The sequence below is a fragment of the Dermacentor andersoni genome, chromosome 3 (genome assembly GCF_023375885.2).
Source record: "Dermacentor andersoni chromosome 3, qqDerAnde1_hic_scaffold, whole genome shotgun sequence".
Classification (NCBI taxonomy): domain Eukaryota; kingdom Metazoa; phylum Arthropoda; class Arachnida; order Ixodida; family Ixodidae; genus Dermacentor; species Dermacentor andersoni.
In genome coordinates, this window is record NC_092816.1 from 215,668,760 (window position 1) to 215,740,848 (window position 72,089).

Here is a 72,089-nt window from a genome sequence, read left to right on the forward strand (position 1 = left end):
AAACGTTTTTAGGACGTTATCAAAAAGCTGGTCTAGAAGTGGTCTTCAAAGGTTTACGATCATCTGAAGCTAATTTTCGCGGGTGACGGGCGCGATCAGACATCGTTGTTCAAAACACGCGTTTAGTTAAGTCTCACGCGACTAGCCTATACCGCGCAGACGTCGTCAGCCGCACCCGTCGGCACGGCCTAGGCCAATCGCGTGAGGTGAAACTGATCGGGCGTTTCGAACAACCATCTCCAATCGCGCCCCAGATGAGTAGAAGCGTCGGTGTTGACTGTAAGAGCCATGGCGCAGTGCCAAGCACTGTTCCCCGCATGGCCGGCGCATCCTCTACCAAGTCCCACGAAAATAAGCCTGTTAGGAATAATGAATCCTTAATACCACTTTTAGTAAGGTACGATGCTTACAACCAAAATGGGAATGACATCCTGCGAAGAACAAATGGTCACATCTTGGCAGGCGGCCAGACCAAGCCCTTCATGCCAAGAGTGCATGAAATGAGAACATTGTGACGAAGCAAAAGCACTTTATTAAAATGTAATGCTTATGCAAAGTTCGAACAAACTGTGTGAGAAATGCAAATAGAAATAAAAGTACATCAACAATGACAAAAGTCGCAGAAAGGATTCGTAGTGAACTCGAAAGTGAACATTCACTAGCACATAAACAAAATTTCAAGTACACATACAAAAATGAACAGAAAAACCTGGAGTGTACTAAAGTTTCTCATTTATCATAGTAAAGAGCACGTGCTATTAGATGGACTAGAGTTATGCAGAAGTGACATCGGAGCGAATGGAAGAAGTAGACTGAAAAATGCAAGAGTATGAATCGGATGGCAACTGCCTCCAAGCAATGTTACCATCAGCTAAAAGCTTGAAAAGAGCACAAAAAGAAACACCACCGCATACCATCATAAAACAATCTTGTGACACAAAAAAATGGGAATGCGAAATTGGAGATATTGCCTTTAGGATATATCAAAGAAGGTAATGGCGAGAAAAATAACCATACAACAAAAAAGCAATAAAGTGAAATTACAGTACAGAATACTTAAACGGGGATTCTGTGTAACAAGTGAGCACTACTGTAGTGCAGCGAACGATGGGACAGTAATGCTGCATCTTGCCACTCCAGAACGTGAGAAATGAATATGCAAGCCTCATTTAATAACTTACATAAACATGGAAATAAACTGGAATGCACTGGAAGCTGCATTTGTGTAACAAAGGAAGCTATGGACATAATAAATAGTAAGTGTTTTATCTAAAAAGCCCTGTAAAGAGGCAAAGTTGTACCTCTCTGGCAAAAACAAAGTTGCAACGAATAATTTGCAAACCAGCAATACATAAATTAGCACACTGACATGTCACACTTTGTGCACATCTCTAGTCTCCTAAAGTAAAAGAAAGCACTCTGAATGAGAAAAACGTTTAACACATGTAGCCCAGAGCAAATTCCTTGCCAGTTCACCCACACTTTCACATCCAAAAACATTTGCCACAAAGTCCAGGCACAGTTCCACTGATGTCTACCAATTCACCCCCACTTTCACGTCCAAAAATATTTGGCACACAGTCCAGGCAGAGCTTCATAGATAAACAGCTTGAGAGCACCGTACTGATTATTCTGCAGTCCCGCTGGAAATAGAACTGCCGCACATGCTGGTAGTGGTTTCAATGTAGACACACTTGCTGCCCTGAACAGGTATGCTCAGATATCTGCACTGGTGCTCCATTTTGTCGAAGTAGACACATTGATGCACTACGCTGGTAGTTGAAATGTTTTGAATGCACAAGTATTGGCTTCACCAGAAAGACCTGCCCACATACCACCACTGGCATATATATGCACTTGCTCTTCACTCAATAACATTGAACTTAAAGTGTTTCCTATGTGGGAGCCATGTGTAAAACCGGTGTCACGACAACTCTCGATCGCGATCAAGCCCGATCCGGATCGAAATTATCGATGCGACTGGCTCACTCTCGTAGCTTGCGCAAAGGAGCCAATCACGACCGAGAAATTCGATTTGTAACGAACGGGATTTCGGTTAAAAGAGCCCCGTGTGAAACCGGTATCAAATAATGCACAGACGTACGCTAGGAAAATGTGTTGCGCAAGGACAAAGAACTGCGGCATGCCCTGTTGTGCGAAGCGCGCGAAAAGAACACATATAAAAAAAAACGCGCGAGCGCATCGCAAACTCCATGCGCACATATGGCACCCGCACAAACTCGGCAGGCCGCCGACTAAGTAAAGCGCGAAGGGCGCACAGCGTACATTCCGACACATGTCCCAAACTGCAAACAATCGTACTACCTAAAGCATACAAGTTATTTTATACCAAGGGCATACCCGATTCACGTACGCAGTATCCACAAGCGAGTTATGCAGCGTACATGCTGTATCCATTCGCCAAGTAGTAAAATTGATAACAAGCACAAAGCTGCACGGACTCAATACATTACTACCATTTGAGGCGTGAAATAAAATCGAATTTGGCCGTTTCATATATTGGACACAATATATGGACCCACGTGGTACCCCGTAAGACCATGAAATAGCACTCACATGGGTAAAGGGGGCGAAAACACAATCGAGAACCCGAAGCGTAAACGATAAAGGCACGGTATATATAGTGCACGCAAAATTCTGTCAGTGCGCTGTAGCGCGAGGGAAGAAAATAGGGCGAGCCCTTGACCTCACCTTTTGGGATACCGTACTAGTACTGAATCGTAAAAAAAAGCCTGTTTGAACCAGTTCTCTTGTCTGCAACACTCTTGCTAAACGGGAGACTAAAATGCCACGATGACGGCTCTATTGCGGAGATCAGCAAGGTGCGCACAGACAGCAATTTTGCCGGCTTTCTTCTTATTCTGCAAAATGCTTTCTTGTCAGGATCACGCATAGCGGCCGATACCGAAGCTAGGGACACACAGGCACGATTTCGTCCCTCTAACTTTCGTCCTTATACTGCCCTTAACGCCTTAATCACAGCGTCAGTGAAAAGGCGCCTCACATAACATGACAATGAACTTGAAGAGCTGATTAGTGCCCTCCACTCGGCGCCCTCCAATTGAAAACACTACTGATTTCCAAATCAAAACTACACAAACAGATCGCACAACCCAAACTAATCACAGCATGTCGTTTTCTTGACGGCAAAGCACTGCAACACTTACATGACAAAGGGCAGCGGCAGCACATTCAGAACAGCCGCAAACATACCACAGCGCAATGCAAGTGCGATAACGCTATTATGCCCGGCTCAAACAGATCGCACAACCCAAACTAATCACAGAATGTCGTTTTCTTGACAGCAAAACACTGCAACACTTACATGACAAAGGGCAGCGGCAGCACATTCAGAACAGTCGCAAACAGACCGTAGTGCCATGCGAGTGCGATAACGCAACTATGCCCGGCTTCACGAATAACGTGGCCGCCTTGGTCACATGGCAATTGAAAACACTACTGATTTCCACATTAAAACCACACAAACATATCGCACAACCCAAACTAATCACAGAATATCGTTTTCTTGACAGCAAAACACTGCAACACTTACATAGCAAAGGGCAGCGGCAGCACATTCAGAACAGCCGCAAACACACCACAGCGAAATGCGAGTGCGGTGACGCAACCATAGAATAACGAAACAACATTAGAGAAGGGAAACTGTACCTTCCACAGTGGTTCGAAAATAAGAAGCGGCAGCGCATGGAACTTAGTGGGGGGCCCGACAGATGGCGCTACTTAAACAAAAAGCGGAAATGTCTTTCTTTTTTTTAGTGCAATATCCAATATGGCCGCTTTATACCGGTGGCTGGCGTACGCTGGGTACGCGCCGTGCTCTCCTCGCTGGCTTTGCGGCATGCCGCAGCTGCCGCGTTTTAATGGCCAGGAGACTAAAGAGCATCTACTGGCGCCCATATAAACAAGCCACAAGTGAGTGAACAGGACGTGTGACTTTATTGGTAGAAGCAAACCAGTGCACCTTCTCATACAAGATCAGAAATAAAATTTGCAGGTCGAGATGCGCTGAAACCATTAACGCGAGCTCGTAAACTGCTCACTTTCGTCGTCGCACATGGCGATCTGGTAACGAGCGACAATCAGTAGCGCAAGCAAATTGGGCAGTGCACCACCTGTTTGCATAGACAGTCATCGTAACTTGCATTGCGAAGCAATCGGGTGACGCAAGGCATCTGCTGCCGCAACCAACACAGCAACATGGACTAAACGGCATTTTAGCGTTCCCGCCTTTCCAACCTGCACGTTCCGTTTTGTTCTTTCGGCGGCCGCTAATGTGTAACTCATAGTTAGTGCCCCACATTCTCAATATGGGCATCACCATTTTGCTGCCACTTTTGCAGGCCTGTCCACCCATGTGGCTATCAACTTCGGACCATGTAATCACGTGTGCTGGTCTCCGCTCACGCCACGTCACGGCCGATGAAGGCCAACAAGCATAATTTGCCGGCGGCTGCAGCAGGAAATGTCTAATGGGGAGAGCACCAATTACGGTGCATGTACATTGGGAGTCTTTGTCGCTGTGTGGACTGCAGGAGCAGATGGTTACCTCGGGAGACTGTTGCCCGTGCAGCTGACCAGGTCGCTACATCCAAGAAACATAACAGGGCGACCATTATCAACTTAGACTCTGCATTCAATCACCGCATAAGGTTCATACAATACACTGTACATTGGCTAAGACCCACATGACAACAGTGGGCATTCACGCACTACAGGTCACTTACAGCACATTCAGCTATCCGATTTCAGGCACAGTGCTTGCCTACGTCGCACATGGTGGTCTAGTAACGAGTGACAACCAGCAGCACACGCAGATTGGACAGTGCCCCACCTGTTTGCACTGACAGTCGCCGTAACTTGCACTGCGAATCAATCGGGTGACGCAGGCACCTGCTGCCATAGCCAACACAGCGACATGAACTACCCGGCATCCTAGCGTTACCTCCTTTCCTACATGCACGTTTCTTTTTGTTCTTTCGGTGCCCGCTAATGTGTCGCTCACACTTGGTGCCCCACCTGCTCTCAATATGGATGTGGTCTGTTTTGTGGGAATCGCCATTTCGCAGCCACTTTTACAGGCCTTTCCACCTATGTGGATATCAACTTCATACGCTTCAAACCATGTAATCATGTATGATAGTCTCTCTTCACGCCAATTCACGGCCGAAGAAGGCCACAAGCACACTTTACCCATGGGTGCAGCAGGAAAAGACAAACAGGGAGCACCAATAGCAGTACATGTAAACAGGGAGTTTGTGTCACTGTGCGGACTGCAGGAGCAGGTGCTTACCTCGAGAGGCCTTTGGCCAATGCAACTGAACAGGCTGCCACATTCCAGAAATTGAACACGGCAACCATGACCAAGTGGGACAACATTGAAACAAGATTCTGCAATCAAATCACTTCAGCATACTCTAACATAACGCTCAATCTATACATTGGCACTATACATTGGCTACAATCTACATGACAGCAGTGAGCATACACGCACACGGGTTGCTTGCGGCACATTAAACCGTCCGACTGTAGGCATAGTGCTTGCCTTCGTCGCACACGGCAGTCTGGTAACATTCAACAACGAGCAGCTCAAGCAGATTGGACAGTGTGTCCCACGTGTTTGCACCGATAGTCGGCTTTGAATATGAGCAACTTGCATTGCGAAGCAATCGGGTGATGCAAGCATCTGCTGCCACAGCCAACACAGCGACATGGAGTGCCCGGCATTTTAGCGTTACCGCCTTTCCAACCTGCATGTTGCTTTTTGTTCTTTTGCATGCCACTAATGTGTAATTCACACTTGGTCCCCCACATTCTCTATATATGGGCATCGTCGGTTTGGTGGACATCACCATTTTGGAGCCACTTTTGCAGGCCTTTCCACACATGTGCATATCAACTTCATACACTTAGAACTATGTAATTATGAATGACAGTCTCCGTTGATGCCAAATTATGGCCGAGGAAGGCCACAAGCAAAATTTGCACACTGCAGCAGCAGGAAAGGACGGAACGGGGAGCACCAACCACGGTGCGTGTAAATTCGCAGTCTATGTCACTGTGCGGACTGTAGAAGCAGGTGCTTGCCTCGAGAGACTGTTTCCCAATGCAACTGACCAGGCTCCCACATATGAGAAACGTAACACGGTGACAAGTACCAAGTCAGACAGCAGCGAAACCAGATTCTGCAATCAATCACTTCAATGTAGATTGCACAAAAACACAGGCTGTCGAGCAAGAATAGCAATCCTGAATGAGACTAGGAATTCAATATAGGAATGAGAAAGCTCGCATTCAAGAAAGAAGCCACCCTATCTTTAAAGCACTGAAAGCCAAAAACATTAACAAAAGTTAAATGCTACATAGCACACAGTGTAAAGGTTAATGCAAGACACACGCCAATGCCGCATCAGCTATTTCAGGAGAGGAATTGCACATGGCAACATACACTAGGAAGTACTGCTGCAGATATGTTACACTTCTAGACAGTGACTGGTATTACGTATGAGCAAAGAATAGGTTGACCTTTAATGTTTGGATGAGGAATAGAAATGATCTCTAACAAAAATGTGGAATGAAAAGGCTTGCATTCATTGAAACAAAATTATACTTGGCACGAATTGGCAAGGCCAGGAAGCTCACTAAGGAAGGGCAAGCTGACAGAACACTCTTAGCCAGCGTCGTCTTTGCTTGTTCAGAGGTTGCAGGTACATCTGAAGACAGAATTTTTGTTGTTGAGGTACCTGGATGACTCGGCCAATATCAGTGCTGGTGGAATGATGGCGTAGGCTCTTTTCACTCTTGAAACAGTCATCAGTAGACTTGATATCTCATCCAAATAATTCTGGAATGGCTTCTTTGTTCGTGGTCTTGCGAATTCAGCTCCAGCCCCTTCCTGTTGGTGCAGATGGGGGCTACCGTGATGACCAAGATGTACTTGGCACATACTCTGTTGGGGCAGAACAATGGCACATGATACACAGCAGAGATTATACAAACTCATGTAGTGTTTTCTTTCATATTCGAACCAATTATGCTGAACTGTAAACATGAACAAACGTTCATATCATCTGCTACAAACAAATCGCATGTAACTCAAGACTAGCAAGCCAATACAGCACATATCAAGCATATTTATTTCTGAACCAGATGTTGTTTACCTTGTAGTAGCAGCCAAAGTCCACACAATGGCCTTGTTGTAGCAGACAGCAGCTTCTATTTAGTGCATGGAGTGTGTTGCTTTACACTGGTGCCATCCTCATTGCTGCAGGTCTGGAACAGAAATTTTGACTGCATCAGAAATTGAATAAGCACAATTTTGCAATATAAAATGCGAAAAGGTGTGACATATACATTGCAATGGTTTGTGACTACAGAACACATGCAAATGTACACTGTTTGTTCTAGAGTGCATAAGCAGTATGGTAAATAAATATGGTTAGTCTCCGCAAAAATTGATGTCTGCGTAACTACAATGCATGTCAACAGCTTAAGTATTATTAAGATCACAAATAAGAACATTTGTGCGCTCGTTTATACACTAGAAGAGATCACACTGCTGATTTCACAATCAAATAGATGAAAGACATGAAGCTATTAGAAATGATGCATTCTTTTAGTGCATGAACGTGATGCACCGCTTCACGTTCATGCACTGCAAAAATGAATGTCCTGAGGTAAGCCAAACTGAACAGCAAGAACATTTGGAACCAACAGGTACGAAATATGGTTGAATTATCATGCGTGCAAATGTTTAATGCATTAAATTCAGTACTTTAGCTTCAGTTTAACGAAAGAAGTTGCCGGCGGATTCGAAAAAAAAATATATTGACAAGGCAACTCAGTCACTTATGGCTACGGCTACAACGAGATGAAAAATGTGACGCGCGTTCCGATATCGCTTTTTCTTTCGTGAATGTATGTATAATGGTGGCCTCGCAACTGAAAGTTTATTTCGGAAACAGCAACGGAGGGTCCTGACTGCCCATATGTGATGCAGCATCTAGTTCGTTGACTTTCCTCCGCCTGTAAGTTATTGAGACGAATAAATTACATAGCGATTGAAGCAGCGATGTTAAACGACTCACCGGTATTGCTGCGCCCAGTCGCAGCAGGACCCGGCTCCCATTTCGATGCAGACGCGTTCCACATCGCTAACGACTAAAACCTAGCTTTCGGGCTTACACCCCAAGTTAAATAACGCGAGATATCGAAGCGCAAAAAACTGGTGTTAGCACAAAATAACCAACCAATGTACGAAGCAAAGTATCCGTACCTGCCGTGCATGCGAACGCACCGGTAAAAATTTTAAATCCAGGCTAGAGGTCACGTGAGAGGTCGATGATGCTGAACGCTATTCTGAGTTTAAAATGACAAAAAACAACAAAGTTGCTAATGAAAAGTACAATGTAAAATTAGGAATTATAATTTTGTAGTCCCTATCATGTAACAAAAACGCTTCGTTTACTGTTGAAGAAAGTTTGTAGGTTAAAATTGCGCTTACTACGGCGCCTCTAGCGGGAGATAATGTGCTCAAGGGGGAACCTTTTTAATTGGTGTACTATGCCTGTTTCTTTAGCAGCGCCGCGCGGTCGATTTTTTCGTCCTCTGTGGCCATTTGTTGAACTTGAGAGTGTGCGGGGCCTGACGCAACTATGCGCGGCTCGCCCAGCCGCCCGTGGCATGCTGCCCGGAGCTGCCCGGCATCACGAATCACGTGGCCGCCTTGGTCACATGATGTGACGACGGTATCGCCACCTTGCGCAAGGTTGGATCGCTTTGATGGGTTGTCGAATATTGTAGAAGCCGCTAAAGAGGCTGACGCGCCGTAGCATGGCGCCTTGGTGTGCGCGTCTTGCGTGTCGTGCGCATTGCGCTTTTGTACTTCTCGACCCGTGAATCATATTGCGCAGAGCCAGACACCGCGCGCTCTTCCGTTGTTCTGTCGCCACACAATCTGCAGCAAGAATGGCGAGCTGGAAGTTGCCACTGGGCGTTCCGCAAGGCCTTTCAGTTTCCTCTCTCATTTCGGACGCTTTCCGCTTTCAGTGCCGCGTCATTGTGGTTACAGCATGTTAAAAAACAATTGCCGCTTCTATATAAGTGCGATCACACCACGCTCTGCGCCCAAGCGTGGCGAGCCTATAACGACGAGTTTCAGAAATATTAAAGCGAATAGCTTTCTGTCTCTTCTCCGTTGGATGTTTTCGTAGTTCAGTCGTCGGTGGTCGGTCGCCGGACTGTTGATTTTCGAGGAAAACGCTCGCGCGTTCGTTCGTTCGCTCTCACACTAACTATATTTCGCTCTCTCCCTCGCTCGCTTTCTCTCTCGTTCTTTTGTTCGCTCTCTCGCTCAGTCTAATCGCTTGCATTAACAGTCATCGACGATGGTTTCTGCAATTTTTGTTATGTACATTGTGCTCAAAGTATAGAATTCGTTGCCACACTTCCTACGAAGCACCGTTACTAGAAACGACTGTACCGATGTGTCCCTCCGTTGGCACCAGAAGTGAAGTCGCTTATTAACTCGGTACTTTTATTTATGCTGCATGTGACTTTCATGATTTAGCGCTCTGGAGCCAAGCTCCAAGTTGTTCATGGGTCCCAGGGGAAAGCGCGTTATTTGATGAATAATGTACGCTTACTGTATTGCATATGCGTAAGATATTACCTAAAATTTCATATGGAGGTAAACATCTGCACACACACATACACACATTATATATATATATATATATATATATATATATATATATATATATATATATATATATATATATATATATATATATATATATATATAGTCGTTAACTGCATACGTACTTATGCAAAGCATTGTGAACTTGTACATGCCAGAAAGTGAAAACGTTACTGCGTTCTCTTCTTTATATTACACAAGGAGGAAATAAAATGAAGCTACTGCTTGTAACCAAACCTCAGTTTTCACTATTCAAACGATTGGGCACAATATGTTAGCTTTGTACACACGAAAACTGTGCAGCCCTCGTGCTTCAGCAGTAAAAAGAAAATTTAGTGCAGCGGTAAGGTATTCACATCCCTGCACTGTGAATAAGAGGAAACACGGCAAAGCTGCCTTGTCCAGCGAGAATTTTGAAGCATTTGCATGCGACGCTGCTCATTTTCCAGGAGTTCATTGTCACATTTAGTGATGACACCTTTGATATGCCAAACACACTGGAAGGAACCGGGTAGTCATACAGATCTTTCTTCCTACTGAAGGCTCGGCCGACTACCATTGCCGTAAGGGTGGCTTCGATGTTTCTGTACTCACGCTCCACTTCCTCCTGTCCCAAAACACTTCCTGTTGGGATGCCAACCTCATTTGCAATCCTTCGTCTCTTCTGACGTTAGGTTAACACTACAAAAGAATTTCTTTTTCTTGCCGCACTCATGCTAGTGTAGGTCGAATAGAGGAGCAATTGACACGACGAGTGCTGTTTGACAAGTGAGGAATTCTCCCGCCAAAAACGGCGCTGTCGAAAATGTACCCGGTACGCTTGATAACTAAAGAGATAGAGCGAGTCATGTGAAGTCGTTTTCAAAACGTATTCACCCCTCGTTTTTAAGCTGCCTGGCTTCCAACGTTATCAAAACGTATTCACCCCTCGTTTTTAAGCTATCTTGTTTGGAACATCTTTGATGCCTCGAATTTGGTCAAAAATCCGTTTCAGACGTTGAATGCCTTAATACGACGTTTTCAAGACTTTGTGTGCTACCTGGGTAGTGTGTACGTCCGACGCCGTAAGGAGCCCCTGATACAATTATGATGCTTGGTGCCGCAGCCAGTAGCTTCGAACTCTTGCTGCCTTGTATCGTGGTTAAACTAACCAAAAGCTTTCTTGACGTCGATAGCAAAAAATCGCTTTAAGCTGAGCGTTACTTGTTTCCTTCGTGATTTCTTCGTGGAGCTGCAACAGAACATCTTGAGTAGATAAGTGATGCCTATATCGAATCAAATTATGGTGTAGGTATTATGATTTCTCAAGGTGACTCAGAAGTATGTTAAGAAATATATGCTCCATAAGCTCACCTATGCCGCAAAGTCGCTATAGCTTGTGGCTTGCCAAGTTTCGGAATGAAAATGATGGTGGCTGTCTTCCATTCTTCTGGGAAGCTGCCTGTGTCCCATACATTGCTCATTTGCTGAAATAACTAAGCACGATCGGCTTTAGTAAGGTTGCGAAGTTATGTTGTAATTCCGTCTGGTCCTGGCCCATTCTTTGGCTTCGCTTCTGCTAAGGCACGCTGTAATTCCACCAATGTGATAAGCGATTATTATACCCTTATTTTATAGCTTCGCGCTTTCGTAGGCTGCATAATGTGGTAGGGCAGGATCCACAATGTGTGTTACTCTAAACTCGCTGAAGTGCTCATCCGTCTTCTGAAATGCTTCTAGCAGCGTGCGGAGCTTACGGGACGTTTCCGTCTTTGTCTCGGTTGCGTCAATGAGTGATCGGATAAGGTTCTACACGGAGCTCATATTGAATGTGTGGTTCAGCTTATTGTAGTGATGGCACCACTGCTCACGAGGGAGATGTTCAGTGTAGTGGACGACCTCCTCGTTGAGCTTATTGATGCGTGAGCGTAGTTTCCGACTCAGCTTATTTCTTTTCCATCTCTTGATGAAGGCACGTCGTGCCTCTCAGTGATGAAGATGTTTATCTATGCTGGGTTGCTCCCACTTTGCATTATCTCCTTCGTGTGTGTCTGGATTTGTTGCCTGACCATCTCCACCCAAACTTTCAGGTACATATCTTGGAAGTCTCCTTCTTGTTCGTTGCGGAACTCATCCCAGTCCGTGAGGTGATGGTGGGGCTTTCGGAATTCTTTGATTCGCAGAAATATATGTATGACAGTGTGGTCACTCGTTAAGGTATGTGACCTCTGATGAAGGTCAAATCGGGCATGGTATCGCTTTATACGGTGTTTCCGTGCCGGGTTGTGCAATCCGTCTGGGTAAGGAGAGATAGCGGGGCCTGTTTCATATGGTGTAGTAGTGCGGACCCTTTAGAGGAATTTTTCTGCATCCCCATGAGATGTGTGGAGCGTTGTAGTCTATTTATTTATTCAAAATACTCACAGGCCCCAAATAGGAGTATTGTGTGAGGGGGGCATGTACAGAAAATGAAGGACACAAAAAAGCAGCTCATGCACCATTATACAACGGGTAACAGTTTCACAGGACGCTGAGAAGTAATGACAAGTATAAAGCTACAAATATAGGGCCAGAAAAATATTGCACAGTTTATGCAATTTCTGTAGGAACATTGAAATGGCCGCTAAAGGGGTGACCAACAAAGTACAAGGCAGTGAATTAAACAGCTAAGAAAACCAGAGCAGTACTTGGTCTTTGAAGACTGCAGAGTCATGAATGGCAACGATGCGATCAGGAAGATCATTCCAGTAGCTTATGGCACGCGGAAGCGCTGATGAATTAAAAGCCGTGGTTCGGCCCAATATGCGCCTAAAGCTGTGGCTATTAGAAAGACGACGGGATGTACGATGTGGTTCGGTAAGGGGAAGGGTAGTAGGTTGCTGGCTATGAATTATTTTGTGAAAAACCTTCTTTCGCAGCTCTATAGTGTCGGGAGTGATAGCGAGAACTTCAGGTTAGTAACCCTAGTCTGTCGGTCATATTTCCTGGTTATAAAACGTACCGCGCGGTTCTGAATTCGTTCTAGTGATTTTATTAGATAAGCCTGACGCGGTGACCATATGAGCGAGGCGAATTCAAGTTGAGGACGAACAAAAGTCTGATAGGCTAGTTTTCGAGTGGTTAATGGGGCACCTCGAAGATTACGTTTTAGATAGCCTAGAGTACGCGGTGCTTTGGCGGTCATGTTATTATTGTGAGTCTTCCAGCAAAGGTTAGCAGTGAGATATACGTCAAGGTAATTATATGAAGTCGTCTGAGCGCAAGGGTTAGAATTTAGTGAGTATGGAAAGGCTAAAGGAATCTTTTTACAGGTAAAAGTCACAGTTCGGCATTTCTCAGGATTGACCGTCATTTGCCACGATGTGCACCAGTTAGTGATTTGATCTAAGTCGTTCTGAAGTTCAAGGTGTTCAGAGGGCAGCTAATCTTCCGATATACTATGCAGTCGTCTGCGAAAAGTCTAATGGTTGAAGTAATGTTAGACGGCAGGTCATTGATGTAGATTAGAAGCAGTAATAGACCCAAGACACTGCCCTGCGGAACAACGGAGGAGACGTCAGTTAAATCTGATGAATATCCGTCAACGACGGTGAACTGCTTACTAAATGACAGAAAATTACGCAACCATGAGATCGTTGAAGAATGTAAGTGCAGCGACGATAGTTTAGCTATTAGACGAGAGTGTGGAACGCGATCAGATGCCTTGGAGTAGTCAAGAGATATGCAGTCAGTCTGGAAACCTTCATCCATGTTAGAAAAAAGTTCGCTAGTGAATTCTATTACCTGCGTGTCACACAAATATCCCTTCCTAAATCCATGCTGGTTTGGGAAAAAGAAGTTATTGCGTTCAAGGTAATGCGCGATGCCTGATGCGACGATATGTTCAAGAAGTTTGCATGCGATGCAGGTTAGATATATAGGGCGACAGTTATTGACATTTTAAAAATGCGAATAACTTTAGTGGTTTTCCAATCATCAGGTATTTCCCCGGTAGACAATGATTGCTCGAATATGTTACAGAGGATAACGCTGGAATGAGTTACGGCGTTCTTAAGGATTTTAGCATTTATGCCGTCAATGCCACAGCAAGTTGATAACTTGAGGTTATTATTTAAAGATGCAACTCCAGTAGCAGTCGCGTTTATAGGTTCCATGTACTGATAGTGGACATCGGTTAACTGTGGGATACTGGAAAGGTCTTCTTGAGTAAAGACAGATCTAAAGAAAGTGTTAAATACAAGCGGGCACTCTTGGTTACTTGTGGGCGCCCCGACGTCGTCTTGTATTGAGATATGAGCATCCTTGTTTTTCGGTGACATGGTCTTCCACAATTTTGACGGGTTCACTTCACTTCACTTCACTTTATTACCTTAAAGGCCCCCGGGGTTGGGGGTGTTACATAAGGGGTGGGTTACATCTATAAATCATATAATAAACCAAGAAAGCACGTAATGACCATAAATTATTCGCTCTTAAATACAGTAGTTATAGAATTCAGAAATTTAGATGTACAGGTCATTGCGGCGATGCCGTGTGGAAGGCCGTTCCAGTCCGGGGCTGAGCGCGGAAAGAATGAAGATGCGAATGTAGCAGTGCGCGTACGAGGCCGTGCAACTTGATAGGGATGACCAATGCGGGGGGAAATACGTGGCGGCGGATTGATGTAGGGCGGATGACGAAGTGAGCTGTAATAAATTTTATGAAACAAGCACATACTAGTAATACGACGTCTACAAGCTAGAGATGTTAAACCTGCCTCTGCTTTTAATGATGATATACTAACGTTATATGAATAGCACGAATATAAGAATCTTGCGGCTCGACTTTGTACTGATTCTAGGGACATTGTTAGATAATTTTGGTTAGGGCTCCAAATAGCAGAGGCATATTCTAATTTAGGACGGACAAGTGATTTGTAGGCAAGTAATTTTAGGTTTTGTGGGGCATGTCGTAGATGACGTTTTAAGAATTCAAGCTTTCTGTTAGCGGTTGATATGACTTTTCTAACATGTGCGTTACAGATTAGATCATTGGACAATGTTACGCCGAGGTATTTATAAGTGTGACTTCATTCTACCGTGACGTGCGAGTTTTGTATGAGACGAGGAGAGGATTACGTTTTCGGTTAAAAGACACGAGTTTACATTTATTGGGGTTTATTGATCCCTGGCTCCTGACAGGCCGCCATTGGAATATGAATCTGGCAACGTTTAAAGGTAGAACGTTATCTAGTGACGCGAGTCTAGCAGTGCTATTGGAGGAATTCGAGGGCAGTAAATGGGATATAATAGGGCTCAGTGAAGTTAGGAGGCCAAAAGAAGCATAAACAGTGCTAAAAAGAGGGCACGTCCTGTGCTACCGGGGCTTAGCGGAGAGACCAGAACTAGTAGTGGGATTCCTGATTAATAAGAATATAGCTGGTAACATACAGGAATTCTACAGCATTAACGAGAGGGTGGCAGGTCTTGTGAAACATAATAAGAGGTACAAAATGAAGGTTGTACAGGTCTACGCCCCTACATCAAGTCATGATGACCAGGAAGTCGAAAGCTTCTATGAAGACGTGGAATCGGCGATGAGTAGAGTGAAAACAGAATACACTATACTGGGCGACTTTAATGCCAAGGTAGGCAAGAAGCAGGCTGGGAGACAAGGCATTGGGGTAATATGGCATAGGCACTAGGAATAGCAGGGGCGAGTTATTAGTAGAGTTTGCGGAACAGAATATTATGCGGATAATGAATACCTTCTTCCGCAAGCGGGATAGCCGAAAGTGGACCTGGAGGAGCCCGAACGTCGAGACTAGAAATGAAATAGGCTTCATACTCTGCGCTAACTCTGGCATCATACAAGATGTGGACGTGCTCAGCAAGGTGCGCTGCAGTGACCATAGGATGGTAAGAACTCGAATTAGCCTAGACCTGAGGAGGGAACGGAAGAAACTGGTACATAAGAACCCGATCAATGAGTTAGTGGTAAGAGGGAAAATAGAGGAATTCCATATCAAGCTACAGAACAGGTATTCGGTTTTAACTCAGGAAGAGAACCTTAGTGTTGAAGCAATGAACGACAATCTTGTGGGCATCATTAAGGAGTGTGCAATGGAAGACGGTGGTAACTCCGTTAGGCAGGATACCAGTAAACTGTCGCAGGAGACGAAAGATCTGATCAAGAAACGCCAATGTATGAAAGCCTCTAAGCCTACAGCTAGAATAGAACTGGCAGAAATTTCGAAGTTAATCAACAAGCGTAAGACAGCAGACATAAGGAAGTATAATATGGATAGAATTGAACATGCTCTCAGGAACGGAGGAAGCCCAAAAGCAGTGAAGAAGAAACTAGGGATTGGCAAGAATCAGATGTATGCGTTAAGAGACAAAGCCGGCAATATCATTACTGATATGGATGAGATAGTTCAAGTGGCTGAGCAGTTCTATAGACATTTGGACAGTACCAGTGGCGCCCACAACGATAATGGAAGAGAAAATAGTCTGGAGGAATTCGAAATCCCACAGGTAACGCCGGAAGGAGTAAAGGAAGCCTTGGGAGATATGCAAAGGGGGAAGGCAGCTGGGGAGGATCAGGTAACAGCAGATTTGTTGAAGGATGGTGGGCAGATTGTTCTAGAGAAACTGACCACCCTGTATACGCAATGCCTCATGACCTCGAGCGTACCGGAATCTTGGAAGAACGCTAGCATAATCCTAATCCATAAGAAAGGGGACGCCAAAGACTTGAAAAATTATAGACCGATCAGCTTACTGTCAGTTGCCTACGAACTATTTACTAAGGTAATCGCAAATAGAATCAGGAACACCTTAGACTTCTGTCAAGCAAAGGACCAGGCAGGATTCCGTAAAGGCTACTCAACAATAGACCATATTCACACTATCAACCAGGTGATAGAGAAATGTGCGGAATATAACCAGCCCTTATATATAGCTTTCATTGATTACGAGAAAGCGTTTGATTCTGTCGAAACCTTAGCAGTCATGGAGGCATTACGGAATCAGGGTGTAGACGAGCCGTATGTAAAAATACTGAAAGATACCTATAGCGGCTCCACAGCCACCGTAGTCCTCCATAAAGAAAGCAAGAAAATCCCAATAAAGGAAGGCGTCAAGCAGGGAGATACGATCTCTCTAATGCTATTCACAGCGTGTTTACAGGAGGTATTCAGAGACCTGGATTGGGAAGAATTGGGGATAAAAGTTAATGGAGAATACCTTAGTAACTTGCGATTCGCTGATGATATTGCATTGCTTAGTAACTCAGGGGACCAATTGCAATGCATGCTCACTGACCTGGAGAGGCAAAGCCGAAGGGTGGGTCTAAAAATTAATCTACAGAAAACTAAAGTAATGTTTAACAGTCTCGGAAGAGAACAGCAATTTACAATAGGTAGCGAGGCACTGCAAGTGGTAAGGGAATACATCTACTTAGGGCAGGCAGTGACGGCAGATCCGGATCACGAGACGGAAATAATCAGAAGAATAAGAATGGGCTGGGATGCGTTTGGCAGGCATTCTCAGATCATCAACAGCAGGTTGCCATTATCTCTCAAGAGAAAAGTTTATAACAGCTGTGTCTTACCAGTACTCACGTACGGGGCTGAAACCTGGAGGCTTACGAAAAGGGTTCCACTTAAATTGAGGACGACGCAACGAGCTACGGAAAGAAGAATGATGGGTGTAACGTTAAGGGATAAGAAAAGAACAGATTGGGTGAGGGAACAAACGCGAGGTAATGACATCTTAGTTGAAATCAAGAAAAAGAAATGGGCATGGGCAGGACATGTAATGAGGAGGGACGATAACCGATGGTCATTAAGGGTTACGGACTGGATGCCAAGGGAACGGAAGCGTACTTGGGGGCGGCAGAAAGTTAGGTGGGCGGATGAGATTAATAAGTTTGCAGGGACGACATGGTCACAATTAGTACATGACCGGGGTTGTTAGAGAAGTATGGGAGAGCCCTTTGCCCTGCAGTGGGCGTAACCAGGCTGATGATGTTGATGATGATGATTGATAAACCCCAATATTGGGGTTATTCTTGATTCTTGAAATATAATACATTATTGGGGTTATTCTTGATAAGAGATTGAAGATCACATGAATAGAACGTGTGTTTATCTTTGCGTACAGCTTGACAGTATTTTTGATCGGCTGATTTGTGGGTAAGCCATGATTGTGGGGTTTTTAATTCTTTTGCTTTCCTAAATAAACATGTCTTTGTGTTCTTTAGCGTGCGTAAAGACCTGTGAAACCAAGGCTTTGATATTTTATCCTGGAAGGAAATTCGCGGTATGTAAGAATGTACAAGCTCTGTCCATTTTTTTCTAAATAAAGTCCATTTTTCTTTGACCGGTCTGCCAGAAAAAGTAGGAATATATGTGTGCGGCAAAAATTTTCTAAACCGAGGTTGATGGCTTTGTAGTCTCCTTTTTTATAACCTAAGATTTGTTTGGGCCTTGTGGTACGCTAATAAAAAGACGTAGTAATTGTGAATTCGAAAAGCAGATGGTCACTAAATCCTTCATTAAAAGACACTGGGCTGGCAAACTCGGGAGTAGTCGTTAGGATCAAATCCAAGATGCTACCTCCGCGGGTAGGTTGATCTACCATCTGGAAAAATGAGAAATCTAGACTAACCTCTACGAATTCATTAGAGTCGGTAGAACGGGATGTTAGGTTTTTCCAGTCGATGTCAGGATAGTTGAAGTCGCCCAAAAAGAAGATATGAGCTGTTTGGAATTTCCGTTTATTTGCACTAAGGTTATCTGTCAAGTCTGAAATGAACGAGCTCGTATGATCTGGCGCTTTGTAACATACCCCAAGTAGGCACTTGTGCGCCTGTCAAGTAATACAAACCCACAAGATTTCTAGTGGGGAGGAAACATTAACATGAAAATGTTCGATCTGTTTTTAATGGCGACTAGGACGCCACCACCCCTTCTGTTGTTCCGGTCATTCCGGTGAATGATGTAATCTTCAGTGTCAAATAAAACTTCGTGATCAGCAAGGTCTGAGTTAAGCCAAGTTTCTGTTAATAATAAGATGTCAGTACCATTGCTTTCTAAGTGAGAGCACAGTTCATTGCGCTTGGGGAGAATGCTACGGATATTAGTGAATGATACTTTAAGCTCCGATGGTCGCCTTCCAGCATTTGAAGCTCGCGTACTAATATCCTGTGGACGTGTTGCCGGGGCGCCGTTGAGCTATCTAGAAGACTGTATCAGTGTTTGAAGCAGAATCATACATGAATACCTGTTTATCAATCCTCAACTTATCAAAGTTAAGCTTGAATGGCATCTTTTTTAGATTTAGCATAGTCAAGAAGATTTTTTCTGGCAATGCGTGTTTGAAGGGAAAAATCCTCATGCACGGCAAAACCAGTGTCCTTGAATTTATAGCCCTGTTCGAAAACATGTTGCCTGTCTTTAAAGGAGGTAAATTTAGCTATGATAGGTCTACGTTTATCTTCATGATACTGGCCGAGGCGGTGGGCGCGTTGAATTTGTGAAGATTGCAGATTCATACCAAGATGATTCATGCAGAGTGCTATGAACCTTTCCTCCGCAGAAGACCATGACTCTGAAGCATCGTCAGAAATACCGAAGAAAAGCAAATTTGACCTTCGCAATCGGTTTTCGGCGTCTTCACAGAGGAAGTGTAGTATTCTTAGTTTGTCCGGTAAATTACAAGCCGAGAAAGATGAGCTGAATTCTGAAGGGCTATGGGAGCTTTTAATTTCCGCACTGTCAACTTCAATTGCACGGATTCTTCCAGACAGCTGCCTCAACTCGATATCTACAGATGTCTGCCAGTTCTTTATTGCGAGCAGGTCATCCTTAATATTATCTTGTCCTAATATAATCTGCTGAACTGTTGCTAAGACCGTCGCCAAAACGTCATCGTGCTCAGGGCCTGTATTTCTTTCATCATCGCCAGACATAATTAATAACAAATCGCTAATACAACACTGTTCCGTAAGGACAATGGTATACGATATGCGACCACTCTTTGGGGCATGACACCAAAAACAGGTAGCGGTTGCTGCTTGCAAGGCAGGTACAATTGTCAAGGTAGCTAACCTGAAACAGCATGAGCGGTAAGTGCTCCATCCTTGATGTAGTGTCGTGCCCCAACGGGAAGCCTCCGGACGCCAGCTTACATCTGTCTCGTTTCGTGATAGTGGCAGGCCATGTGACCGTTCCTTGTCTCGGTTGCCAATCGAAGCTGTGGATGCGTTCTAAAGGTCGCGGATTTGTCGGTGCTTCGGATGTGACCGGTGGCCGGAGATGAATACTCGTACCAGCGCTGAATGTGGCAGCCGATGCATGCCACGTTCAGATGAGTTCAGATGTCGTATGTTATTAGATGACGAAAATATTTCGTTGTCCGCAGATTTGCAGCCTCCTTGAACAAGTATTCTCTCTGTTTTGGTGGGCTATAAGTATTCGCGATGAATGAGTGCGGGTGTGCTTTCTTCTTGTCTATTTTAGTTGGGAGGATGTGTACAGTCAGCTTCTGTTCCGTGCTGTTAAGAACATTTCCTGCTATATCATTGCGAATCAGAATCGCCACTGTCGAACTATGGCTCTACGCCTCATAGCCTGTGAAATTATGGGTTCGGTTAGTTTCTTGGTGTAGGAGAATGTCAGGTCGACGACCTTGAGTGGCAATGTAGAGCCTGAGAATGCCCCTTTTCGAACGATCCCTCTAAGTTCCCCTGCCACAACACCAGATTAGTCGCCATTGTTGTACTGATGATTTTGCGGAGCGGCCACTGTATGGTACGAAGTGGGTCGGGTTACGTTGGTAGATTGACGTGCTTTGGGTCAATCGCACTCTTCGTGGCGTGGTAATCCGGCCATCGCAGTCCGCACTTGTGTAGAGACCATCGCCTCTGCCTGGATGTGGTGTAGCTCGTTGAACAGGCAGTGCGCTTGCCTCATTATTTCTTGAGTTAATGACGCTTCAACCTGGGCAGCAACCTTTGCAGCAACCTTGGCCTTTGGACTGGTTTGCATTTCTTTCATTTCGACTTTTAGTTGCTAAAATTCTACTTCATGGTTTTGTAAAGCTGTGTTATTGTATATGGCCTTTTTTTCATTACCGGTTGCAAAGATGCTGGTTCTACTTCTTGTGCGACGGGTTGCGCTGTGTCACCTAGGATGTAGCTCCAAGTTGTGTGCCTCTGCTGGCATGTCATGTCCTCAGTAGGCTCTTGTGATTGTGAACACACTGTTGAGTTCGAATAGGTGCCGCGTGGCTGTCTCACGTTTTGCTGATTTGCGGGTTGCTAATTTTGTTGGCCTCGATAATGGTATTGATCTGGAACAAGCTGCGACCTCCGGGCCGGCAGCAGCTCCCGTACTGGCGTACTCCCGTAAGTGCGATGGCCCCCTTATTGGCCGCGGCCCCTGGAGTGGTTGCAGCCCCAAGGTCGGCTGTGGCCTCTAGATCGGCTGCGGCATCTCGATCGGCTGCGGCCTCTTGACCGGCTGCGGCTTCTTGACTGGCTGCGGCCCCTAGAATGTTGACGGCTTTTGGAGTGACTTCTGTCTCTTGATGTGTTGTCGGAGTGGCGCTTTGGGCTTCGGCTTGCGATAGTGACTATTGTCGTTTTCTTCTCGTCCTCTCGTTGTAAACGCTTCGGGTAGGCCTCCTCTCTGACTGCATTATCAGTTGGTTGTCGCACTTCACAGTTCGGGTCATCAGCCTTGTGGTCCTTGCCACAAGTAGGGCACCCTGATTTGCAGTCTTAATCCTCTACAGGACACTCATGTTTTGCACCTTCCTTTTCCACTGTCGCGGCAAAGCTTTGATCTGTGGCTTATAACAAAGCATGGTAAGCGAAATTGCGCCTCGGGTCAGCAGGGATGCAGTGGTATACACCTCCGCCGAGGATGACCTGTCGAGCCCTTGAAAGTTGCAGTGGCTTTTTTATCATATCACCTATCATATCACCTATCATAATTATTTCATAATTTAAGGCTCGGACTTAACGCAGCAGTTCTTCGGTTGGGGTGTTCAATTCCACTCTGTGAATCACACCTTTACACGAGTTGCGGGGCGATGCTATCTAGATGTGAACTGGGTAAGTTTTGTCATTAAGGGTGGTGTTGCTAATGCGCTGGAGCTTTTCTGTCACTGAGGTCTCATTACTGGTTGGTATAGTGAAGTTGTTTCCTTTTTTGATGTTTATTGTAGCAGTGCGAGTCTCTGCAGTGGTCAGGTTCGATGAGCTGCTTAGCGCGTCGTGAAGCGTTGGTGTGCTCCACTGAGGTAGTGAATTGCCAATTGGGGGACGCAAAATAAACGTTGCAACGTGCTGCGTACCTTGGAAATGTTTCGATGCTCGGGTTGCCCATCCATGACTGTCGACGGTTGCACGAGTACGGGCCTCTGGTGAGCTTGACGATAGGCCTACTCTCTCAGCCTATAGGGCTAGCTAGGTGCCGTGCCAGGTGCGTGAAGAAAGCACTGGAACTCACTGCATGTTGGTCCATTCACTACATACATTGGCAAGTAGGCTCGGATAATGTAGTAGGCGAGTTTTTTCTGAGGGCTGGTACTAGCTGAATAATATGGCAGCGATACGAAGGCGCGTATGCTCAGACAGTAGCGATAGGAGCGGCCCCGCGAAGGCAAGCCGTGTAGTCCTTTTTTTCTTTGCCCACACGGCCAACGCCGCTGCAGCCATGGATGCGCGGAGGCGAGTGCCATATGATGGTGGTGCAAGGAACACAGCGGCGCAAGCGGTGCGCGCACTCCACTGTGATTGCTACTCCTATTCAGAAACAGAACAACCAGGCCAAAGCACCCACGGTCGCAAAACGCGGCGAGGTTCACAAAAATATTCGCATTTAAGAAAGTCGCAGTTTCGCCTGAAAAGCGAAGCATCCATTGCGATAGCAAATGCATAGACTGTCATACGAACTAAGGATAGTAGTTATATCGGCCCTACGAACTTGGAAACATTCGCTTACTAACTGACGTGATTAACAAGCGTGGCGCCAGCGAGCGCAGGCAAACATGAACACATCACAGTTGATGACCGCGTTTACTCGCTGTCAAATCGCTGGCGTGACCAAGCACGGCAGCAACAGCGAGCGAAATGACCTTCGAGCTGTCTATCGCTTCAACGCAAACAGCGGCGAGAAAAGAGTACGTACAAAAGTACGAGCCGTCTGCAGATCGCCCTCATGCAGAGTATGCAGTTGCTGGCAGAGTAGGAGCCGTCCCCCCCCCCCCCTTCCCTTGCGCGCCGCCTCACTAGTTTCCTCCATTTGGCGCGTGAGAAGGAGCGCGATCGGCAGTTCCCCTAGCGCCAGTTCGAGAAATACGCAGTTGGTGCCGGGGAAGCCCTTGCCACGCTCGAAAGCAAAGCTCCCTAGCTGAATAATAAAACATAAATTCGAAAAAGAAAACGTTGAATCGCATGTGAAGGCTTATCAGATCTCCTATAAGGTCGTCGTCTTTACCTGTGTTGCCAATGTATTAAGAGTTCCGGAAAGGTTCGCGAAACGATATTTACTTTTGTGCTGTAGACTGCCCACATATCATCAGCATGAACATATTTTTTATGTCCACTACAGGACGAAGGTCTCTCCTTGCGATATCCAATTACCGGTGTCTTGCGCTAGCTGACTCCAACTTGCCCCGGCAAATTTTCTCATTTCATCACCCCCCTAGTTTTCTGCCGTTCTCGACTGGGCCTCCCTTCCCATGGCACCTATTCAGTAACTTTAATGGTACGTCGGATATCTACCCTACGCATTACATGGCATGCGCAGCCCTATATTTTCTCTTAATATCAACTAGGATATTGGCTGTCCTTGTTTGCTCTCCGATCGACATCGCTCTCTTCCTGTATTTTTTTGAAGCGAAAGCTTTACTGGCCGCCAACTTGCAATTTCGCCGCGGCGGTGCTCCGAGGATGCACATGACGTCACAACGTGCGCCTCACCGCGGATATTTCTCTCTCTCTCTCGCTCCGTAGTCACTACTACACAGCGCCACTGGTAGCACCGAGCCACAGGTGTTCCGCCACTGCGCAGCGCCGCGCCTTCCCGCCCCCGCCGTTTGGTATGACGTCACACGCGTTCCTCGTCGTTGCGCTCGCCTCGGCTCGCTTCGCCAGCTGCGTCGCATGCCTGATAACATGTCGGAGGATTTAAAACGAGAGCTCGCGTGCGCCGCATCCACAGTTTAGGTGGCAGTATGGACGGCGACAATTCTGATAAGCAGGTGGAGGCCTGGAATCGACATCGGAACGAGATGAAGAGGGAGCGAATCGCCCAGGAAACAGACAAACAGCGCGCCGAACGACTGGCTAAACGCCGCAACATACCTAGACAACCAGACTAACCTGGACATGCAATCAAGATTAACCAAGGCTAACCATGCTATGCCTTAGCTTTCACAACGTATATTCTGGCATAGCCAAGCTAAGCCACTGCCAATTTATTTATTCGTCTCTAAATTTCCTCCTCATGATCATGGTCCCCTGTGAGCGATTAACCTTGATAAACGTACTTCTGTACAGACTCTGGGGGCTGACTGGCGATCCTGAATGCATGTTCTCTTGCCAGGCTGTTGAACATTACCATTGGCTTCTGCATTTTAATCATCAACTCCACTCTCACATTTTTGCGGTTGGCTTTCTCACTCACTTGTTGTAATTCATCCGCAGCGTTGCCGAACGGGACAATGTGATCTACAAACCAAAAATTGCTGAGATATTTCTCGTTGATCATCACTCTCAAGCCTTCCCAGTCTAACAGCTTCTATACTTCTGTGATGACCCTAATATGGGACAAAGGTTCGTGTACTCAAAAGGTTCTGATGGTTCTCTTAGGCGGAGCCTCCGAGAACCCAATTGAGGACAAAGCCGTTCGTTTCGAACACACACACAAACGTTTAATGGAACTAAAGAAGGCTTAAAAATAAATAGAAGAAAATAGCAAACATAAAAGAAACACTCAAATACACATCAAGACACATTTGGGGCTAGTATGGACCTAAGTGGTGCGCGAGTCCGGGCTTGCCACGACGGCAGGGATACATAACAGTCTCGAAGCTGCGACGCTGCGACAAGCTGGTGAAAGGAGTGGCGCCGGTCTCACCAAAGGTCGTGGTCTCAGTTGGTTGACCGGGAGACCGGAACTGGCCAGCTCTGTCTCGGAGAAGTAAAGCAGGCGGCTTGGTGGCACGAGCAGACGGCGGCGGCGTTCTGGCCGGGCAGCTGGGTGTAGAGCTCGGGCCCGTAGCCCGACTGCTCTTGTCCTGCCCACGGGCGCAGAAGCTCACCGGCCTTGAGGAGCTGGCGGCCCGCTCAGGTAGGCGGGCGACGCACAGGAACAGGTTGGCAGGAGGCCCCGGTCGGGTTAAGTCCTGGTAGCTCGGGTCCGGAACCCGACGGCCCGTCTTCAACGCCCGCTCCGGTGGTTGAACTCCCCCTGCCGTCGCTTCCTGGAACTCTGGCGTCTCCCCTGCGTCTCCTTGCGTGTCCTCTGCGTCTCCCTGCGTGTCCTCTATTCTGCCCTTCCAAGTGCCCATAGTGTCACAAACAGTTTTTGTCTGATTCGAGGGAGGCAGTAAAGACCCCTCAATACTTTTTGTTGAAACCAAACACGGTTCCACAGGAGCCCTGATATTTTCAGGTTCATCTTGATCATGGTGCGAACCCTCCAACGTGCTATCTTTAGCCTGTAGGAGGTGCTCTGCTCTAACTTTCTCAACCAGGCCCATGCACGTTGACCCGGACCGTCCCTCAACCAGTGCTGCGTGGGACCAGAGAACCTCCTACAGGCTACATATAGTACGTCGGAGTGTTTGCGCCAGGGTCAAGATGGACCTGAAGGTATCAGGGCTCCTGAGGAACCAGGATCGGTTTCAATAAAAAGTATTGAGTTGTCCTTACTGCGTTCCTTGAATTCAACAAAGGCAACTGCTTGTGACCCTATGTGCACTTGGGAGGGCTCAGGCATGTGTAGTCAATCAACACATGGCTTTGAGGACTCAGAACATTCTTTGTGTTCTCATGCACTCGTGTGTGGTTCGACCGTTGGCCCTAGCGCTGCAACCACACATTACAACATTGACTACCTTAGAACGCAGGCAGTGACTTGGTCGACACCATGCAGATACATCAATGCCTTGAACGTTATGGCCACGGACGGGCCAGTGTACTCTAAACGAGAAGATAGATGTCTAGTCCGCTTGATGTGGGAAAGGGTCATCTAAAGGAGCCGATGGTTCGCTTATGGCTTTTCTCGGACTTGTGACCTCGGACATGGTGACCTTAAACTTGATTATTTTTTCTTCAATAGAGATGTTGTGGTGTTTTTGAATTAGTGTTTTCCATTAATGTTTTTTTTTTCTGTGTGCTCAGTGAACTGTGCCATGGAACTGTACAGTGAGTTCTTGTGAACGGACCATGACTGTAGTGTTCCGAGCATGTCTGAACTATGTCGCGCACTGAGCGGCAGTTTTTCTTCTGAAAAACTTGTTAAAAAAAGCGGCTTATGTGATGTGTGGTGCGCGACATGGTGCAGTGATCGGGACGGTCAAGAGCAGCCGACAAGGAGTGCGCGCGCCGCGAGTTCCGTGCTGGAAGGAGAAAAACGACAATGCCGAAGAGCGTCCGGCACGTGAACGCGCGGCGCAAGAAAAGCAATTAAAAGAAAAAAGCAAACCAATTAGGAAACACCACGGGGCGTCAGGCAGCCAATAGGAGAATGCCTAATCGCCAGAGAGAAGAAAAATGGCTGTGGCTTAGCTAAGGTTAAGCCCAGAATGCGAAGTATACTAGCCTTTATTTTAGTTGTTGAACCACTGTTTAGCCTGGTGAACTGCTGTTGCTTGGCTATATTTGGTTCGGCTAGTAGAAGAAACAACTCATGCGTTACTCTGCTTCGCCTTCAAGAGTGGAATGCGACAGCGTTCCCGTCGACCCGCCAAGGGGTGTAAGACAATGGGCTACGGCGCAGCGACTACGCGCCCCGCATTGGACGCGGTGAGCGTCGAGCAACGCAGCGTTCGGCGCGGCAACGAAATGTGCGCCTGAGCAAGCGACGCACGCCTGAGCATTAGAAACAGCTCGTTTCTAAGGCAACACCGCATTCACTAGAGGCGCTTTTCTACCGCTTCGAAGCATCGTACTCGTGGCTCAGTGGTAGCGTCTCCGTCTCACACTCCGGAGACCCTGGTTCGATTCCCACCCAGCCCATCTTGCAAGAGTTGACGCGACGCCGCGAGCGACGGCGCGAGTTGGAGCCCCGTTTCTCCTCTGTCGGGACGTCACGGTGTCACGTGGTATTGAAGGCGACACCGCCGCGCCTGAGGAGCTGGGTTGAGCTCTAGTAATATGCATCGCATAAAAAGCCTGGTGCGCTGGCAGAAAGGGAGGAGACGCAGGGGAGACGCCAGGAGAGTTCCAGGAAGCGACGGCAGGAGGAGGTCAACCACCGGAGCGGGCGCTGACCAAACGCCCGCTCCGGTGGTTGACCGCTTCAATTAACCAAACGAGCAGGCTGGCTTCAGGAAGGAATATCTTAGAATAGATCACATACATATCATCAATCTGGTAATTGAGAAATCTGTGGAGTAAAATCAACCTATGTATCTGACTTTCATAGATTGTGAAAACGCACTTGATTCAGTTGAGACAACAGCAGCTACAGAGTCATTGCTTAATCAAGAAGTACAGGAGGAATACATGAATATTTTGGGAAACATGTACAAAGATCCCACAGCTACCTTGGTTCTACACAAGAAAGTTAGAAAGTTATCTATGAGGAAAGGGGTCAGGGCAAGGAGTCGCAATCTCGCCCACGCTATTCAATGCATACTTAGAAGTTGTGATGACCCACTTATGGGGGCAAAAGGTTCGTGTACTCAATGGTTCTCTTAGGCGGAGCCTCCGAGAACCCAATTGAGGACAAAGCTGTTGGTTTCGACACACACACAAAGACTTTTATTCAAACTAAAAAGAGGCATAAAGTAAATAGAAGGAAATAAAAAGCATGCCTAAAAAAATGGCTGTGGCTTAGCTAAGGTTAAGCCCAGGATGCGAAGCATACTAGCCTTTATTTTAGTTGTTGAACCACTGTTTAGCCTGGTGAACTGCTGTTGCTTGGCTATATTTGGTTCGGCTAGACGAAGAAACAACTCATGCGTTACTCTGCTTCGCCTTCAAGAGTGGAACACGACAGCGTTCCCGTCGACCCGCCAAGGGGTGTAAGACAATGGGCTACGGCGCAGCGACTACGCGCCCCGCATTGGACGCGGTGAGCATCGAGCAACGCGCCCGCTCCGGTGGTTGACCTCCTCCTGCCGTCGCTTCCTGGAACTCTCCTGGCGTCTCCCCTGCGTCTCCTCCCTTTCTGCCAGCGCACCAGGCTTTTTATGCGATGCATATTACTAGAGCTCAACCCAGCTCCTCAGGCGCGGCGGTGTCGCCTTCAATACCACGTGACACCGTGACGTCCCGACAGAGGAGAAACGGGGCTCCAACTCGCGCCGTCGCTCGCGGCGTCGAGTCAACTCTTGCAAGATGGGCTGGGTGGGAATCGAACCAGGGTCTCCGGAGTGTGAGACGGAGACGCTACCACTGAGCCACGAGTACGATGCTTCGAAGCGGTACAAAAGCGCCTCTAGTGAATGCGGTGTTGCCTTAGAAACGAGCTGTTTCTAAGGCTCAGGCGTGCGTCGCTTGCTCAGGCGCACATTTCGTTGCCGCGCCGAACGCTGCGTTGCTCGACGCTCACCACGTCCAATGCGGGGCGCGTAGTCACTGCGCCGTAGCCCATTGTCTTACACCCCTTGGCGGGACGACGGGAACGCTGTCGCGTTCCACTCTTGAAGGCGAAGCAGAGTAACGCATGAGTTCTTTCTTCTACTAGCCGAACCAAATATAGCCAAGCAACAGCAGTTCACGAGGCTAAACAGTGGTTCAACAACTAAAATAAAGGCTAGTATGCTTCGCATCCTAGGCTTAACCTTAGCTAAGCCACAGCCATTTTTTTTATTCTTTCAAATCAAAACTGGGATGACGTCTTTTCTTCTGAGACTGTAGATGCGGCGTATGAGGCATTCATCACCTGTTTTAAACACCTGTACCATGATCATTTCGCTGAGAAAACTGTAAAAAAGTCCGCTAGAAGTCGTAAGCCATGGATAAATCGAGATTGTCTTAGAATGATTAAAAAGAAAGACCAGTTATACAAGAAATTTATGAGGACCAAGTCCCTTGCTAATCTAATCAAGTTTAAACAATACCGCAATAAAGTAACGTCTTTTCTCAGAAACGAAAAAAGAAACTTTCTGTACAGTGAGTTTGACAGCGAGTTCTGTGATGGTAGCGCACAAGTTTGGAAAAAATTAATAAATTATTAAACCGAGCACAGTCTACGTCAGGAGTTACAGAGCTTTGGTTTGAAGGTGAACGTATTGAGGGTGTTGCACTTGCAGATAAATTTAATACGTTTTTGAAAGATATTGTAAATACCGGTCTGAGTTCAGATTTCGCTTGCAACACTATACGACGGAATAGCAATAGCATATTTTTGGAGCCTACGGATGACACTGAAGTGTGCAGTACTTTTACTTCCTTTAGGAACAACAGGTCTTGTGATATAGATGGCATTCAAATCTCACCTGTAAAATTTGTCCTCACTCTAATAGCACCAGTATTAACTTATATTTATAACCTTGCCTTATCAAGCGGGTCCTTTCCAAAGCAGATGCAGAAATGTAAGGTAATAGTATTACATAAAAGCGGTGATAAAAATAGCATGTCAAGTTACCGACCGATTTCCATTTTACCGCTTTTTTCGAAAGGGTTGGAGAAAATTTGTGAAAAACGGTTAATAAAATTTTGCAATAGGTTTAAATTGTTATCAACAGCACAACATGGCTTTTTGCGAGGTAAATCTACCGAATCAGCTTGATTGTCTCAAAAAGAAATTATTCTTAACGCTTTTGAAAATAAAGAATTGTGCATCGGCATCTTCATAGATTTCTAAAAGGCTTTCGATCGCCTTAATCATATTACCTTACTTAAAAAATTAGACCTTTATGGCATACGTGGCACTCCACTTGAACTACTGAAATCGTACTTGCGTCATCGTGTACAATGCGCTAAAATAGGGCCACGTATATCGCCATTTCAAACTATTACTGCTGGTGTCCCACAGGGTAGTATTTTAGGACCTCTACTTTTCATTCTATATATAAATGACCTTGTTTTGACTGTTAGCCAGCCGAAATTTGTAATTTATGCTGACGATGCAAGTTTATTTTTCACAGGTAGTTCCATACAATCTCTGGTTTCTGTTACTAACAATGCTCTTGATAAACTTAAGGAATGGTCTGAAGCAAACTCTTTACTCATAAACACGAAAAAAAACTAAAGCGGTTCTATTCAGTACAAGACAGTTTCCCACTCAACCCGATATACATATATACATAGGCGATTCACGTGTCCAGTTTGTAGACACTGTCAAGATTTTGGGGGTAATGTTTAGCAAGACCATGAGCTGGGACACTGAAGTTCAGTTCATTATGAGTAAACTGGCAACATGCACCGGAATTCTCGCAAAATTTCGGCATTTTCTGCCCGAACGCATAAAATTAATTATTTACAATGCGCTGTTTGTATCCCACCTAAATTATTGTTTCTTGGTTTGGGGTACTACCACTAAAACAAATATTAATAAAATGTACATGCTTCAAAAGAAAGCTGTACGCTACATTGCAAACGTAGACTACCTTGCTCACACTCAGGAACTGCTTGCTCGTTACCAAATTTTGCCGAGTAATACCATGTATGAATATTACTTAGCATTAAAATATAAGCGTTGTATCCAAAATAACCAGCTTAGTTTTCTTGAATTACCCTGTCTCAGTCAAAATCTTTCAGAATACTCCTTTCGCAGAAAAGAAATTTGGCACATTCCCTTCTCCCGTACAATGTACAGGCAACAGATGCTCCGACATAGCCTGCCCACTGTTTTGAATAAATTATCGTCAAGGGGTATAATTCCTGAAACATGTTCACTTGTTGACATGAGAAGTGCACTAATTCACTAATATCTTCTTTTTGAAGCCGCGTTCATGTATTTTTTTTCCTATCTTGCTGCGATGTATCCTGTGTAATTTTATCTTGCTGCTATGCATATCTGTGTTTTTTTTTCTTACTATTATGCTGTGTTTTTTCTGTTTATGCTTTGTTCACAAACTCATGCATATACGAGATATTTTTGCCCTTGTTAAATAGCCAGAGTGTTACTATGACTTTTACACTTTACGTTTTCGCTGTATGCCTTGTACAGGGGGGCTCGGGCGTCCCTCAAGTGATTGTGTTCACTTTTTGCCCGGGCCTACCCGCATCGTTGATTTTTTGGCGATGTAAATAAACTTCAACTTCAACTTCAAGTTGTAGCGGCCGTCCGTAGCTACACGTTGTCCCCATTTCTGGCAAATCGAGTTACCTCGCCTGGCCATCACGTCTGGGTCACCATTTGTTGGGAGCTCTCTTCACCGGATGCAAGTAATAGACGTTTCGAGAGGTTGAGAGAGGAAAGTCAACTGCCTTTATTCCACAGTAAAAGCAGGTTTGCAGAGTGGTTGTGGTGGCGCCCCAGATGGGTAGCTACCTCCCTTCAAAGAAGCAGCAGGGGGCACGTTACGTCGAGGCTAGGCAAGGTAACTGGATTTCCCAGAAGCAGGGACAACATGTAGTGATGGACGGTCGCTACAAAGTCAACTGTTGCCCTGATTCAATTTGAGATTATCTTAGTGAATATCTATACCATACTGAAAGCAAGTTAATGGGCATGTAAAAATGTTCCATTCTTTAACGTCTCGCTTCCTATGGAATTGCGTAATGTTGGCATTCTTTCAGCTCTCTGGTAGACTTAAAATCGGAGGCATTGCGTATAAAGAGCCGCAGGCTTTCCAAGCGTTATATCTGCTCCATCTTTCATTCAATTGACTGTTATTCCATCTTCTCCTGCCGCTTTTCTCCGAGTCATGTCTTATAAGGCCCTTCTAACTTCATCGCTAGTTATAGCATGACGTTATAACTACATAGTTATATGACGTTAGAGATATAGCTTTTTATAGAATCATGTTCATCACTAAATTGAATTCTTGGGGTTTAGTTGCCAAAACCACAATTTCATTATAAGGAACGCCGTAGTGGGGTACTCCAGATTAATTTTCCCCATAAGGGGATCTTTAACGTGCCCGAAACGCACGGGACACAGGCATTTTTTGCGTTTCGCCCTCATCGAAATGCGGCCGCCGTGGCCGGGATTTGATCTCGCTCCCTCGTGCTTAGCAGTGAAATACTGTAGCCGCTAAGCCACCGCGGTGGGTGCTGCTCATCACTACTTTGAATGAAGGTAGCCTGGCTTCTCTGGGCACTTATAGGTCAGTGTAGAGTGCTTCTGCTGCTCTTATGATGTCATCGAAACTGTTAATTACATTACGCTGCTTACTTTCAGTGCATGCATATTTCCTTGTCCTATGCCAAGTTTTCTTCTCGCATATGTCCACGTATGCTTATAGCCAATGACAAGGCTGCGAATACATGCGTTACGTGTAGGTATACCGGGTTCGTTAGCAGAAAAAAAAAAGTGCGCATGAAACGGGAAAGTAATTATCGGGATACCACCTTGTTTTGTAAGCTCTTTATTTTCTCACTTGACTCTGTTTTTCGCTTGTAAATCCGTGTACGAAGCACATTCAGGCGCACTTGCTTTGATTTTCTTTCTTTTGGCGCTTTAATCGCGGTCAAAGCGAGTCGCTTGCTGAAATCGATGTAATAGAAACGGGTTATAGCAATATCGCTATATACCTTTACAATCCACGCACCTTAGTTTACTATCGTTATGTGGGAGACCAAAGTCATTACTAGAGCTAGCATGTGTTGTGTGTGCGCCAATGGCGCCGTTAATGATACAATTGGTACTTGCAAACAAAAGACAACATTATTTGCACTGAAGTCGCACAATAATGCACCGCTTATGAAACATTCCTAACGTAGGAATCTTTAAATACGTAAACTGATACTGAAATATATTACCCTATAAGCACCGACCTAAACGTTGCAAGGTAGTTCTTCGGCGCCCGTTCCTGCAGGGAGCGTCGGCGACCCTCGTAACCAAGTGAACGTGCACAGCGAAGGATGAAAGAGCGAACGCGGAGCCCAGCGCGCGAACCCTACAGAGGCGTAGCTCGTTAGCACATTTTTCTATCCGAGCAGTAATGGTCGCGCTTGAATGAGGGCACTTTGTCATAGTATGTATAATTTATGAAACTCAAACTGGTGTCAATAGGAATGGTAAGGCCTACAAATGTGCAACATTTTGCAAAAACGTTGACGCTTGGTCGGCTATGCTACTCCATTGGGCTGCTGGGCTGAAGGAACAGGGCTCGAAACCAACAGATGGACCAACTTGGGTCAATTAGAATTTGGCAATGGGTACATAAGTGCCGTGCTTCGACGAAGCTCTTTCCCAACGACGTGGGTCATGCACGACTGCGTGTGTGCCCCACTTCAATAAAATTCTTGGACGCCGACTTGGAGCAATGGGTGTGTGCCACTGGGCCAGTGGTGGTCTTCCATGAACCTCTTTGATGCCAACTTGGATCGCTGGGCATGTGCGAGCAGGTGTGTGGCGCTCTTTAGTGAACGTGTTTGATGCCAGCTTGGGTAACTATGTGTGCACAACAAGGAATCTGACGCTGTACCATGACGAAAGAGATCAGTGCTGAGCAGAATCGAACTCACCTCACAAGGGTTCCTGAAGGGCCAGAACGCGAAGCGTTAGCAAGCTCTACCGCAAATGCGCTGGCTATGTGGAGCTCTTCAATGAACCTCTCGCTAGAGGGGCGCCACCTGCTGCCGTAGTGACTGGCCGCACTCTGTATGGGCTCCGCATTTCGACCCATCAACGAGCGGTTCCCCTGCCTTCTCACAACTGAAAATACCATCAAACGACGCAGCTCGGCGAGCGGCATCGATCGAGCCCGATTTCTCCAAGATCTGGTGAGATCCTCACATTTTATTTGCTTTGGAAGTTCTGGACCACCGACGCCGCCGCGCTGGGCCTTACCTGCGTTCACCTCGCCAGCCTAGACGCGGGCGCGCGTCCTTTCCAACGCCAATTTACTCCGCTCAGATGGAGACCGACGACACCCGCTCCCCTGACAAGATGGACGCCGACGCTTCGTCCGGTCAGGCCGAGGACGACACCAACTGGTTTCTCGTCGCTCGGAAAAAGAAACGCTTAGCAGAAGCTACTGCGAACTTGCCACCTCCTCCGACACCCGAAGCACCGCGCAACAGGAACGCGCGACTCCCGCCACTGCCTGTCGACGACTACAAGATTGTGTTCCGCCCGAGAGACGGCCTGAACCTCGGTGCGTGGCCTCATACTTCTGTTGCCCGAGCCATCGGCATAGCAGCGGGGCTGGACAGCGCCGTGCTCAACGAGCTCATCATTCGTATCCGCACTGAACAAAACCTTGCGGTGCTCAGCACACCGGACGAGAACCTCGCGGCACGGCTGCAGAAAGTTCGATTCATCTCCATGGGCGTCACTCAACACGCCGTCCAAGCGTACGTAGCCGCCCCAGACAACTCCTGCAAGGGTGTAGTCTCAGGCCTTGAGCCCAACACCACTACGACGACGCTGCTAGAAAACCTCCGCTGCTCAGAAGCCCCTGTCTTACACGCTCGCATGATGGGATCTACGAATACGGCCCTGATCACATTCTCCGGCACCCACGTACCCCGCTACGTCCGTATGTACGGAGCAGAACTCCGCTGTCACGTATACCGACCGCGCCAACAGGTGTGTAGCTTGTGCTTGTCGATGGGCCATCGGGCGGACGTCTGTCCCAAGCCCGACAAACCCCGTTGCCCGGCGTGTGGCATCTCAAACCCACCGAAGGAACATGAGTGCACACCTAAATGTATTCACTGCAACGGCGCTCATCCCGCTACTGACCCTCGCTGTCCATCGCGTCAACTGCCGCAACACAACAAATCGCGCGTGCTTCGTGAAAAAAACAAACATAAGGACGAGCGCCCCCCGCCCGGATCAGCGCAAGGCCAGCCTGGGACGACGACTCAGCAGAGCGCTCAGGAAACTATGACCCAAGTAGCAACGACACCGGGGAACTCGGCGGAGAACCCCTGGACTAGAGGACGCAGCCGCAGTCGCGGATCACCCGGGGATCGCCGCCAGACTGACCGGAGTCGCTCCAAGGGCCACTCCAAGGGCCGGACTCCCAGTACCAGCCGTTCGAGGAACCGCGGCCAAAAAGGAGATGGATCTGCCAAGAAGGAGCAAGCGGTAAGCTGGGCAGCGCAGTTCCCACCTCTGTCTCCCTCTCCACATCTCCACACCCCTTCAGTCACACAACACGTTAAACCTAAACCCACGCCGCAACCCATGGTGACCGACAATGAGCCGCATCTTAATGACTCTGCACAAACCTCTCGAACCAACTACTGTGCACAACAAGCACTGAACGAAATGGCCGTCTCTCTAAAGACAGAATTGGTTGCCATAATGCAGGCAGAAATGCAAAAAATGAAGGAGCTCATTATGGCTGAAGTCACAGCGCCACTTCAACAGCTAATACAACAGGCCCTGCAACCTGCTGTCCAGCAGATAGTGGCCGATATTAAACAACAAATAGCGGCTTCACTTGGCCAACTTTCGATCCCTCCGCCTTCATCCAAACGCTCCCTGTCCCCTTCACGCGAAACACAAAGATCACATCCCTACCTTCGTCCTGCCCGATTACCGTCACCGGACCGAAAACCCGCCTCACTGGGCCCGGAACACTCACTTCCAGGCACCTCCCAGGCCGATGAGCCGCCACCCGGACAGTCCCCGGGTATAACACACAAACAAATAATACTCGATCATGGCCAGCAACCGTAAAGGGACACGCGCTACCCCCCAACCCCTAAGCGTGTGGCAATGGAATTGCAGGGGCTACCGCCGGAAACGCGGATCCCTTACGCAATTCATTGCCACACAGCCCCATCCCCCCGATGTGATAGCGTTGCAGGAAATGCATTGTACTCCTACACTTCCCGGCTACAACACGCACACAGACACAATAAATAGCAACACACCACACCTCACAGCCACTTTAGTGTCCAAACATTTGACCGTTATCGAACACACCCTCGAAACCTCACCCATACGGCATGTACTTCTCGAATTGGTCCCGTGCTCTCGCTCCCATAGCAGCCTGTTTGTGCTTAATATCTACAGCGCACCTAATGCGAGGAAGCATGAGTTCGGACATCTTCTTGCACATCTATGCAAGGCGGCTAAACAGATGGTCATTGTAGGCGACTTCAATGCCCCGCACCCGGCCTGGGATTACCAAACAGAAACACCGAAAGGACGCCGGCTTGCTCAAGTTCTTGCGTTACATCGCATGACTCGGCTGACAGAACCAGATCAGCCAACACGATTAGGCAACAGCGTAAGCAGAGACACGTGCCCTGATCCCACCATGGTCAGAGGGGTAGGTCGACACTCTTGGCGCAATCTCGTGGAGAACTTGGGCAGCGACCATTACATTCTAACTACTGAACTGCAGGTACAACCAACACGCACTCCTGAACGTACTGTTAAGCTAATCAATTCGGATAAATTTAGGCGTAATCGGTCCTCCCTAGCTCCTCAGGACACCCTCTCCCTTCAGGAGTGGATCAAACAACTGCAAACTGAACTAAAAAGGGCAGCTCAACACATCACTGCGACAACAGAGACACCCGATGTGGATCTCCATTTGCTCCATCTCTGGGAGGCCCGTAGAGGCCTGACCCGGTGGTGGCGCCGGCAAAAACATAATCGGAACCATCGTCTGCGTATTGCCCGCCTAACTACGGAGGCAGATGACTACGCGAACACCCTCACTAATAACAATTAGCATAGCATTTGCGATCGCCTCAGCGGCACGCTAAGCACACCTCGGACCTGGTCGCTACTCCGCGCATTATTAAACCCTACGCAAACCAAAATACACACTAGCAACAGAGTCCGCACCATCCTCCACAAATCAGGCCTCGATGAGACTACTCTACTTCACACTCTACAGCAACGCTACATTGCTACAGGCACCCGCCCCACCTACAGAGACTACCCACACATAGACGCCACCTCCCTAGGCGCCGATATTACAGAAGCCGAGGTTAGGGCGGCCTTACAGGGTATTAGGCGCAACACTGCACCCGGGGCTGATGGGATTCAATACACACTCCTACGCAACCTAGATGATGGGGCCATTAAAGACTTAACTGCATTCTACAATGACCACTGGAGGAATGGCACGCTTCCACAGGAATGGCGCCATGCGGACATCATGCTAATTCCTAAGCAAGGCGAGCCACTGTCCCTCCAGAATCTCCGACCTATATCCTTAACTTCATTTGTAGGTAAACTCTTCGAGCGCGTTGTACTTTCGCGGCTACAACCCTTCCTCGAAGACAGCCAATTCTTTCCGGATACACTCTTCGGCTACCGCCCTAACCTCTCTGCGCAAGACATTTTGCTGCAGCTTAAGGAGGACGTTGTGGATGGCCCCACTACGGCACAAACCAGAGCTATTCTGGCCCTGGACCTGAAAGGGGCTTTCGACAACGTCTCCCACGATCTAATTCTCGACAATCTGGCTTCTTCCCAATGCGGCACACGTACCTATAACTATGTCAGAGCTTTCCTGTCGGACCGCACAGCCACTATTGGCATAGGAGAGCTCCGGTCGGACGTCATCGCACTCACAGGTAGAGGAACACCACAGGGCTCGATCTTATCGCCCACCCTCTTCAACGTGGCTATGGCTAAGCTGCCCCCCTTGCTAGACCAGATACCCACCATCCGGCATGCTCTCTATGCCGACGACGTTACAATCTGGGCAACCCAGGGATCCGACGGGGCCATCCAGGATGCTCTCCAGGAAGCTGTACGTGTCGTGCAGAACTATGCAGCCACGGGAGGCCTTTCCTGTGCAGCCGAAAAGTCCGAATTGCTCCTCGTGCACAGGCGGCGCCGCAGAACCGACGAATCCCCTAATATCTCCCTGTTCTTACACGGCAGCCCCATCCCTCAGGTAGCTAGACTCCGCATCTTGGGCCTCCACATTCAGTCGGATGGCAAAGCCTCGCACACTACGCACCTTTTGGGTCAGCAGATAGCACAAGTCACACATATGATAAACCGCATTACTAATCGTAGAAGAGGCCTTCGCGAGAAAGACGTCCTCCACATAGTACAGGCTCTGATAATCAGCCGGCTCACATATCACCTCCCCTATCACAATCTCACCCTCACTCAAACTCAGAAGATGGGCGCCCTTCTGCGGAAGGCAGTGAAAGCGGCTCTTGGGCTGCCTCCACATGCTTCCACAAAACGGCTTCTTCAGCTTGGTATCCACAACACCGTAGGCGAGCTTTTGGAGGCTCATCGCAATGGTCAGCTCCAACGTCTCAGACGCAGCCGTCAGGGCTGCGCTATACTTTCTCGCCTTGGCTACCCTGTCCCCGAGACACCCACACACGTCCCACAGTATCGCCTCGCTCCTGCTCTACGCGCTAGCATACAAGTAGCTCCGATTCCCCGCAATATGCATCCCGAGCGACACGCCGGCCGTAGACGCGCCCGAACTCAGGCACTGGCACGCATTTTTGGAGACCGAACCACAATTACACCGGTTTTGTACACGGACGCGGCCCGCTACCCAGAGAGGCGGGCCATGTGTTTAGCTGTAACTGACAATACAGACGCGCTTAGGGTGTGTGCCACAGTTCTAACAACGCACAGCTGCTCAGCAGAGGAAGGGCCAATAGCCCTGGCCATTGTCCATGCCTCGACCCTCTCCGCACAAGACACCCCCATCACCATAGTGACAGACTCTCAGGCTGCCTGCCGGGCCTTCGCGCAAGGACTCGTGACTGCACATACACATCGAATTCTCTCCTCTGCCCCCCCTCCCACGTTACACAGGGTGCGTATCGTCTGGACTCCTGGACACGCCTCTCTCCATGGTAATGAACGCGTTAATGCGGTAGCCCGAGGTCTGACTGGCCGGGCACCATCGGAAGAGCTGTCCAACCCAGACGACGCACCGCCAGAGCCCCTACAGTACACTGAGACGCTCGAGTACTACCGACAAAGTCGCCATAACTTGCCCCTCCTCATCCTTCGCTTAATAGAGCAGATGCCGCTGTCTGGCGGCAACTGCAGACCAATTCATTTCCTTGCCTCCACATGCTACATATCTTTCATCCCACCCTGTACCCTTCCTATTGTTCCCACTGTGGGGCCAAACCCACGGTGTATCACTCCATATGGGAATGCCCTAACCCTTCAGGTGTTCCTCCTATACCCAACCCTACCCTTTCCTCTTGGGAGTCTGCGCTGCTCAGCACAAGCCAGCAGGAACAGCAACGGCTGATCCAGCGGGCTCGCGAAGTCGCGCATGGCAATGGAGCCCTCGACTGAGGGCCCCACTCATCGAGGAAATTTTCTACTCGCTTTATGAAATAAATGTTTATTCTCCCTCTCTCTCGCTATCTTGAGTCACCGAGTATGTGCCACTGAGTGCGCGAGGGAACAATTCTCAGCGTTCGCAGGCAGCGTTCCGCCACGATTATCGTCTGGGAGGCCACGCGCAGGCTTCTCGGAAATGCCACTTGATGGCGCAGCACCTGGCTATGATGAACATTGAACACTATTTGTTAACGTTCTGCGTGTATTTTGTACCTTTCCCTCCAATAGCACAATATTGCTGAATAATAATTGCCTTGACTGCTGGCTTTAGAGTATGGCCGCACGCACCGGCCATAGCCGTGGATGTCGCGAGCGCGGGCGTTCTTTGCTTCGAAGCTATGGCTTGGAGCTGCTTCTTTATTACCAAGATTGTGCATCCAATGACAGAACGTTATTTGCACATTCACTGTCGACTTTCTAAAGCAGACCTCTTGCTGGCTGCGCTGCGAACTGTAGGCGACTCGGGAGCCAGCATGCAAGGAGCCATGTTACAGAGAAGGCGTAATTGCACGATGCCTGCTGTTTCCAACCTGCAGTTTCCAGAGGTCTGCAGGAAGCACCAGATCTCTGTTGCCAACACTTTTCACGATGTTACTCTCGCAATTACTGGTGTTTCAGGTAGAAGAACTGGGTCAGCTTTCCTGTGACCCCAGCTGACAAAGCCAATGTGAAAGAGAAATTTTTTGTCAGTTACGGCTTTGACTAAGGTGGCCAACCTCAGTTTGCGAAAACCATTTTTAGCGGAATAACTATGGTTAGGTTTAACGGGTGACTGGATGTAACTGCGGTTAGCCTTAACTGCCGTCAAACTTAACTGCAGTTACACTACCCGTGTGACAAGGGTACTGCAGTAGTGCTGTCGTGCGGGTAGCCCAACCTTTCTAGCAACTTTCTCCCAGTTGGGGATAAGTTTAGGCGCTGTCTTTGCGATATTACTACTGCTGCCTTTACTTCCTCGTAGGCGTTGTAGACCACCAGTGCACTTAGATTTGCCATGAAGGCGCCCATTGGGAGCTCGATGGCGACTTTGTAGGCCACTCGTTTAAGCGCGTCTATCTGCTCCAGTTCCGTTTTACACAACTCCTAGTAAGGGAGGCTGTATGTAATGCGGCTGATGAAGGCGTGAACAAGTCAGAAAGCTTCAGCCTTCCAAAGCCGTTGCAATGCTTCGTTCATCATCATCATCATCATCAGCCTGGTTACGCCCACTGCAGGGCAAAGGCCTCTCCCATACTTCTCCAACTGCCCCGGTCATGTGCTAATTGTGGCCATGTTGACCCTCCAAACTTCCTAATCTCATCTGCCCACATAACTTTCTGTCGCCCCCTGCTACGCTTCCCTTCCCTCGGAATCCAGTCCGTAACCCTTAATGACCATCGGTTATCTTCCCTCCTCATTACATGTCCTGCCCATGCCCATTTCTTTTTCTTGATTTCAACTAAGATGTCATTAACGCGCGTTTGTTCCCTCACCCAATCTGCTCTTTTCTTATCCCTTAATGTTACACCTATCATTCTTCTTTCCATAGCCCGTTGCGTCATCCTCAGTTTAAGTAGAACCCTTCTCGTAAGCCTCCAGGTTTCTGCCCCGTACGTGAGTACTGGTAAGACACAGCTGTTATAAACTTTTCTCTTGAGGGATAATGGCAACCTGCTGTTCATGATCTCAGAATGCCTGCCAAACGCACCCCAGCCTATTCTTATTCTTCTGATTATTTCACTCTCGTGATCCGGATCAGCAGTCACTACCTGTCCTAAGTATATGTATTCCCTTACCACTTCCAGTGCCTCGCTACCTATCGTAAACTGCTGTTCCCTTCCGAGACTGTTAAACATTACTTTAGTTTTCTGCAGATTAATTTTTAGTCCCACCCTTCTGCTCTGCCTCTCCAGGTCAGTGAGCATGCATTGCAGTTGGTCCCCTGAGTTACTAAGCAAGGCAATATCATCAGCGAAGCGCAAGTTACTAAGGTATTCTCCATTTACTCTTATCCCCAATTCTTCCCAATCCAGTGCAGCGGTGGCGCAGAGGTAGAACACCCGCCTCGCGTGCAAGAGGTCCGTGGTTCGAATCCCGGTGCCGCGCAATTTTCCACCGGATTAAAAAAAAATCCGCGTGTTGATAAAATTGCATAAAACAGGCCTGGAGTGTGGCCTGATCCCGGTGACCAGAACCGGTAACGCACTCCCTCACCAGAGCAGGATTGGCCACCCTGGTGCAGTACTTGGCCACAACCTCCTATATGAATACAACAATCAAACCCCGGCCCTCAGTCCCCAGCAGCTGCGAAGCAACTGACCACGGCGACGGTCAGACCTGCGACGCTGCAGAGGGTGCTAAGAATCCCTGGCTCCGTACAGGCCGCCATTGGAATAATGCTTCGTTAGTCTTGGTATAATTCTAGAGATTTGCGCGTCTGTTACATTGAAGCCGAATGCCGAGTACGTGCATTTTTTATGCCTCTTTGAGCCCTTCTCCGTCAAAACACAGCGAAAATTCTGGCTTACAATTCGGGGCGAGGATTTACGGAGTCGCCATCTGTCGGAAGCGCCGCCCTTGCGTAGTAAGAGGGATCACGCGGCGCGCTCCTCATAGGCTTGGCTTACGACGCTCAATAAAAACACCACGTGGCAGCCCTCCTAGACATTGATGTAGGTACTCTAAAAACGAGGGGTGTTCTTTTTTTACTGTCGATATAATGATCTTGGACAAACTTAAAGCACAGAATCGCTTACAGACGCTATCTCCTTACCGAATACGTAGAGCGAACGCCACTACGCACGGTCACCGCGAAGCAGTCTTCCGAACCGGCTTCTTTCGTAAAAGATAGGCAAACGCTGAAAGTAAACTATGCGAATTATGTTCTTATAGTAGGCTGTCTGTATAAACAAATGGGGCATAAGAGAATGAAGCCTCAATGCGGCGATCGCACGGCTTCGCAGAGACCGACTGCGCGTCTGCATGCATGTCCGCAGACAATGTCTTGCTTTCGCTGTGAGGGCCTTTTCGCACCGTGTGTGTGTGTGTGCCGTGAGCTTTAAGCCGCAGCATATGAGCATTTGACAGTACACTAGCAACCATTCTTGCGTGGACGCTATCAGAACTGTCTAAAAATAATTTCGTTATAGAGACTCCAACGCCTACGGCGCCGTCGCGACGATTCGATCGTTTTTTGTCTTCTATATTCTTGGACATTTCAATATTATTTCTCAAGTTGCGTCGCACTGTATGTTAATCGGTCTTCTCAGCGTGCGATTTCCATCTGCTTCTTTTTTTTAATCCAGTGCATTAATTCTTAACACAAACATGACCATGTGTCATGTCTTTCTTTAATGTGCGTCTTACCGCTCCCTTTCCGTTCCAGTGAACTTGCCAGTATCTAGCATCAACAAGTTCATAGACCAAACCGTCCTGACATTAGCCGGGCAGCGGGTGCGGGCGAGCGTCTCAGTGCTCGTTTTCTGCTACTCACCGAACATCGCGCAGTCTCGGCGCCGTAGCAGAAATCTTCCTCGCGTGTGTGCTTGCTGCATACCCGAGTTGTAGCCGATGGCTGTCTGCCGGTTCTAAATTTTGCCAGCCAAGCCTCACGCAGCTCCTTGCCCTGCGGCTACGTGTGAATAAGGCTGACAGCGGACTCCGTTGCGTACGTCCGGCACTGTAGCACCGAGCACTAGCCTACCATGCTGCACGCCTCCAAAGGCAGCCACTACCTTTTATAGTAGTTTCAGATGTTGTCAAGTTGACACCCCAAGGCGGCAAAGCGTCACCACTTAATCAGAACCATGGCGCAGGTGGGACTTTAAACTTCCGTTTTCAGCTCGCTTCGGCGCTTCCGAAGCAGCCGACGCGGCCACTGTGTCCACGTGATCGCTCATGCCACGTCACGTCGACGGTGGTGCCAGCTTTTCCAGTGGTGGAGCTTGCCGCCAGTACCCTCTGCCGTGAATTATGATGAATTCAGACTTCTCCGGCGCACAAGCGATATTGCCCCGTGTGGCACGCTTTCTTTGTGCCCAAGGGATCCTTCGGTTACCCAAAGCGTGATGTGTCATCTGCACATAGCGCGAATGTTAGGTTGAGGTATCACGTTTAGCAAGCCTGCTAATACCCACATTGAAGAGGAAAAAGGATAGTATTTACTCCAATGGGGGTTCCACGATTGGTCATTTTGAGAGTTTCAGGTTGGACTTCTAGACCTGTTATGGCTGTTCGGCGCGTTAGCAAGTAGCGAATGTAGTATGTTTTTCTCTTCATGCCGTACCGATTAGTTCTTGCAGCGTTTCGTCGTGTGCCATGGTGTCGAAGACGCTCTTCAAACCTAGTGCCACCACTACGTGTCCTGTCCTTGTTAGGATGTTGTTGATCTCCTCGTTATGCATTCTCAGAAATATGTCTCGCGTGTATAAATGATTGCTAAAACCGTACATGTTGTCAAATAGGTAGTGGTGTTCTTCTAGGTGCTTAGTTGATCTATACTCCATTTTACGCATAGCAGTCAACGCTGTGGAGGCTAGAGAGACTTCTTGCAGTGGCTTCGTTCGCACTTGGATATAGTTCCATGTTCTTTAGTGCAATTGTGCGCTTTTTTATACAGACTCATTATTAAATGAAACAATTTTTATTCCTTAGGAACAAACAGACTGTGGTATACAGCTGTTTCACAGTGCAGCTGTTCGATGCTCCCTGGGTTTCTCTTGACGTGCGCAGCATCGCCGAGCTGTGGGAGAGAGAGCTAAGAGAGTAAAAGCAGCGTATAAAAATAGCATCGCGCAGCATAGCGACGCGGCGAGGGTGGGCGGAGCCTAGTGGAAGAGAAGGAGCGGCGCGCACGCGAGCGAAGAACGCGGCTCGGATGCGTGCCCTCTCCTGTGGCGCGCGAGGCAGGGAGGTCAGGCCAGCATCCAACCTGCTCCAAGCAACCTCTCAACGGGCTGTTTCAGGCTATGCGCCATGCGGTGGCAGCAGCTCTCCTGCACTGCGTCCGGAGGGCGTCGAACCGCTACACCACTCTTGATCAGTTTAGACTGATTAGAATCATACGGAATGCATTAGTGCTTTTCGAGTGGTTGCTTACAGCAGGTTTCCCTCACTCGGTCATTAGGGTAGTTGCTAAAGCCAGATTGCGGAAATGGCCAGAAAGGTAGGTGTGTTAATGAGCGCCTGCAAGAACATAACAGATCCTTAAGCGGGGACCAGTGAAGCAAATTTACCCGTTGATTACCGCGGCTGCAAAAATGCAAAAAAGCTGCGGCATTGTTTGGTCGTTTGACCATTTTAGGGTAAGGTAAGACTAGATAGGAACGGGAAATCTTAGAAGCTTTTCACATTGGAAATGAGAAAGAAAATTATCTGAGTGATACGTCTTTGTGTTTAACTAACAAGGAACCTGCTTACCTATCGGGTAGGTAAAAAATGATTTTAAAAAGTGACGTTGATGCACGGGTCTTGGGAGGAGTAGAAGTTGCGCATGCGTCAGCTGTTTTCGTGCGGCAATGTACTTTTCAAGGTGTTATGAGCCACATGTCTAGGAAGGAGTTGAAGATGCTTATGCGTTGGAGGTTATGTCCGGACAATGTAAATTCCAGTAAAGTACAGTGGAAAGTCCGACGTCCGTCCGTTTCTAACGCCTTTTCCTTGTGTGCGCATCCTTTGTGTTTCGCACGTACCCCCTTCTTCAAGGGCGTCAAATTACATTAATTTCATATTCTTGGGCCTGATATTGTTGTGCAGTTTCTGGCTCATAAAACTTAAAATTAAAGGCATACGCTGTGAATAAAATGTTTCACGATCGTTCTTTGCCGGTTGCAATTGTCAATAGTTCTGAATAATAATGCACTGAAGACTCTAAAACCTGCTGAGAGGAAACTTTCGCATTTCAGTAATGCAGCACCCATCTTCTCATACTGAAGAATCCATACGGACCACCACGCCGACGATGACGGCGATAGTTGGCTGGTAGTGTCCACATAATTGCTGTCGCAGTAATAAGATATTAAAAGAACATCCAGCTGTACGAGTTGGTTCACTGCAGGTTTAACAGAAGCCCATATATTAGACGTGACAGTGAAATACAAGTTATACACACGCTATCGGACTGTGTCGTCAAAGGCGTTTTGATAACCTGCAAATAATGTTGCTAGTCGCACGTTTAGCCATTTCATATAATATGTATGATATAAACCTAAAAACGCACAGGCAATATCAGCCCGGTGCACTGTAGGTCAATCGTACGGTTCGATCGTGACGTTGAACCCCATATTTCGACTCGGCATCTCAGGCTATTAGAAGCAAAGATGCCGGCAATTTTGGTGAGTTCGTTTTGCGGCTTCGCGCAGCCCTCATCTTTTCGTGATCCAGGCGACGCATCAGCTTCACTCGGACCATCACCGTTCGTGCCCGGCACCACTCGTATTCAATGGAAAGAAAAGGCCAAAGGATTTGAAGGACGTGGTGAGTTCTCATCCCAGCTTTCGGAGTAAAAGCGAAACCAACAGAATACTACCGCACCTGCATGGCAAATCCTTGGCGGCTGACTGTAGATTCTGACCAATAAGTGACGCCTCCTGTCTTAGGTGTTCGCTGGCAGGACCCGCGTGACGTAAATTCTAAAATGGTCAGTGTACTCGCAATGTAGAACTGTAAAATAAAAAAACTTTTCACCAATCCACGGTGTGAAAGTGGTTGGACAGCTAAGCTGTAAACGACAACTATAACAAGCACCAGTTGCGATGTAGGTTGAAATTACTCACGTGGCCAGATTCACATGCACCTTACATAATTTTAAGCCTAAGGTGTTTCGGCCGTCTTAGATTTGGCTTGCTTCGCTACTTCGTGCAACTACAAAGAATGGACCAAAGAGAAATTCGCCGCGCTACACGCTGCTTTTCAGGAGTCCTCACTCTATGTGGTCTTCCCATAGCATTTTCACAACACAAATCAGTTGCTAGGTAGATTCTGTTTTGTACGTACGGAGATGTAGTTACGTCACTCCCATCTTCGTATGCTATAGTCAAGCTGCCGTCCCCACGACAGCTTCCGAAACGTTAATATTGACCGGGAAACGTATGTCGGCAGCGCTACGTGTTTCGCATTGCATGTAGGCGCAGTAGCACCTTATCATCAAATATGAGGTTCGGATGCTTGTTTTGAGCTTGTTGTTTTTTGAAACCTAGGCTCTTCCGTATGTTGTGTGCGTGATTCCAAACAATTTACGCACTGTTCCCTTCACTTTGCTGCGTGCTTGTAGACTCTGCCTTAGGGGGTGTGAGTCATTGCATTTGGGTGTGTGAATCATAAATGATGATCATTTTCTGTCGACGTTACGCCACAAGAGAATCCCGTGAGCCTAGCCATAGACAGCTTCGCTGTAAAAAAAACTGTTAATGTATGCATATGTATTAAAGAGACTAACAACTGCCAAAACATGTTGTGAAACCTTGATAGAAATGAAATTACCCTGATAAATAGTGATAGAATCCAGCACGCTGTTCGGGATTTAAGTAGGAATTAAAATTTTAAATTGAGAAAGAAACTCTCAAGAACCAGTAAGTGGCGAGACCTGGCAGTGAAATCTTGGTGCTTCGAATGTATTCCATGACATTACTGTACGTAACTCAACTGTTATTGGGTACAGCATATTTATTGCCTAAAATTGCAGTTTGTATATTATTAGACACTCGCGCTTTATTCAGTGCTTTGGAAACCAAAACGCGTGCGTGGCTACGGCAACACGCTGAACTCCGTATCACGTGTAAAGGCGTCATTTCGCTTTCGATCCGATTGGTTTTGTTTTGACTGCCTAAATACCAATGAATTTGAACAGGAAACCACGAAAACACGTAGCTCTTATCGCATAAATAATTTAACCATTCACAAAACATGAATCGCAGGAGAGTCGACTTAATAAGCTAAATCACACCTTATTAGATCTACGGCCACGCTTGTCCTCTCCCTCACTAATGGCGGAGTATAATCGATATCGCGCTCACCTATCACCGTTTTCAGCATGCCTCCAGTGAACGATTACACCCTCATTGCAGGTTGAAAAATTCTGATAGAAAATATTCCAAAGTGTTTTCCGCGTTCGCACTTCACGGTTAGAAACTCGGGCCGGTAAGCTTCCATTGCACTAAAAAAATGAGTACCATGAAGTTGGTTGTCATTCCCTTTAAGGACTGTATTAACATACCTTCCAACCTGCTAAACCTTTAAATTCGCAATAACACTCAGGGACATAGAGGTGAGAGGGGGACGAGGGTGGGTTGGGGGAGAGAGCAGCACGCATTTTGGTTTAAATTTACCTTGAGCTTACAAATTTTGTACCCGGATACATAGTCCTTTTAGTTCGCAATATTTACGTTCAGAAGGATAACGACAATTATTAGCAGTAATATAAGGAGCAGCAAGCTAGTCGCACCAGGCATAGAGCTTCATACAGTGATCACTAGAGGGAACTCTGGCGCTAGTGTCTACGGGAGCTGGAGCGGTTCAGGCAGTATTATCGGGCGTATACCGATCTTGCTAAGCTCCATCCTTCTGGCTTCAAACCGGCTTCGTGACTTTGCAAACTCGTCATTTTCAACACAGAAACGCGTAATAATTACTTAAATAAACATTATAATTGACCGAAAGCAAATTCTAACAAAGGCTCTCTAGCACAGAAGTCCGATATTCAAACCATTACGCCATGGATGCATGCATTCACAGGTGACATAAAGCACCCCTATGAATTTATCCCACGCAAGTCAGTGCCTTGAGACGCTTGGTGCGTTTTGATTTGGCCATCTCGACAAGTTGAACCCTTGCTTAATAGTGATTGTGCAAACTCACAGCGTCTTCGGCTCTTCAAAAAGTATATATTGCTCCAAAATTTAAGAACTTAAAGGCATACAGAGCATAATAAACAAAGCCACAAGAACATGTGGATTTAGAAGCACGAAGATCGGACAAATCCATGTTACTCCCATCATTCCCATGATGGCTGAACGATTGGAGCGCCAGAGTTCCCGCTAGTAATTATTGTAGGAAACTATGGCAGCAGTGGCTTAGAATCGATACAGTGTTTTCAGACCAGAGTGAGCTTTTCTGCAGCTTTTCTTTTGCCTGTTTCGACGGCTTCAAAAAGTGCCTGAATAAGCTTGCTCGAAGAACATAGCCTTCTTTTTAGCGCCTTGCATTGTCACAAACGTGCGGCCAAGGTCCCACTGCATTTTCTTCCTTGTATGCATTTTTCTTCCTTGACTCTTGCTTGCCCTGTTCGTTGACGTATTACATTTTCGCGAACAAAAGCTATTTATCGTAAATTTTCACGCAATATTCTTAACATTGAAGAATGAGTCTGAATTTGTAAACGTTACGATGAATTCGGAAGGGTTGGCAGTTACTGTATTAATGAACTAAATCCGTAATCAGCTTTGACGCACAAATCTGGTGTGTTTAGGGCACCTTTCCTGGAAATATTTTTCAAGTATTTCAACTCCATGCTTGTGAGATGGAAAGACCAGGTGTTCATATACAATTAGGATATTGATACCGCTACTCCGCTTGCCAATTCACACCTGTGACTGGTGCCGACACGTTCGTACACGCGGAGCCAGTCAATGAATAGCTGCAGGCTGTTCCAACCTGGACGTGATCGCGTTATAGCTTATGCCAGGCGACTTCTATCACCCGCCGAGTTCAATTATTCAATCACAAAGCGTGAGTGTCTCGCCCTTGTGTGGCAATTTGCAAGGCTTCGTCCATACTTCTACGTACGCCCATTCTGTCTCATCACTGATCCCCGCATTCTGTTGACTATCCTTGCTCAAGGACTCCACTGGGCGACTCGCTGATTGTGCTTTACGCCTGCAACAATATACCCTCTCCGTCGTATATACAACAGATTGTTTTTCCCGCTACCCCGTGGAGGAACCGGCAGATGCGTACGCTATCGTTACGTCACGATCCTTCGTTACGAGCCCTCAACGTCCAGCTAGAATCAAGGCCTGGTGACGCCTCTCTCCGGACGCCTCTTTCCGAATTTCTCCTAAAGGGGGGGACATTACACCGCCGTAATTTTAATCCCCACGGCCCTGACCTTCTGCTCGTCATCCCATCTCACCTAAGTTTGACTGTCTTCTGCCAACTTCACGATGCACCTTTGGCTGGGCACTTGGGTGTCTCATGCACATAGGAACATGTACGCCGTCGCTTCTTTTGGCCAGATCTCACCCACTCCGGGCGGCGTTACGTTGCCCCGTGTGAGCCCTGTCAGCGCGAGAAGAAGCCCGCCGCGCTTCCAAGTGGATGTATCCAGCCAACCGACATCCTGCCCGAAACCTTTTTCCAAGTTGTTCTAGAACTTCTTGGGCCTCTCTCGGGCTCGGGAAACAAATGGGTTGCCGTCGCTACCGATTACGCTATGCGGTACGCCATCACAAGAGCTCTACTGAGAAGTTGCGCTACTCACGTAGCTGACTTTCTACTGTATGACATCGTTTTAGTGCACGGCGTTCCGCGTCCCTTACGAATTAACCGCGGCCGTAGCTTTCGGCAGTCGTCGCAGTCATGCTCCTGCTACTGCTCCTGCTCGATAAAGCCCGAATTCAGCACGTTCTGTCGCCTACAGACCAACGGCCTCACGGAGCGCCTCAACCGGACCATCACCGACACAATTTCGAAGTGCGTTGCGGCCAACCACCACAACTGGATCTTCATTTACCATATGTGATGTTCGCGTACAATTCATCGCGTCACGACACGGCCGGCTAGGCTATTCACCACTCTATCTGTTATCCAGCCGAGAAGCCACGTTTCCATTGGACACCTTGCTGCCCTCGCCCGCAAGTTTCGTCGCTGAATACGCCCGCGACATGAGCGCACGCGTCGACAACGTGCCGCAGCTTGCGCGCACCCATCTAGATGCCTTGCAGGAGACTCAGAGACGCCTCTACGATTGCCACCATCGCGACGTTCACTTTTCTTCTGGTTCTCTAGTGCTTCTCTGGCCACCCATGCGCCGTGTGGGCCTTTCAAAAAACTGATGTCCCATTATACTGGTCCATACCGTGTGCTACCCTCGCCAACCCTTCAGCATCGTCCACAGCTGCAAGTGACGTCCTTCACGTAGCAATACTAAAGCCCTTCCAAACATATTTCACTACGGATGTGTAGCTCAAGCACCGAGACGGTACTTCTACTGCCTGGAGGATGACACGGAACAGTCGCCACAGTGTGGCGGCACTAAAGAAGAGGAAGGCGTTGTGTTCCCGATTACTTTAGGGCCACCAACTTGGCCACCGTTGGTCTACGTGTAAAAATATTGTAAATAGCATTGTGTATCAGTTACACGTAACAACATATTGTCACGGCTCACTGGAGACAAGAGCGGAGAGCGGTATTTATTCGAGAGAGTTCGGGCAAGCGCTCAGTCCAGACTTCTTCTCTAGCGCCTCGCTTGCACAGACGAGGTCGTCGTCTTTATCGTCAGCGTGGTTGGGCACAGATGGTGTCGCGGCATTTGCCCCCCTCCAGAAGGAGCATCGTCCCGATGCTCGGCGGGTAGCATCCGGTGTCCAGCAAACCACAAAGTGTCCATGTCATTCAGAAAAATAAGGTTTCATGCGCACCACGTGCACAGTCTCAGGCAGGTCGTGACGGCGCCTCGAGCAAGATGGGCTGTCAGGAACGACTTCATAGTTGACGTCGCTAAGGCGTCGTAGAACCTTGTACGGCCCGAAGTATCGGCGCAGAAGTTTCTCCGCGAGGCCTCGGCGGCGTACTGGAGCCCAAACCCAGACTCTCTGGCCGGGCTGGTAGACGACACATCGATGGTGTTGATTGTAACGTCGGGCATCACGGTCTTGCTGGCTGGCTATGCGAACGCGCGCGAGCTGTCTTGCTTCTTCGGCGCGCTCTGTAAAATCTGTGGCGTCAGTCTCGGAATCGCTGGAATCATGAGGAAGCATAGCATCCAGCATTGTAGTTACTTCTCGACCGTGGAGGAGTCTGAATGACGTCATTCTTGTTGTTTCTTGCCGAGCCGTATTATAAGCAAACGTTACATAGGGTAATATTTGGTCCCAGTTCTTGTGTTCCACATCGACATACATGCACAGCATGTCTGCGAGAGTCCTGTTGAGGCGCTCCGTAAGTCCATTGCTTTGCGGGTGATAGGCTGTCGTCCTTCTGTGTGCCGTACCACTGGGGGTGAGTACAGTTCGCAAAAGTTCAGCCGTGAACGCGGTTCCCCTGTCGATTACGATGACCGCTGGAGAACCGTGCCTCAGGACAACGTTTTCGATGAAGAACTGTGCGGCCTCGGCTGCTGTGCTGCTAGGAAGTGCCTTGGTTTCAGCATATCGCGTGAGGTAATCTGTCGCAACTATGATCCATTTATTTCCGGCAGAAGATATTGGGAATGGGCCCAAAACGTCCATCCCAATTTGTGTAAACGGTGTTTCCGGTACTGGAACGGGATGTAATAATACGGCAGGTTTCGTAGGTGGCCCGTTTCGTCACTGACAGTCAAGGCACGTTCCAACGTAGTGCTTCACCTGTGCTGCGAGCCGTGGCCAGTAATACTTCTCTTTGATCCGTGCTAATGTTCTTGTGTAGCCGCTACACCATCTGTGCCCAACCACGCTGACGATAAAGACGACGACCTCGTCTGTTCAAGCGAGGCGCTAGAGAAGAAGCCTGGACTGAGCGCTTGCCCTAACTTTCTGGAATAAATACCGCTCTCCGCTCTTGTCTCCAGTGAGCCATGACACTGGTGGACGTGCTGGGTATCGCATCATCACCTAATGATAGGGACGACTCCTGCGAGTAGCCCTGCGTCGAGCCCTTCAAGACATCATCCACGCGTCGAGACACCTGTGCACCGCGCAAGCCGCCGCCTGCAAGGTCTGTGCCCGGAATTCGGCCTCTTCCAAGGAACTTTGCCAGCGACCTCACCGACTCAGGAAATGGCGCTTGCAAGTCCAACACAGGTGACCATTCAAAACAATCTAGTCCCCACTAGCTTCCACGGTGACACGTATGAAGACGCCGAAGACTGGCTGGACCAGTACGAACGCGTAGCTAAGGTCAATCAGTGGCGTCCGCACCAGAAGCTTTCCAATGTGTACTTCGCTCTTGAAGGTAGCGCAAGGACGTGGTTCCAAAACCGCGAGGCACATTTGACAACGTGGGACGAATTTTGCCGTCGGCTACTTGACACCTTCGGAAGCACTCATCGCCGCGATAATGCACAACGCCTTCTCCAGTTGCGCATTCAGAAGCCCAACGAAAGTGTTTCGATGTTTGCCGAGGACATGTCTCGGTTGTTTCGCCGCGCGGATCCCAACATGCCTGATTCGAAAAAGCTGAGCCATCTCATGCGCGGCGTCAAAGAACAGCTATTCGCTGGTCTTGTGCGTAACCCGCCTACAACAGTAGAAGAGTTCATTAAGGAAGCCACAGCAATCGAGTGGGCGCTGCAGCAGCGTTGCCGGCAATACGAACGCCTGACTAACGATGCGCCTGCAGGAGCCGCAGTACTGACAGTGACAGACGAGACCTCGCTGCGTGAACTAATAAGAGGCATTGTGCGCGAGGACATTGCGAAGCAAACTGTGACACCGAAGGAGTTAACTGTTGCTTCGGTCGCTGAAGTTGTCCGCCAAGAAATCCGACAAGCATTTGCATCACCTGAGCCACTCCCTGAACCTTGTCCCGAGCCAAGCTTCGAGCCGCGCGCATACAGCTACGCAGACGCTGTTCGTCGCCCGGTTTCTACCGGGCCAGTACAGCAGTACCACCAGCGGCCACCCATTGCTGCCTGGATACAGAGAGAGCATTTCAGGCCACCCCAGCTTCACAGGACCGACGTATGGCGCACCGCTGATCGCCGACCATTGTGTTTTCAATGTGGCAAACCGCATTGGTGAGTTCGCCACATTTATCGTTTTTGCCCTCATCGCCAGGGTGGCACCCAGGAAATGTCACCTGCCACACCGCGACAGTTTCCAGAGAGACATCGACGCTTCGACGACAGTGTCACTCGGGAACAAGGCAGCTCAGCTAATCTCCGGTCGCGCTCGCCGTCTCCGTTGCGTTATCCTTCGCCGAACCGTCGCAGTTTCGCCGACGCGGTCAGAGGCCGCTCTCCAAGCCCACGGCGGGGAAACTGAAATCGGCGACCTCCGGGGGGAAGGTTGCAAGTCGTCGAACCGCCGAAAGACCCCCAACATTACAGAGAAACGAGCAGAGCAACCCGGAGAAACGGAACGCCGACGAATTTGTGAGTGCCGACCTACTCTTAACGATTGATGGGCACGACGTGACAGCTTTAGTTGATACTGGCGCAGACTTTTCGATAATGAGTGAGCAGTTGGCAGACCGGCTTAACAAAGTCAAAATGCAATGGACGGGCTGTTATATTCGAAATGCCGGGGGCGAGATAATGACACCTATAGGAAAATGTACTGCACGACTCCAGATAGGAAATACAGCTTTTGTCGCCAGTTTTATTATCTTAAAAGAGTGCTGCAGATCCCTCATCCTTGGAATGGACTTCTTGCGGGAGTACGGCGCCGCGGTTAACATACGGACCGGCGAGATAACCTTGTCAACTAGTACAGACACGAGCCAAGACGAAGAGCGCCAACGTACATCGTTACGTGTCGCCGACGACGTCTGTATACCACCACTATCATGGAGTCTTGTCTCCGTCAGTTGCGGAGAACAATTTAACAAAGACGGTGTAGCCGAACAACTAACTGCACTTCTGTTCCATCAAGGTGTTGCCATCGCTCGCGGTATCGTTAGCCTAATCGGTGGTCGCACAGATGGTGTCGCGGCAATATTCATCGGCGCTAAGCTTGCTTATGTCTTGGCATTAGGGCCTCAGCATCATCGTTTAAAGCGCCGGTGCTGCTGTAGTTTCACGTCGAAACTTTGACCTCCTTACACCGCTTCGCCTCTGCAGCACCCGCAGGGCTTGCAACAAACCTTCATATTGCGCGGGAGCGGAGGCATTTTTTTCCATTTCTTCTTAATTTAGCAACGTTCTTCCTTGTAGTTTGCAACCACTAGCTGTCGCATTAACGGTGAAGAAGCTGGTCTGGAACCCTCGGCACAGTTCAATTCAGCGCTCGTAGGGCCCGGCGGCATACTTCGATCCAAGAACGTGGGTTTGTTTTGGTCAGTATCAGTGTCAGTGTATACATTTGTAATTGGGCACTATACTGCACTGTCTGAAGTTTTACAGCGTGAGAAGTCCGCAGTGGTGGCGTCGCGCGTTAAGTTATAGCGAAATCTTTGCGTTCACGATGGACGGGCTTATGGTTCGTCTCACTGGCCTTTGACGCTGCTAAAAAATAAGAAAACGCCATTCGCATGACTTACTTTCTTTATTACAATATAAATTATACAATCCAGGAGCAATTTCGCCGTCAACGTCGCCGTTATGTTTTGTATATGTTGCAAAAGAGATAACACCATGGCCATGCGCCGTGTGCGAGTGAAAGCGTGCGAGGGGCAGCTAAAGATGGTGGCGTGATCTTGCGCGTGCAAAAGCTATCTGCGATGAGGAAAGAATCTTGGTGCGCCGAGGACTGATAGCTTCGTATGCGCTGTGTTCTCGTCGCTTAGTTTGCGTTGATACGACAGGCAGCATGAAGATCAATTTGCTCGCTGCTTCTGCCGCTGTTCCTTACGCCAGCGTCGTGGAAATCTGTTTATATTTGCTTGTGCGCGCATAGCACCATGCATCTTAATTTAATAATTATGCGAATGAATATGAGTTTACACGGCCGATAAACTACAACATTTACTTCCTACAGTTTTCTACTATTTTTCTGTTGTAATCGGTGCTTCGCCTTTCGTGAGAAACTGCGACATTTTCACTGCACATCGAATAAATAATGCTTAATACGTCGTAGTAGAAGCACAGCATTAAAATCGAGCTATATTAAGGCATATTTAAAAAATATGGTGTCTGCGCAGCAATCACAACATCGCATTATTTCATTTTCTTTCTTGGCATTCCTGTTACCAAAAGCAGAGCACAAGATTCAGAAAAGCTTACGTGTGAGTCAGTGCTGAGAAATATGAGCAACAAACGATCACCCACCTGCGTCTACGGTGTATCAGCATCAAATGAATCAGAAACTAATTTCAATGTTTAGTGAAATGCCCGGTACATTTAACTTACCAAGTTTTCCTAAGCACTTTTCAGACGAACGTCGTTTTCGTTACTAGTATGGCTATAAATGCGCTATACGCTCAACAGCCTGCAGCCGACGACGCTCAGACAACGATGATCTGGTCAAAGCAAGGGAATAAAAGAGGCCAGCTCATGAGAGAGGTTTCTTTGCGTAATAAGCGAAAACCGATACCAGCAATGATTTCTCGAACATCATCGGAATGGCGGCCTATCGTATTCAAGAAATCTGAACACAGTGCCACCACTAGCCTAGTTCGTCACTCTACTGTGAACTTCCCGGTACAGCAATTGCATCATATGTCCGAAAGCGAACACAACAGTGGCAATTCATTGAAATTTATGATTTGTTAAACCTACAGTTGTTCTTGTACCTACTCGTTCCAACCCAATCCTATCCCCCCTTAACAAACATTGTAGGGATGACAAAAAGGAACAGCAGGTGTCAAATCAATGAAAAATAAGAGGAAACAAGATCAAGGTAATTCGAATACACGTCAGCGTCCATAGGTTCATTATTGAGAAGCACTACAGTAATGTCGATTATATTGAACTCGGGTAAATCAAGATATCCTTCACATCGAGCAACTTTCAAACACTACCATGGCTTACCGTCAATGCGTAGGAAAATCTACAGCCACATTTTAAAAAATCCGCCTCTGCTCAACCCTGTGAAAGTGGATTTACAGCGAAGTTGCTGCCGGCGTTATAGAAGTAGCACCACCCCAACAGACGTTAGACCACGTTAGACGCTCGGCCCCTCGCGGAAGAAGTTCCTCGAGTTTAGCAGCACGCCGCTGCTTCTGGACGTTTCTTTTCGCTCTGCCGTTCTTCGAGCTCATGCCGCTCTTCGGCAGACATGGGTATACGTGGCCACTGACTGCCACTCAGCCGCAACGCAACCACACTGCAATCCCTTGCTAGGCTGCTTCTTGAAGAGGCCCCTGCCATCTGCCATTGGGTTTGGACGATTGACCTCAATAACCCCCCTTACAGTAACCCCCCCTTACACAATGCCCCTACGGAGCCTTTAATGTATTTTAAATAAATAAATCCGCAGGCCTCCAACTGCAGGTGTGATCTGTGTAGTGGCATCAGCCCACACGCCCAACTTTTCAATTGCCGTTTGAGGTCTGTCTAAGCGGCAGCGGCCGCAAGGTGGCGGTACTGATTTTCGACAGTGTTTTCCATGATTGAAGGAACAATACAGTCACAAAAAACAAAGGACAAGAAGAGATATTCACAGCACAACAACTCGACTATCAACTGAGCTTTATTAGAAATGGCGTAGTCCCAGCAAGGTCAGCAGAGCCTGCGCAGCAGTAGCATTACTAACCCAACAGCATTGAAAAGACAAGATATCACATCTATCGTGACCGGCCTAAAAAAGCGAGTTCCTTTTCATGTAAGTGCACCGAGGCTGTACCAATGCAATCGTCACCTAATAACCTGATGCATAACGCTTTCAGAATTTCTCGCTCTTCTTTACCCTTGCCTCTATCAAGAATCGTTACATTGCTGAACAATGGGTAACAGCCACATTCATTGCAATGGCGAGTCAAGTTTTCACCGTCATCGGAACACAGGAAGAACAGGTGCACACGCAGGCGCTCATTCGCCTATGTTTGGCCTATGTTAACTCTCTCGCATGTGAAAGGGAACTTATACACCACCCGTGTGACGGATGTCATGAAACGGTTTTCGTGCTGCGCTGTGCAAACGTGCTTCTTTGCCCTGCCTCGAGGAATGCGCGACCATAGACCCGAAAGCTTGCAAGGAGGACCATACTTTAAACTTACTCTCTGCTTGGCCGTAACCTTTTTGATGTTGTGGCTCACTTTATGGACACATGGCATGACTGGCAGTTTCCTACGTTCCTTTGCCCCAACGTCTGCCAGCTTCGTACGTTCTTTCTTAAGATTCAGGAGCAGCAATGCAGCCACCCGTTTCAAAAGGGGCTGAGGAATCCCGGCGTTTCAAACGTTGGAATTTTATCTCAGAGCGACTTTTAATAGCGTGGTAACAGCTTTTTCTGAGTGCATAGCGGAAATGATTCATTGCAATCTTTCTTTTAACAATCTTTGAGGGTGCAGAACCGAATGTAAACACAGCTTTCTTGCTTCTAGGTGAAAACATCCAGCATTAATGGCCGTCGTCAAAGAAAAATAGGTGGAGGCCTAGGAACCTCACAGAATGATTGCTAGGAAGTTCATGAGTGAAATTAAGAGTGTGAAGAAGCTTTAAAAGCAGTGAAAACATCGTCTTCTGCTGCAGGCAGCGTTTCATTATTTAATAGATCTAAAAGGACTAAACAATCGTTTACATACCCAAACATTTTGCCCACACGCTTGTCTTGAAGGAAGTATTAAAGTGTCCTGCCAAATTTGACTAAAAATTCTAGCAAAGCACTGGAGCAACGCTAGATTCAATACATATTCCTTTTTCCTGAACGAGCAAGAAGCCTTTGAATTCAACAATAGTGGATGACAGATACAAGAATAACAGCTCTAGAAAGGCGTCCACCGACATACCACATGCGTTCTGGAAGTTTAAAGGACTGCAGTGATCAATAAGTTCACGCACAGCTACAGAGATCTTATCGTAAGAAATACTGCAGAAGAGGTACACAATGTCCACTGAAAAAGCCGTGTTGGCACCAGGGATACCGCTATTTAGAGACTGTGCCATCGCTGCCGATGCTAGCCAGGCTGAATGGATCCTGCACTGCGAGGGCCGTGAACTGCCGCTGATAAAACTGACTCACTAACTTTAGCCATAAACCTGTCTCCGTGGTGATCGCTCTAAGAGGGCAACCAACCTTGTAAGATTTTGCTGAAAAGAACACTTGTAGGTTGTTCCACTTGCAATTCATGGCACTTCACGAAAGTTTTTCCAAGTTGTTTTCATTCAGGAGCTTCACCACTACCGTTTTCAACCTTGGGGGCTTCCGATTCGTAGACGCTAATTTCTTCGCTATAGCAGCTATTGCCTTCTCGCCAAAATGCCTTGTCGGGAGGACCACGAAGCCGCCATCCTTGTCCTCTTGGAGGAAGCTCAGGTCATTTTCGATGAAGTGGTCTACAACACGGTTGAGTACTCGGTTCCTGTTTCCTAACTGCTTGCCATCAACCTTCAGATGAACGCCAGCCCCTTCAGACAGACAGCACTGTTTTTATCCTTGTGTGCTTTATCAGCCAGCCGGTGTACGGTGGTGAGCAGTTCATGGCTCCTTAAACTTGGTGTGAGGGTGTACTCGGGCCATTGTCAAGCAGATCATCAACAACCATGGGCACTGCCGCACCTCCCAAGTATGTAACTGAGCCTCTGTTCCTCTTTGCCTTTCCTTTTTTCGCAACTAAGCCCTCAATTGATTCCAGAACGCTTCTGTCGCCTGGCCTGCCATTAAAAATTTTTTTAGCAAAACTTGACTGAACACTTCAAGACATCCTTCCAAACAAGCGTGTATGCAACGTTTTAGGAATGTGGACCATTTTTTAGTACTTTTAGAGCTTTTAACTAATGACACTCTCCCTGCAGTGGTTGAAGTTGTTTTGACTACTTTTAAAGCTTCTTCGCCGAGTCTTAATTTTACTCATGAACTTCCTAGCAATCATTCCATTAGGTTCCTAGAACTGCAACTAGCATTTTTTGACGACGGCCATTTATGATGGGCGTTTTCACCTAGATGCAAGAAAGCTCTGTTGCCATTCGTTTCTGCACACTCAAAGATTGTTAAAAGAAGGATTGCAATGAATGGTTTCCCCAACGCACTCAAATATGAAGCTGTCACAATGCTATTAAAAGTCGCTTTGACATACAGTTCCAACGTTTGGAACCCACAGGGATCCCTCAGCCCCTTTTGAAAGTGGTGGCTGAATTGCTGCTTCAGAAGCTTAAGAAAGAACGTACGAAGCTGCCAGGCGTTGGGGCAACGGAACGTAGGAAACTCCAAGTCATGCCGTGTGTTCATAAAGTGAGCCACAACGTCAAAAAGGTTAGGGCGAAGCAGAGAGTAAATTTAGAGTTTTCTGCTCTTTGCAGGCTTTCGGGTCCTTGCAAGCTTTCGATGCAGGGGAAGAAACCACGTTTGTACTACGCAGAACGAAAACCGCTCCATGGCATGCATCGCATGGGTGGTGTATAAGTTGCCTCTCACATGCGAGGGAGTTTACATAGACCCAACCGGTCGATGTATTGATGACCGGCTGCGTGAGCACCACTCCTCCTTGGGGTCCCATGACCGTGCAAACTTGCCTCACCCTTGCAATGAATGTGGCTGTCACCCATTGTTCAGCAATGTAGAGAGAGAGAGAGAGAAAAACTTTATTGATGGTATCAAGGGGTTTAGCGGTGAGCCGTCTTGCGCTTGCTGCCTGGCTCTTCAGCACGGGTGTGCCCCTATTCCAGGGCTCCACTGAGCCTGGCCACTTCGCACGCGTGCTGCACCATTGCCCTTTGGGCGGTGAGCTCGCTGCTGGTGAGCAGGCCCTCCCATTGCTCCGCACTCGGGTTTTTATGTTTATGGAATGTGTAGTTATGCTTACATTCCCATGTTATGTGGTAAAGAGTTGGTATTTCTCCGCACCATGGGCAGGAGTTTCTGTATTGTGTCGGGTACATTTTACTTAGTATGTGTAGATTATAGAAAGTTCCGGTTTGTAGCCTTCTCCAGTCGGCTGCTTTCTGTTGTGTAAGTAGTGTGTGTGGCGGAGGATATTTGATTCTCTGCCCTCTATAGTAGTTTAATATTTCCGCACACGTCGGCTCCACCGTTGTGGGGTTCTCGAGAGGCTCTATCTGTCCAGCTCGGTACCTGATCTCGCGAACTAGACTGTCTGCTCTCACGTTCCCTTCTATCCCGGTATGGGCCGGTATCCAGAAAAGTTTGTGTTTAACTTTATTTCCAAAGGTTCTTGCTCCGAGGAGGATTCGCAGGGCCTCTTTACAGACTTTCCCCTGCATGTAATGCCTGCATGCAGCTTTGGAGTCTGTTAATATGGTTAGTGATCTGTTACATCGGTAGCCTTCGGTCGCTGCAAGCGCTATGGCGACCTCTTCCCCCTCCGCTACCGTGCAATTCCTTATGGTTGCGCAGCTGATTGTCTCTCCCATGTAGTCTACTACAGCCGTAGCTACTCTGTGTGTTCTAGTGTGCTTGTCCCACGGGTATAGCCCTGCATCCGTGTACACCGTGTTTTCCTGTGTTGCCAGGTGGCCTTCCGCGTAATCTGCCCTTGCCTGCCTTCTGGCTGCGTGTAGGTTCGCATCCATGTTGCGTGGAATTGGACTTATTCTGAGGGTTTGTCTGACGTTGTATGGGATGTCTGCCTCTCGATCTATTGCCCCTTTCGTATCGTATCCTAGTCTCTTTAGGAGCATTCTTCCTGTAGCCGACTGCCAAAGTCTCGCTATTTGTGTGTTTAGTTGCGCTTCTGCCAGCTCGCTGAACGTGTTGTGTATTCCTAGCTGCAGTAGCTTGTCGTTTGAAGTATTCCTCGGTAGGCGTAGTGCCGTTTTGTACGCCTTCCTTAGTATGGTTTCTGCTTGTTCTCTTTCTAGTTTGTTCATCAAGTGGTAAGGTAGCGAGTATGTGACTCTGCTGACCACTAAACTTTTAACCAACTTGATCGTGTCTGCCTCTTTCATGCCATGTCTTCTATTTGAAACTCTCGTAATCATCCTGCTTACTTGATCTGTCGATTTTTGGAGTAAGCTAATTGTGTGACTGCATTTTCCGCTGCTTTGCAGCCACATTTTTAGAATTCTTATCATGTTCTTTTCCGCTATAAGCTGGCCCTCTAAGTTTATTTCGATTTCGGCCTTGGTGGGGTTCTTTCCAATTCTGAGTATTTCCGATTTCTCTGTGGAGCAAGCCAGGCCTCTTGCCTTAACATAGTTTTCTACGCGGTTTGCTGCCTCTTGCAGTTTATCTTGCTTTTGTCCTAGCGTTCCTTGGTTGGCCCATATTGTGATATCGTCCGCATACATTGCATGTCGTATGCCCTCGATTTCTCCTAGTTCCCTGGCCAGGCCAAGAATCGCAATGTTAAACAGTATGGGTGAAATGACTGAGCCCTGTGGCGTACCTTTCCTTGGGGTGACAAAAGTTTCGCTTCTTATATCCCCTAGTCCTATTGTGGCCGTTCTTTTTGCTAGGAAGGCTCTCACGTAGTCATGAGTCCTCTTCCCAGAATTTATGTTTTGAAGCCCTTCCATTATTGCCGCGTGGCTGACATTATCGAAGGCTCCCTTGATGTCTAGTGCCATTATGATGTTTTCTCCTGTCTTGGGTGCTTTGCTTAGGACCTCTTCCTTAATCTGTAGGAGGACATCCTGTGTTGATAGCTTTGCTCGGAAGCCAAGCATACTGTGCGGATACAGTTCCTTGCCTTCCATGAGTTGCTGTACTCTCTTTGTGATTATTCTTTCGTATAACTTTCCCAAGCACGAGGTGAGGGAGATTGGTCTTAGGTTTTCTATCTGTAGTTTCTTTCCTGGCTTCGGGATCATTACGACCTCGGCATGTTTTCATTCCTCCGGGATCGTTCCCTCGTTCCACAATTTGTTTAAGTAGATTGTTAATTGATCTATCGCTTCCTCGCCTAGGTTGCGAATGAGGGAGTTGTTAATTTTGTCTGCTCCCGCCGCTGTGTTTTTGGTTAGGGACCCCAGAGCTGCGTTCACTTCTTCTCGTGTGATTGGCCTGTCCATATCTGCGTTTTCTTCCCCCTGGTATTCCCCTTTATATTCTTCGGGTCTTTCCTGTCCGTAGCATTTGTTTTTCAAGGCCTCCATTAGCTGCTCTTCGGTACCATCGTACTGGTGAATCAGCCTCTGGATTGCCTTGTTGCTCTCTGCCTTTGTTTTCCCTGGGCCCATTAATGCTTTCAGAATGCGCCACGTTTTGGCCGTGTTGAGCGTACCTTGTAGCGAACTGCTAAACTGTTGCCAGCTTTGCCTGGCCAGTTGCGTTGCATATTCCTCTGCTTTTGCTGTGATTTCTGCTATTTTCTTTTTGAGTTTCTTGTTAAGCTTTTGTCTTTTCCATCTTTTAGTGAGCCCACGTCTCGCTTCCCATAGCCCAAGCAGACGTTTGTCATCCATTGTTCAGCAATGTAACGATTTTTGGTAGAGGCAAGGGCAAAGAAGAGCGAGAAATCCTGGAAGCGTACTACATTACGTTATTAGGTGACGACTGCATAAGTAAAACCTCAGTGCGGTTATTTGAAAAACGATTTTTTTATGTCATGCAGGATAGATGTGATATCTTGCCTTTCAATGCTCTGTGATTAGTGATGCTGCTGTTGTGCATGCTCTGCTGGCCTTGCTGGGACTATGCCGTTTCTGAAAAAGCTCAGTTGATAGTCCAGTCGCTGTGGTGTGAAGACTTCTTTTTGACCATAGTCTTTTGTGACTGGTTTTTTCCTTCAACTATGTACCAACTGGCATGGATGTCAACGCTTTTCCATAATACCGGTTGCGACCGCAGGACACGCTGTTCGACAGATGCAACGGGTAGAACACCCACGCGCCAAAGACAGATTCAGTGTGCGCACACCTACGTCCGGCACGCACACACGTTTGTGAAAGTGCAGCATACAACCTCGTTCTTATAGGTACTCTGCCATCGCAAGTACCTTGCTGAACTAATAGATTTTTGCAAGTAAATTGCGTTAGATAATTTATAAAATACGACTTACACACAAGCTGCAGACGTGATCCGATGAAAAATCCGGACGAACTAGAGGATAACAGTTTCACTCTAAGATAGCCCGAACTCTTGATAGATGGAACTTTGAGCATGAAACGACTGAAGAAGGTGGCTTTTACATTGCATGCTGGGAGACCAAGCGGCGCGGCTTAGAGGGGGCCGCGTGGAGCGGCTGGAAACTTGCTATCACGTACTTCAGTTCTGTTTCTGATGATCCTTCCTTTTCGACAAGCTTGCCACTTAACCCTCCCTCCTGATTGCATCAGATGTCGACTGAGTTGTTCGGTAGTGCGAGGTGTTAGTGTTTTTAGCTAGTTGCTGCCCTGTTTTAACGCAATAGCTTCATCGAAATGACAGAAGCTGTCATTCTCCTTGAAGCTGAAGATAATCAACACAGTCGAATGCGGAGAGAAGTTCAATGTCACCCCAGCATGCACAATTTCTAGAAGCACGTCGAGTGCAATATTGAAGAACAAGAAAACATTAGGAATAAGGCGGACAAGAGGTATGCTGCTCTCTGGGCCCGCACAGTACGCACTGCTGCTTATGAGGATGTCGAAGTGGCTGTGAACAAGCGTCTCGTCAATTTTCGCTCGTGAAGTGTCTGTTTCTGTCTCCATTCTGGAACAGAATTTCTAAGAATTTCGCTTTCATTCTTGAGAGACCTGAATTTCACGGCGGCTCTGTTTGGCTGCAGCGCTTCATCGAGGCTCACACCATTGTCAGCCACGAATTAACTGATAAAAGCTGTGCGGTCGACGCCAGCAGCGTCAGCTAGTGGATATAGCGACTTGGAACGACATCATCACATAGTATCACCCCCGTGACACATGTAATGCTGGCGAGTCTGCTTTGTTTGCGGCAGATTCCCCTAAAGGCGCGGGCGATATATGACAAGTTACATGGAGGGAAAGCCAAGAAAGCAAAAATATCGGTACTCCATGCAACAATGTCCGTGGATTGATGAAACTGCGAGATTATTTTTATCGCAATAAGGAAAATAGTGCACCTTCTCTTCCACTGAGCTACGGATCTTAGAGAAAAGCATGGATGACTGGAGAACGGTTTGGCAAATGGCTCAAGTCCTGCGACGGCGACTTGTGAAGCCAAAGCAGAAAGATCTGCTTGGTCGTTCATAACTGCTTTGATGACCGCGGTAACTTCAGCATTGACAACATTTACCTATCTTTCGTGCTGTCGTACACAGCGTCTGTTCTACAGCAAGGCGTTTGATGCAAAGTATAATAATCCTGCACTGAAAGCAGGCTATCTAAGGTGCCGGAGAGTTAAAAACTGAAACGAAAAATTAGGGTGAGGTACAGGGTTTACGATAATTACGAAAATATATTTCTGTAAGTCCGAGCTTCCGTGCAAGATTGCGCGAAAGCGAAGAAAAGTACGAAGTAGGCTTTGTGATACGCTACTGGGTAGAGACGGAGCAAGCATCAGGCAAACCTCCACATTGGCCGAGAGCTTTAAATTGGTCTCCTGGTTGCATTTTAAATGTTGAGTGCATCATGGAGCGACATCAAAAATAAACTATTCGTAGCTGCTTTCGTCATTGTGGTCTCCGTGTTTCCGGTGAAAGATGCGCGCACTCTCCATCTGACTAAGTGGAATAACCTTCGAGGAACTTGATTTGTGGAAACAGCTGTCCAACTTTCCTGGTGGGATTTGTGATGGAATGGCAGCAACCGATTTTGTGGCAGTCGACAGCGATGTTGTTACAATCTGGAGAGTTCGCCAGTGACGACATATATGTCCGCCTCTCTAGGGATATCACAGGAGACAGTGATGGTGAGGAATCGATGAGTTCCGACCCTCCCAGGTATCCCTGTGGACTTCACTGACGGAGCGTTGCCCGCCGCTACGGCACGACTGTGGGCTCAGCTATTCGAAGTGACCCAATACTTGAAAACTGCTTGCCTAACAAAGTCTTCAAAATGAAAAAGAAAGAAAAGGTTTGGTGATGCATTTCGGATGTGTTTTATATGTTGGCCAATGCTTTAAAAGAACTTTTTGTTGGGCTAGTTGGTGCATATTACTGAATTGCTATAGCGCCAAACAGACGGCACAAGGAGAAGAGACACGGACGAGCGCTTCGTCCGAAGCGCTCGTCCGTGTCTCTTCTTCTTGTGTCGTCTGTTTGGCGCTATAGCACTGCAGTAATGCTTTAAAAGCTGTGTATCGAATTACACGATGTATCAAAAAGGTTTCTTCATTTTCATTCTTCTCTCCTTATTTTCTATGGTCAGCTCGATTCTTTCCTGTATAACTTACAAGGACAAAGCACGCAGCTATCTAGTAGACGTCAACCTTCTTGTTTGATCTAGCTAAGGCCACACTTAGTAGCCTTCTTTTGTAAGCTGCACTCTAGACCTAAATTTCTTTAAGTCAGCGGCAAGCTCAGCTAATGCTCCGTCCACATACGGCTAATAGTCACTTTCGGAAGCACTGCTGTAGCTGTGGTCTAGACATTAAATGTTCAGGCTTGTTTCAGCTTCGCAAGTGCTATAGTTAGCTCTACTTGCCATGTCTACGATTCTGGAAAGTTGAATTCTCATATTGCACATCACTACAAAAGCACAAGCAAGGCAATGACCACAATATCATTTTAACTTGGAATGTCGTTAGTGTATTTTTATGGCAAGTTAATTCGCAACCAGAAGAGCTGTTGAAAACCCTTTATTTCACGCCACGGTAATATTGCACAAATGCTTAACTCATAATCACTTAAGGATGTAATATTGAGAAGCAACGGTTTTACTCAACGCTATTATTCCAGAAGCACGAGACGGCGCGCCGACAATGAAGATGCGAAGGGATGTTGATGGTAGAGATGAGGAAGATGGCGTCCATAATATAAATGCTCACACTTATTGTCGCCGTGGACAGATGCGGCCAGCCTAGCCGCAAATTAAGCTAGCGTAGAGCGCCGTTGGAATGGCTTGAGGCGGTAAACATGCGCAATTTCTGTCCCGTGGCCTTGTCGGTCAGCAGCTGTGTCAACACGTGTAATGCGGTTGTTCACTGGGAAGGTCTGTTCTATGACCTTCTAGGGGCCGATGTATCGAGATGGACGCTTTTCGCATCAACCAGGCGTTCCCACAAGGGTCCAAAGCAATACATGGTTGTCAGGACGGTAGAAAACAACACGGTGAGTCGCAGCCTAATGACTCCTGCGGCCTTCTTTGGTTGCCTCGATGTTAGTGCTAGCACAGTGGAGACATTGGGCAAGATGAGACACAAAGTGGTAGCAAATCATTGGAGAAGCGTTGACAGCGTCAGAAAAGAAAGAAACGTTGAGGGCAGGGGTTCGATGGCGGCCACAGATCAGGAAAATCGGGGAATAGCCTGCGGTGCGCTCGACAGCGGTGAAGTAGGCAAATGTCACAAACGGGAGAATGGCATCCCCTTAATGATGGTCAGGTTGGATATACATGGACAGCACATCACTGAGCGCGCGATGGAATCGCTCTGTCAGACCATTGGTTTGAGGGTAGTAGCTGGAGGTTGTCTTGTGCACGGTGTTGCAACCTCGGAGAACTTCATCACGCGTGTTTGACAGAAATGTCTTGTCATTCAAAAGGACGCGAGGGGCACCGTGGCGTAAGTAGATAGCTTGAAGGAAGAAGGCAGCCACTTCCGAAGTAGTCTGATCGGACAGTGATAGCCTTCGCGTACGGCGTCAAGTGATCAACAGCAGTGACCATCCATCGGTTGCCGTCTGCAGTGGCTGGGGGAGCGCCGTAAAGGTCAATGCCGACGACAGCGAAGGGTTCTGCTGGACAAGGCAGTGGTTGCAGCGTCCCCGTGGGTACAATGGTAGGCCGGTAGCGGCGTCGGCAATGAGTGCACGAGGCAACAGATCGAGCTACGCTGGCTGAAAGACCTGGCCAAAAATATCGGCTGCGTATTCGCTCACGGGTTTTCTCGTAACCAGAGTGACCAGACGTCCGGCCGTCGCCAGAAGCCTGGATAACTCCAGCACGAAGAGAACGCGGTACGGCAGGACCCGACCGATGGCCCTCCGGGTGAAGAATGTAGCGGCAGCGAAGATCGTTTTCTAATTTGAATAGTTTCAGCTGTTTTCGAAGCCTCAAGTTATGTGGGATCGAAACACCAATGACCCATGATGTCCTGGCAATATGGATGGGTGCGCTGGTTAGCGGAAAACACAGAAGAGAAGCTGGATGGCATCTGGGTCCGGGAACCAATAGGTAACACTGAAGACGCGTCGTCCGTAGGCTCAAGTTGGCAAAGTGGCATAACGTGATCCAAAGATGGCGTTCATGGGCAGCGAGAAAGTGCGTCAGCGACCTGGTGCTTTCTTCCGGACCTATAAACGAAATCGAAATCATATGTTTGTAATCTTAGGATGCAGCAGCCACGGCCTGCTGGCAAGTGTTTGGTCGTTGACAACCAACATAAGGCATGATGCGGTAAGAACAGTGAAATGCCGGCCGTGGAGGTATGGCCGAAGTTTCTCCAAACCATACAACAGCCCGGCACTCCTGTTCGGTGATTGTGTACTTCTTTCCCTCGGAAGTCAAAACGCGGCTTGCGTATGCGACGACTTTCTCGCGAGAAGCGCGGTCGCGCTGTAGCAGCGCGGCGCCAATTCCTTGGCCGCTAGCGTCAGTGTGCAGCAGACCGGGTGCCTTACCATCAAAATGACAAAGGACGGGTGGTGAGATTAAGGCGCGCTTAAATTCCTGAAAAGCGCCTTCGCGCCGACCGCACCGCTGGAAGGAGCTGGTACTAGAAAGAAGTCCACGTTGTGGCGCGGCAATATCAGAAAATTCCCGGATAAAACATCGGAAGTACGAGGCGAAACCAAGAAAGCTATGCAGTTAATCGCATGAAGTGGGTGTGGAAAGTTGAGCACTGCGTAAATCTCATCAGGATTTGGTTGCGCGCCGTATGTACTTACAAGATGGCCCAGAACTTTATTCTTTGTGCTTGGGAGGCGGCACTTCTAGGCGTTTCGTTGAAGGCCAGCGCCTGCAAGGCGTGAGAACTTCGTCGAGAAGCTGCAACTGCTCGGGGAAACTCCACGAAAAGACGACAATGTCATCGAGATAACGTAGGCAGGGTTTCCACTTGAGGCCATGAAGAACAGTGATAATCATTCTTTCAAACGGGGTGGGAGCATTCCATTAGCCAAAATTAATTACGTTGAACTCGTAAAGGCCATCAGGACTAGAAAACGTGGTCTTTTCTTTGTTCGCTTCATTGGAATCTGCCAACAGCCCGGACGAAGATCTAGGCTAGGGAAATATTGCGCCCCTTGCAAAGAATCAAGTGCGTCATCGATGCGCGGCGTCGGATAGACGTCGTTGCGGGTGATCTTATTCAGCGCGTAGTAATTGACACAAAAGTACACCGATCCATCTTTCCTTTGTACTAAAACGACGGGTGATGGCCAAGAACATGCAGAGGGGCGTATGATGTTTCTCAGCATGCCGCCGACGTCCTCCTCGATGATTTGTCGCTCGGCTTAGGAGACGCGGTGGGGACGACGGCGGGGTGGGGACGACAGCGCTCAATAGTTTTGCGACAAAAGTCAGTCCAAGTAAAGACGAATCAGCGTCAAATGATGCCTGGTGCTTCGTAAGAAAATCTATAAATGCCCCAAGTATACGAAGAGCTACGTTCAAAGCTTATTGCGAAATCAAGGGCAGATTAAGTAGCAGATTTGTCCGGCCGAGGAAGAGCTGGAGAAGCATCAAAGATAAAAACGGAGAGTAGTTGAGCATCCGCACAGCAAGGGAAAGTGGTGATTTGATAGAAGAATAGTCTCTTGGGTTGTATTCACAGCGTTGATGGACGCACAGCCAACTTTGAAGCGCACCAGGCTTGAAGTGAAGGCAACCCCACGGGAAAGACAATGGCTGTATCGACTGAGAAACACATCGCCATTGGTGGCGGTGGTGGACGCGAGGGTAATAAGTTGCGCGTGGCTGGCAGGGAACACAGAATCGGCAGCTATGAAGAAAGCCAATCCTCGTTCATCGAAATCAACAGAATGGTCGATGTCGGTGGTTTGTACGTCGTGCTCACGGCAGAAAATTCAAGCAGATACCGTGGAGAGAAAGTCCCTCCTTAAAATGAGTTTGTGAGGGCACTAGAATAAGGTCGCAAACTGAACGTGGGGACGGATACCATTAATGATAACGCGTGCAGTACGTTGTGTGGAGATTCGAATAACTGCATGATAAGCTCCACGCAGGGGTGGTCCAACGTAAGGGGTCCTCAGTTTATTTCAAGAGACAGCACAAGTCCGCAGGCTAAACAGCTGTAGTATCTCCCGTGTCAACTAAAGCCAATAAACGTACACCTTCCACAGACAACTTTGACTGGCGCTAAGGAGGAATTAGTACCGTTCGCGAACCGGCCGCTTTCACTTCAAAAACTGCAATGGGTAGTTTTCTGGGGGCTGGACCCGGAGTTGAGAAACCGCGCGAAGCGGAGAAACGCAGCGTCGGAATGGTGGTGGGGAGTGCCGTCTCGAGGTACATGACCTCGGCTGCGTGTTGAAGAAGCTGGCCGGAGATGGGATCGATGAGAGTTCTAACGGATTGTCAAAGAGTCGGTTGTATGACCGAAGAAGAGAACGCGCATCGCGCCAAAAGGCAAAGTAGCCTTGTCGTTCCTCTCGTTGGCGGCGTCTGCGAAATCGTGGAGGTTTGCCCATGTATGCCGCAGTAGTGACAAGTCGGGCGCGACTGACGCCAGGCAAAGAAGTCAGGAGGATTGGGCGCTTGCCCAAGTAACGGTAAACCTGACCTTGAATCAGCACAGGCGACGTGGAGCAAGGGGATTCAATTCAATTTTTCAATTCAACTCAATTCAATTTTTTTTCCAGAAATAATAGGTCCTGGAAAGAGTCAAGAGCTAAAAGCTGTCTCGACAGCTTGACTAGGCCCATGACCCCTACTTGACTAGGCCATGACCCCTGAGATACGGGTGGCATTGCAGCAACGTGGAAGTACGAAGGCGGTGGCAGGCAAGGAGAAGTGGCTGCATGATTGGCGCGGTGCAGGGAGGCCACCTCTTCTCTAATAATGCCACGTTGGCCGCTAGCAGCAGGATGAACGTTAGAGCTGGAGGAAGGTGACAAATCGTGAACTTGTAGTTCTTCACGAATGAGAGCTCGAACGAGAGCTCAGTGCTCAACACTGCTGGTCAAGGGGTTATCGGACGAGTCGCGCTGCAAACGGATTGATTGCAATAAATTCAGGCGCTCACACATAGGCGACGTCGTGTACACTCGTGGGATTTTGCACAACACGGGCCTTGAAAGCAATAGATCCGATGCCTTTGAGAAGGAGGCGGACACGTTCAATTTCTGGCGTGGCGTTGTCGACGCAACAGCAAAGTGTGAGAACATCCTCAATGTATCAGATCTAGGACGCGCCATAACGCTGCACGCTCTCAGAGAGCTTCTTCGAAACGTCAGAGCGCACCGTAAGCGTGCCTAAAATCTGCTGAAGATGCTCTTTGGAAGAGCACCAATCAAGGAAGTCTTGCTCGTGATTCTTAAATCATCTCTAAATGACCTCTGTGATGTAGAAGGCAACGTTCTGTAATTTAGAAGCATCGCACTAGTGGTTAAAACAGCTTACTCGATCGTAGCTGTTCAGCAAGTCTTCGACATCATCGCCAGGCATGCTAGCGAACACGTCAGAATCGCACTGATGGCTGCTTACAGACCAGGAGGGTGGGGTGGCTGGCACTTGAACGGGGCCTGTGGACCCTGCAGGCTGGCCTTGGGACATGTCGGTGGGTTACCTGGCGTAGGCGGCAACCCGAACGCAGCTCCAGGAGAGGAATGTGAAGAGGTCAAAGGGATCTTAAAGCACCTACAACACTTGAGAAGGAATGATTTTACTCGACGCTTTAATTCCAAAAGCACGAGCAAGCGCGTCCAGAATGAAGATGCGAAGCGATGGTGATGGTTCTGTACAGATGAGGAAGACCACGTCCATAATATAAATGTTCACAATATATGCAGCACAACAAAATACTTTTTGCCATTACACAGCACCATAACCGAAATTGTTATCCCAAGATCCACAAAGAAATGTATTTGGGCTCTTTAGCTAATTCTCCTGCACTTTCCTTTTAAACAGCGAGCCAGCAATGGCACCAGCCTTAACCAACTTTAATGTGGGCCAAAATCAGTAATGAAACATTATTGGAGATTTTCATACAAAGTCTGACGTCTGCTACTACGAATTTTTGGGAGGAAAAGCAGCTTTTCATTATGCCCTTTACTTTTTAGAACTTAAAATACAGCTTCAACAAGTGTCGCAATTAAGTCTAAGCACGAAATAGGTGCACATAGAACATTGCAGTCCACCCATTTTGTTCAGGTATCCTCAATGATGGAGCAATATGCCTGTTAATTGCTCTCCATTTACAGGGTCAAAAAGGACCATCGCTTTGTGACACTAGTTGATCTGCATTAGCATACTATAGCATACATGCCGGCTGTGGCAGTGCACTTAATAATCATGTCTGTCTGAAATATGGCAACATATGTACCATTATATTTCCCTTGTTCCAAAGGCAATGAGTAGGTCCCACTGCATGGGCATCTTATGTGTCTGTCGACTTGCACTGGTATGAAAATGCATAGATTCATATGCAAAAACCACCAAATACAGTCAATAAATACGACTATCGCCTCAGGTACACTGCACTCTTAACGGTTGCACGCAGTATTAATGTCAGCAGAGCTGAGTGCAAGTGTGTGGAGAGTGCATTTTAAACAAGATGAAACGGCATGCAAAAAGGTTGTTTCGGGTCACTTCCTGGCATTAAACACACAACCTTTCATAGCTCATAGATGCTTAAGGGAGCAGTAAAA